General features: G+C 48.3%; 1 pseudogene across 1 annotated transcript; it reads right to left on the reverse strand.

Moving 5' to 3' along the window:
* Positions 1-927: 927 nt before the first annotated feature.
* LOC146755008 (lethal(2) giant larvae protein homolog 1 pseudogene) lies at positions 928-5,147 on the reverse strand (annotated as a pseudogene). Its single transcript, XR_014938477.1, has one exon. The product of XR_014938477.1 is annotated as a lethal(2) giant larvae protein homolog 1 pseudogene (transcript).
* Between the last annotated feature and the right edge of the window lie 64,631 nt (positions 5,148-69,778).

The raw sequence follows: 69,778 nt of genomic DNA on the forward strand, positions 1-69,778 counted from the left end.
AATTGAGATGGGGAGGTTTAGGTTGGATCTTAGGAAGATGTTTTTCATCCAGAGGGTGGTGATGCACTGGAACAGGTTGCCCAAGGAGGCTGTGGATACCCCATCCCTGCAGGCATTCAAGGCCAGGCTGGATGTGGCTCTGGGCAGCCTGGTCTGGTGGTTGGCGACCCTGCACATAGCAGGGGGTTGGAACTGGATGATCTTTGAGATCCTTTTCAACCCAGACCATTCTATGACTGTACAGTTCCATACTGGAACAAATATAAAATGCTAACTATGTAAAACATGGAGTCAAACCTGTGTGATTTGTCCACACCAGGAGGTGATTAGAAAACACTTTGTAAGCTACAAAGCTGCTTGCATGAAAGGAAAAGAAAATAAAACTATAAGAAAAAGGGAAAACATTTCTTCCTGAAAATAGGAAGAATAATGGACCTGACATGAAATTTGGGTGAAGCTGCCTGATTTTATGAAGCTATTCCCATTAATTTCTTGGTGCTGTGTTTCCCAAATGAGTGGTTTCTGGCTGTGCTGCAGCAGTCTGCATGTGAACATCAACTCTATTCACCATCTGGGAAGATTAGGACTTCCCTTCTCCCACCAGCACCACTGAATTACAGTTACTCAGTGGTTAAACAAAGGAATCCTTAAAGAAGGGTTTACAGCTGTCGTGTTATCTGAAGCGCTTGGGGCATTCTGATGCTATTAAGCTCTATGTATTAACAAGTTCAAAAAGAAAAGGTAGGCATCTGATTGTTGTGCCAGTTTCTAAGTTATTTGGAAAGCTGTACCACCCAACCACTCCTTCTATTTGATGGAGGTGACAAAGCTCAGTTTAATTTCTGACTGCTGTTTAAATTCTGAAGCTGGAGCTGGTTCCTGGAGCAGAAAAAGCTCGGAAGCTGTCCCTCCTACAAGCAGGCACCTCTGAGCAAAATATGACATCTCGATTTCTGATGGTAAGGTCAGGAGATCTGATTCCAGCGTCTAGCTTTCGGCTTCATGCTATGTTAGTGGGACCTTTGGCATCTAGCACTGACCAACAGCAAATGAGAGGTGGAGGGATCTGGGCTTGTTTAGCCTGGAGAAGAGAAGGCTGCGGGGAGACCTCATTGTGGCCTTTCAGTACTTGAAGGGAGTGTATAAACAGGAGGGGGAATGGCTGTTTATGAGGGTGGATAATGATAGGACAAGGGGGAATCGTTTAAAACTGAGACTGGGGAGGTATAGGTTGAATCTTAGGTAGATGTTTTTCGCTCAGAGGGTGGTGACACACTGGAACAGGTTGCCCAAGGAGGTTGTGGATGCCCCATTCAAGGCCTGCAGGCATTCAAGGCCAGGCTGGATGGGCTCTGTCCATGAGCATTGACTGCAGACACTTGGAACTGATCATCACCCTCTGCAGGCAGATTTACAGCCCCTGCACAGCTCTATATAACAGTCTTATAGAACTACCTCTAGTAGAAGCAATCTCCACACAGAGATCCTTTCCCAGCGCCCCTTTGTGACATCATAACACCCCTTTGTGACATCATAATGTGCCTTTCTGATGTCATAATGCCCCATTCTGATGTCATAATGCCCCTTTGTGACGTCATAATGCCATTTGAGACGTCATAAGGCTCCTTTGTGATGTCATAATGCCCCTTTGTGACGTGATAATGCCTCTTTGTGACATCATAATGCCCCTTTGTGATGTCTTAATGCTCTTTTGTGATGTCACAATGCCCCCTTTGTGACGTCATAATGCCCCTTTGTGAATCACAGAATCACAGAATCACAGAATGACCCAGGTTGGAAGGGACCTCAAGGATCATGTAGTTCCAACCCCCCTGCCTAGCAGGGCCACCAAACATACACATTTACTAGATCTGGTTTCCCAGGGCCCTGTCCAACCTGGTCTTGAACACCTCCAAGGACGGGGTTTTTTTTGTTTTTGTTTTTGTTTTTTTTTATTTTAAAAATTGAAATAAGAACAAAATTCACTGACGTTCCTCATGTTCCTTTCCACCTCCTCTGAGGATGCCAAGAAATCCTTCACTTCCTCCACCGTGATGTCCCCAGTGGTGTCCAGCGGGTTCTCCATGCTGCTGCTGGGAGAGTCGATGGAGCCGGGCGAGAAGGTGGCCTGGTGCTCCTCGGGGGACCGGTCACTGTCAGCAGGGGAATGGTTGGCCTCGGGGTTGTGAGGAACATGTGTGCCATTGGCTTGCTGCACCTTCGGCGTTGCTGTTGAGTTGCTGAGACATGAGGTGTCCTGCAACCGGGACACCTCCAGGCAGCACAGTGGCTCCGTCACATTCCTGGCGCTCAAGGAGAAGCGCTCAAATTCGGATGGCGAAATCAAGTAGAAACCCTGCCCGTGCTTGGTGAAGACGCAGGAGGCGATGCCGCTGATGTCCTCTTTGCGGATGCAGCTGTAGTGCACCTGCGGCTGCAGGGCAGGCACAGTGAAGATGTGGATGTCGCCCAGGTTGGTGAGGCAGGCCAGGCAGTTCTCCACGCGCTCCTCGGTGCCAGCACTGGCCAGGCTGACCAAGGCCACCTTCCGCACCCGGCAGCCCTCATGTGCAGTCAGCTTGAACTTGGTCTTGGCGCTGACTTTGGGCAGCGTGAAGACCTTGAACTGCTCCTCCGAGGAGATGAGCATGGAGTGGCTGCCCTGCATGTCGGGAGCCTTGGCCAGGTCCCGTGACACCTCGTAGGGCTCTGGCAGTGGGTTCCCCCTCCCGTCCAGCACTGCGATGGCCACCACGGGCGCACGGTGCATCAGCTGGATCTCCTTCCCCAGCACCGCCTCCACCACCCGCTCTGAGAACTTCTCCTGTGACGGCACCTCCAGGGCGTAGGCGAACACCGAGCCCGAGTTGGTCCCTGCCCACATTGTGGGGCCGTGGTGAGCTGCATCTCGGAGGAAGGTGTCGGCAAAGTAAAGGCAGCGCACCACCCCGGAGAGCAAATCATCAGCCGAGCGGGGCTCAATGCGCCGCTGCACCGGTGTCATCTCCACCTCAGGGGGACCCGCCTGCTCAGCCAGCTGCGCGTTGGCCTCCTGCACCTTGCTGGAGGGGCTGCCGGCATTCAGCCTCTTCTTACCCGACACCCTGCTCTTGCGGATGCGGCAGAAGGATTGCCGCAGGGACTTCTTGAGGGACTTGACACGGGACAGGGGCCCCTCCATGGCCAGCGAGTCATTGGGGTGCAGCGTACACCTGGCCAACACTGGGTTGCGCCGGTGATAATCAAAGAGCCCGAAGCCGTGGCTGGTGCCAAAAGCCACCAGGTTCCACTTGGAGTGCAGGGTGACGGCGGTGACAGCAGCGGGGGGCACACACTGCACCAGGACGCTGGGCTGGAAGCCGGGGGTGAAAGCGATGGGGCCGTTCCGGGGTGCCAGGCGGTTGTGGCCCTTCCAGGTGAAGCCCTCGTGGTCCTGCAGCAGATCCACCGTGGCCACGCTGACAGCATGCTCAGATTTGTCATCACTCAGCTCCATCACCAGCACCTGCCCAGCTGTGCCAGCCACCACCATCTTGGCTGTGTATTTGCACAGAGCGATCTTCTGGATGCCCAGACGTGGATCATCGCTGTAGGGATCAAAGCAGCCCACCTTGCGGAACGGCGGCCACTCCTCCTCGCCTGCCTGGTTGAGGCTATCGTTGTGCTCACAGTCGGTCTGGAAGATGTTGGCGGTGCCCAGCTTGTACAGCGGCTTCAGGGACACCCCTGAGGCATCCCAGAACCGCACCGTGCCGTCCTCGTGCCCAGTGAGAAGCAGACCTCTCTGCGTGGGCTCCTGGGCCAGGTTCTTCCCTCCATTGATGGGCCAGGCTGCAGAGGAGAGGCGTGGGCTCTGCTGCTCCCCAGCACTGACAATCCTCTCCCAGAGCTTGAGGGGCACATTGGAGATGTGATAGGAGCAGGTGATGGCGGAAGAGTGGAGCGGGGCCAGGTATGGGGCGGGGATGGTGGGCCAGCCCGGTGTCTGCAGGTCGATCACCACCAGCTCCTCCTCCACCAGCACCACCAGGGCACGGGGGATCTCAAAGCCTCCCTCTGGCACCTCGGGGTCCTGCACTGTGAAGAAGTCAATGACGCGGGAGGTGAAATCCAGTGTGGCCAGGCTCTGGCCCTGCAGCACACTGACGCAGTGCCGGTCACCATAACTGGCCCGCGGCATGCCACCACTGAAGATGATGAAGGGGTTGCCTGACTCACATGACCGCCACAGGATTTTGCTGATGGCTTTGCATGGGAATGGACCGTAGGGGATGGTGGCCATGACAGGCTGCTGGGTGCGCTGCCCGCTGCCGCCCACTGCCCACACCATGTAGCCGCCGTCACTGTGTGAGCTGACAATGTTCTTCCCACTGTGCTCCCAGGCCAGGCTCTCCAGCTGCTGGTTCCCAAGGAAGAGATGCTGCACAGTGCGTGTGCTCTGGTCCCACAGGGCCACCAGCCCCCGGCTGTACCCGATCAGAAGCCTCCCAGCATCCTGGGGGTGCTCCTGGATGGACTCCACTGGCCCCAATGCCTTCCCACAGCGGTAATCATTGGGCACGCTTTGTAGGATCTCATTCTGGAAGAGGGTTTTGTCCTCCAGCAGCACAAGGGCAGGTAGTGCAAGGAAATACACTGCTCCACCCTCAGTGCCCAGGCAGGCCACGGCACCCAGGGATGTGGGAAGGATCACTGTCACCCGTGTGATGCTGGGGGAGCAGCCAGGGCGTGCAGGCAGCCCGAAGCTGCGTGTCTCCTCCAGGTGGGAGCAGCCCTCCTTCTGGTAGATCTCCCAGAGGTGCAGCGAGTTGTCATCCAGCAGGGACAGCAGCCAGCCCTGCCCGGCCAAGAAGTGCAGCTGGGTGACAGTGGCCGTCTCCTTGTGCAAACCCGTCAGCTCCACACCAGGCGCGCCGTACAGCTTAACAGCTCCTGCCTTGGTGCCGATGGCCATCACACACAGCCAGGGGTCGTAGGCCAGGGCGCTGGGCTGGCTGGGGAAGCCGTGCTCCACTGTCTTGCTGAAGGCGAACAGGTCGTGGCTGATCCGCTCTCGGTTCGGCTCTGCGCCCTGCCGCCGGAACCGAAACTTCATCATGGTGGGGCCGGCGGGGCTCGGCTCGGTACCAGGAGGCGGTGGGCGGGGTGGGTTGTCCCGGGGCAGACGCTCCCGCTGCCGGTGGTGCCGCTCCCGGTGCTGGTTCCGTTCCGCTGCCGGTCCCGGTGCTGCCGCCCCCCCCCGCTCCGAGCGCCGCGCGCCGAGCCCCGGGCTGCAGTGAAGTCACAATGCCCCTTTGTGACGCCATAACACCCCTTTGTGACGTCATAATGCCCCTTTTTGACGTCATAATGACCTTTTTTGACGTCATAATTCCCCTTTGTGATGTCATAATGCTACTTTGTGACGTCATAATGCTACTTTGTGATGTCATAACGCCCTTTGTGACGCCATGATGCCCTTTGAGACGTCATAATGCTCATTTGTGATGTCATAATGCTCCTTTGTGATGTCATAATGCCCTTTCTGATGTCATAATGCCCCTTTGTGATGTCATAATGCTTCTTTGTGAAGTATCTGTGGTGCCATTCATAATGAAGTGTGATGAACTGGAAGGCTTTCAGTAGAATTGCAGCCCTAACATAAACAATGACTTGAACTCTGGAATTCTGAGTGAAATCATTAGCTAGCTTGTGGTCCGGGTCTTCAAACCAAAGGCTATGATGTGCTGCTCTTGTTGACACAGGCTGTGAAAGATGACTTGAGCTCTAAGAGTAATTTCCCTTCTGCTCTTGATATGAACGTCAAATCCACAATTAGAATATTAAGAAGATAATATAAAAGTTTGTACTGCTGGACTGAGGACTTCCATTAGCTGTTAGCCATAGTTTGGAACTTGCAAAGCAATCATATTGGAGCCTTGCTGGGCAACCTGCTCCAGTGTCTCACCACACCCACAGTAAAGCATTTCTTCCTAATATCCAATCATAATGTATCTTCTTCCCATGTAAAGCCATTTCCCCTCATTCTGTTGCTACCTGCCCTTATGAAAAGTCCCTCCCCAGCCTTCCCTGTAGGCCCTCTTCAGATACTGGAAGGCCACTCTAAGGTCTCCTTGGAGTCTTCTCCAGGCTGCAGAGCCCCATCTCTCTCAGCCTGTGCACATAGCAGAGGTGATTTCAGCCCTCTCTGATCACCTTCATGGCCCTCCTCTGGACTTGCCTGAACAACTCCAAGTCCTTCTTGTGTTGAGGGCTCCAGAACTGCGTGCAGTGCTCCAGACGGGGTTTCAATGAGAGGAGTGTGGAGGGGCAGCACCACCTCCCTCCACCTGCTGGTCATGCTTCTATGCTTTAAGCTTATGCTTTAAGGTCCTATATGCTTTAAGGTTTAGATAGTGCAGTCGCCTCACCTCTTCAGGTTTATCTGTGAAGGTCCCTTCCAAGTGAACCGTGCTGATCCAGACAGTTCGGACTGCTCATTAAAATGTTTTAGTAAGTTGGGCTGGTCCTACGAAGCAGTATGACTGCAGTAAGCAGTGTACATGGTGCGCTGTGAGTACTGCACACATTCCTCTTGGCAGCTTGTGGAACAGAAACTGTGCATTGTTTGGATTGTGTAAGTATTCCTGTTGGTCTCTTGTGATGCTTACCTTCTTAGAGCACCTTTCCTCGTTTGGCTCTACATATTTTGGTACCTTACTTGTTCTGTTTGGCTTAGCAGGGAAGGTCTTCTTCTGAAGCATCCTCAGTCTTGGTCTGGGCAGCATACTTAGAAATGACATGGACGTTACATGAGTGGGTGGTCAAAGGGGGGAAGAACTCACCTTTCTGATCTGTTTCCTTTTAGAACACAGTCCTGGAGAGGATTTGCTTTCCTTGTTTCCTGGAGACTTGGATTCTTAGATGGTTTTGACTGCAGCTATTTCTGATGTTAATTCCTTTTTCTGTACTTTAGTAGCCAAGTGCAAGTGGAGTGCTTTGGGAATTGTCTGAAGTTGCCAGGTTGCGTGTGATCACATATGTAACGTGGAGTTATGTGTGGTGCCAGTGATAATTAAGTGTGATGGAGGGAGATTTAAACGGGCACATTGCTCGGCAGAATCCTTTCTGATCGCCGAAGTCGCCTGACTCGGAGCCGTCCCGGACCGATCAGCAGCGGCTGACCGCGTGGTCAAGGGGGATCTCGGGCGGTTCCTTCAAGCAGGGAACCCCCGGGTAGAGGAGAAGCCCGGCAGCTCTCAGGGAGCAGCTGACGCAGCCGCTGACGCAGCGTGTGGGTGTTCCCTGCCTACGGAGGGAGATTTAAACGGGCACAAGGAGGGCAGCGACTAGTCGCTGCCCACCAGAAACGGCCAGGAAGAGGCGGGGCTCGTGCACCTCTTGACTTCCTGTTTCAGCTCTGGTAAGTATTCTGCTCCAACATGGGTGCTCCCCGGCGAAAGGCTGCTGCCAGAAACACTGAGGAGGCCAAGACAAGGGTCCCGATCTCACAGAAACGGGAGGCAGCAACCAAGAAGACTGCAGAGACCCAGACTGACATCCTGCACATGCCTTATAGGAAGGCTGCTGCCAAAATGTCTGAGGAAACTCAGACTGAGCCCCCAACCCAAGATGCTGGTGTGCAGGTCTCTGGCTGTACTGAGTGCCAGAGCCTGGCCCTTGCAGGGCTGGGTGAGGGAGGCAGTGATTGTGTTCACTGCGACCAGGTGAACTACTTGCTCAGCCTCGTAGTTGACCTGAAGGAGGAAGTGGAGAGGCTGAGGACTATAAAAGAGTGTGAGAGGGAGATTGACTGGTGGTGTCAGTCCCTCTCAGCCTCAAGTTCTCAGCACACAGTCGAGGCTCCTAATGGAGCATGTCAGCCCCTGCCACCTCACAAACAGGTGGTAAAGGGTAACCAGCCAGCTGGCAACACTGCAGCCGGTCCCCTGTCCTCTCTTCCCCCCAGCAGTAACTTGAGAAGGGAGGAGGAGTGGAAGCGGGTACCTGCTCGACGGAAGGGGCATCCTCCATCACGACCATCCCCGGCTCCCCAGGTGCCTCTGCGAAACCGGTTTGAGGCCCTGGAACTTGAGGGGGGGACTAGTGAGAGTATGGAAACAGGTGCACCCATGAGGTTGCCACAGGTGAAGCGGTCACCCCGAAGCCTCAAGACTGCTTCTACACGTAAGGACAGAAGGGTGATTGTTTTAGGTGACTCCCTTCTGCAAGGAACAGAAGGCCCTATATGCCGGCCTGACCCTACCCGCAGAGAAGTGTGCTGCCTTCCTGGGGCACGGGTCAGGGACATTTCAAAGAAAATTTCTAGATTGATTCATCCTTCAGACTACTACCCACTTTTAATAATTCAGGCTGGCAGTGAGGAAGTTGGCAAGCAAAGCCTGAGGTCCATCAAGAAAGACTTCAGAGGAATGGGGCGAATACTTGAAGGAGCTGGGGTGCAGGTGATCTTTTCTTCTATGCCCGTGGTGTCAGGAAAAGATACAGGGAGGATCCAAAAAACCCATCTCTTAAACAGATGGCTTAAGAGCTGGTGCAAACACAAGAATTTCGGCTATTTTGACCATGGGGCAATCTACACTGCACCTGGAATGATGGCTGCTGATGCAAGCAGCCTGTCCCTGAGGGGTAAGAGGGTATTAGCTGAAGAATTAGCGGGACTCATTGATAGGTCTTTAAACTAGGAACGAAGGGGGAAGGGGGCAAAATAAGGGCTACTGGGGTTGAACGGTACATTCGAGGGATTGTACCAAACTCTGTGGGCAAAGATTGCAGAGTGCAAAAGGAGGGAGTAGGGCAGGGGGATGCTGGGGATGCCGCTGTTCTAGTGGATCCTGGTTCGCTTATGAAGGTGGTGAGACGGACAGCCCGGCTGAAGTGCCTTTATACTAATGCACGGAGCCTGAGTAACAAGCAGGAGGAACTGGAAACTGTGATGCACTCTGAAAATTATGACATTGTTGCTATCACAGAAACATGGTGGGATGACTCCCACAATTGGGATACTACCATCGATGGCTATAGGCTCTTTAGGAGAGATAGGCGAGGTAGGAAGGGTGGGGGAGTCGCCCTTTATGTCAGAGATTGGATAAACTGTGAGGAGCTCCCCATGAGAAACAGTCAAGAACAGGTTGAGAGCCTGTGGGTTAGGATTAGAGATGGGACTAATAAAGGTCAGCTGGTATTAGGGGTATACTACAGGCCACCTGATCAAGGGGAGGCTGCTGATGAGGCTTTCTTGCTCCAGATGCGTCTGGCTCACGGCTCTTGTCCTGGTGGGGGACTTCAACCATCCTGACATCTGTTGGGAAAACCACACGGCGAGCTGCAAGAGCTCCAGAAGGCTCTTGGAATCCATTGATGATAGCTTTCTGGTTCAGGTATTGGACAGACCGACCAGAGGTCAAGCGTTGCTGGACCTGCTGCTCACCAACGCTGAGGAGATCATCAAAGGCGTCAAGGTTGGAGGCTGCCTGGGCTCCAGCGATCATGCCCTGGTTGAGTTTGTGATCTCAAGCGATGTGGGCCTGGCAAAGAGCAGGACCAGGATGCTCAACTTTAGAAGAGCAGACTTCAAGCTACTCAATGGAATGCTGGCCAAGATCCCCTGGCGCGCTGCCCTCAAAGATAAGGACGTTGAGGAGAGCTGGCTACTGTTCAAGGATGCCCTCCTGGCAGCACAAGAGGTCTCCATTCCCCTGATTAAGAAAGTGGGCAGGAGAGGTAGAAAACCGGCATGGCTCAGCAAGGACCTGCTAAGAGAACTGAGGGTGAAGAAAGGGGTGTACAAGCTCTGGAAACAAGGCTGTGTCACCCGGGAAGAATACAGGGATGCCGTCCGAACTTGCAGATGTGGGACCAGGAAAGCCAAGGCGCAGGCAGAACTGAACTTGGCGAGGGATGTGAAAAACAACAAGAAAACCTTCTACAGGTACATTGGCCAGAAGAGACAGGCCAAAATGGACGTGCCTACTCTGGTAAATTTAAAAGGAGAAATGGCTTCAACAGATGAAGAGAAAGCTGAGGTGCTGAATGAGTTCTTCACCTCGGTCTTCACTGGTGGCCAGGATTCTAGTCTTTTTCACGTCCCTAAGTCTTGCACCCCCATACCTCCATGTGGGGACCAAGGAGGTAAATCCCTCCCCACTGTAAGGGTAGAGCAAGTCCGAGAGTGCCTCCTTAGACTGAATGAGTATAAGTCTATGGGGCCAGATGGCGTGCATCCCAGGGTCCTGAAGGAGCTGGCTGAGGTGGTTGCTGAGCCGCTCTCCATCATATTTGAGAAGTCGTGGCTGTCAGGTGAGGTCCCGGATGATTGGAGGAAGGGTCACGTCACTCCCATTTACAAGAAGGGGAGCAGGGACGACCCGGGTAACTACAGGCCGGTGAGTCTCACCTCTGTGCCTGGGAAGATTATGGAACAGATCCTCCTGGACAACATGCTTGATCACATAAAGAACGAGCATGTGATCCGAGACAGCCAGCATGGCTTCACCAGGGGAAGGTCATGCTTAACTAATCTTGTGGCCTTCTATGATGGAGTGACGGCGTTGGTGGATGAAGGGAAGGCGACCGATGTCATTTACCTGGACCTGAGCAAGGCCTTTGACATGGTCCCCCATCACATCCTCATCTCCAAATTGGAGGGAGGTGGATTTGATGGGTGGACAACTAGATGGATAAGCAATTGGTTGAAAGGCCGCAGACAGAGGGTGGTGGTCAATGGCTCTATGTCCAGGTGGAGGCCGGTAACGAGCGGCGTCCCTCAAGGGTCTGTCTTGGGACCGGTGCTCTTTAACATCTTTATTAATGACATCGATGAGGGAATGGAGTGCACCCTCAGCAAGTTTGCTGATGACACCAAGCTGAGTGGTGCAGTCGATACGGTGGAGGGAACAGATGCCATTCAGAGGGACCTTGACAGGCTGGAAAGCTGGGCTCGGGTGAACCTAATGAGGTTCAACACGGCAAAGTGCAAGGTTTTGCACTTGGGCCGGAAGAACCCCAGGCACCTGTACAGGCTGGGAGGAGTTGTCCTTGAGAGCAGCTCGGCTGAAAAAGACCTAGGGGTCCTGATAGATGAGAAACTTAACATGAGCCAGCAGTGCGCTCTGGCAGCCCGGAAAGCAAACGGGATCCTGGGCTCCATCAGGAGAGGGGTGGTCAGCAGGGATAGGGAGGTGATTGTCCCTCTCTACTCTGCTCTTGTGAGGCCCCATCTGGAGTACTGTGTCCAGGTGTGGAGCCCTCAGTACAAAAAAGATATGGAGATTTTGGAAAGGGTCCAGAGGAGGGCCACAAAGATGATCAGGGGGCTGGAGCACCTCCCCTATGAGGACAGGCTGAGGGAGTTGGGTTTGTTCAGCCTGGAGAAGAGAAGGTTGCGAGGTGACCTCATTGCAGCCTTTCAATACCTGAAGGGAACTTACTCCCAGGAGGGGAGTATACTCTTCGAAAGGGCTGATAATAGCAGGACTAGGGGAAATGGTTTTAAGTTGAAGGAGGGAAGATTTAGGTTGGATGTTAGGGGAAAGTTCTTTACTAGAAGGGTGGTTAGGTCCTGGAACAGGCTGCCCAGTGAGGTTGTGGATGCCCCATCCTTGGAGGTGTCCAAGACCAGGTTGGACAGGGCCCTGGGCAACCTGATCTAGTAAATGTGTATGTTTGGTGGCCCTGCTAGGCAGGGGGGTTGGAACTACATGATCCTTGAGGTCCCTTCCAACCCGGGTAATTCTCTGATTCTGTGATTCTGTGATGAACTGGAAGGCTTTCAGTACAATTTCAGCCCAAATGTAAACAGTGACTTGAACTCTGGAATTCTGTGTAAAATCATTAGCTAGCTTGTGGTCCAGGTCTTGAAACCAAAGGCTATGAGGTGCTGCTCTTGTTGACACAGGCTGTGAAAGATGACTTGAGCTCTAAGAGTAATTTCCCTTCTGCTCTTGATAGGAACGTCATATCAACAATTAGAATATTAAGAACATAATATAAAAGTTGTTGCTGCTGGCCTGTGGACTTCCATTAGCTGTTAGCCATAGTTTGGAACTTGCAAACCAATCTTATTTAGACTTTAGTGATGAAATCTTCTGATGAAATCCTCCTTCTAATTCTGCAAAAGAATCTCAATGGAACATTTCTGTCTGAAAAGGCTCTGGCATATGTGCCAGACTGCAGCCATGTGCCAGATGCGTTTGGATCCATGGAATTTTCTGATGTAGCTTCAGTGTTTGAAGAATCTCCACTCGATCTAAATACTCAGAAAACAAAGCAGGTGTGTGAAGATGTACAGCTAGTTTCTTACAGAAAAAATACAGCTCTTAATCTAGAAATCTGCTTCTCATTGTATCTAGTGCTTACTCCATATTTAAGTATCTAGTGGACCTTGACCAAAGGAAGATAAAGATAGAGCAAAGAAGTATGTTAAGCATAAATTTTGTTGCCTTCTACCTGTAGGCCATGGTTGGTTTGACGTGATCCCTAACTCCAGTGTTTGGTTTGCACAGAAACAGCAAGCAAGGGAACAAGTAAAGGAGTCAGTGAGGATTTTAAAACACAATGGGAAGAGATAAGGCACAGTTAATAAGATTCTGGAGTTAGGCTGGAGGTAGGCAGAGGTTGAAAGGTATCGAAAGAAATTCAATCTTACTGTGTTGGACAAAAAAATCCACTGTGATATTATTCAAATTTTTAACTAAACCAAGTGATAATTCATATTTATGTTTAGATAAGCTGGTGAGGGTTAATCCTCAATGGAGAATTGAGATGAACAAATCAAAAAATGGCGTTTGACAGTCTATAAGAAACGAACTTATTCTAGGAGAGAATCAGAGTTTTCAACTGTTTTGTTCAATAGCCAAATAATGTATGATATTTTTATAAGCATTGTGTCTGACCTTCTCAGCTGTTAGAATTTCTTTGACAGTAACTTCTCCGGCTGTGATCAGAAAACCTTTTGTTCCATCTCTGGCACCATTCGAGGCATGATACTCAACTGGGTGATATGGAATTCACACTGTCAACTCCAGTGACAAGAAAAGTGGCATCTAAGAAGCGTGCAAACACAGAGAATGTTGATGCAGAGTCAGCGTTAAGAAATGAGCTGCCCTTTGCATTTCCAGCTCCAAAGGCCTTCTTTTCGAAGAGCCAGACAGAGAAGCAAGTAGAAGGCATATCCTTTCAGGCGCCTACTTCCAAAGGTATGTTGTATCTAACAAATGGAAACCTAGAACATGTGTAGCTTTGGAATTTTTTACTTTTAATATGAATGGAATACTTGTAGGTCCTAAAATTCTGAAAGGTTTCAGTGTGGGGTTTATTTGGTCACAGCACATACAGCTGCCAGCCTGTACATCTGACAGTGTACTGCAAGCGGTTTAACCATATATCAGGGCACGGTACACGTCTGTTAATGATAGAAGTTCTCACAGTTTCACAAGGAGCATGCCTTGAGATGCATTCAGATAATGAGATAAGCGCTGTGTTCCTAAAACTAGCATGTGTCTCCACTCTCCATCAAGATCTAGTAGATAATTTCTTTAACAATTATGATGAGGGTTTTGTTTTGTTTTTATTTTTTTCTGGGCTATTATTTTGAGTGAAAGAAAAGGGTATGCTTTTATTTAAGCGAGCTTTTGATTGCATCATGCTTCTAAATTAAATGTAACCTACTGGATTCCTCATGATAGCATACGAGTACTTGCGTGTATCTGTTCTCCCTAATAGAGGGAGAAGAGACTCAGTGAACCTGGACAGTGTTACCCAGGGTTGTGAGAACAGCTGAATGATTGTTGAGAACTGGTCAACTCGTGAGCCTGAGACCTGGCATCCTCCATCCTAGGGTGGAACTTTACTGGAGCACGTGGGTGCCACAGCAACAAAAGGACTGTGTACAATAGACTGAGAGTTTGCTGAGTTTCTTGGTTGACAGAAAGCACAACTAACTCAGCAGCAAGTGACGTATTTGGGATAGGAGATGACAGCTGGACTTTGAACCTTAAGGACTGCCAAGAAAGAAGCCATCTGCTCAACCCCTGAGCTGCAAACTGCCAAGGAACTCCATACGTTGCCAGGGATGACAGGAGGGTGCCGACCATGGATACACAGCTACGGACTGATGGTAAACTTGAAACAGCTTGAAGTGAGTAAGGGATATCCAGGGTGCACTGGTGCTCAATATTCAAGAAGCCCATCAATCTACACTGGGCCAAAGGATACCAGTTTTAATATCTCATGCAGTGTTTACTGTATTGGAGGCAAAAGGGGGACATTGGCTTTCACCCCAAAGATTCCCGAAATACCAGGCCATCCTGGTAGAGCAGGGTGATATAGAAATAATTGTAACTACTATTGCCAACCCAGTATCTTTCCTTAGCGGAACTCCCCTGGTGGAGAACCAGGATGACATCACTGCTTTGAAACAACTGATGCTGCACATTACATCCAGTCGGTCGGAGCTGAAGGACGAACCCTTAGAAGATGCAGAAGACGCCTGGTTTACCAGCAGCTGCAGTTTTGTGAGACAAGGAGGCTTTAAGGCAGGACATGCAGTAACTGCTACTGAGCAGGGAATGGAAGCACAACCATCAGCCGTGGGGACTACCCCTCAGAAGGCTGAAATAACTGCCTTGACGAGAGCCTTAATGATATGGACAGATGCTAACTATGTGTTTGGGGTGTCACACGCTCATAGTACCATCTGAAAAGAGCAAGGATTGCTCACACACAAGGAAAAGAGCATGATGTAAATGTACCAAGGGCTATTCTATGCTGTAGGGCACAGTTCTCTATCCAGGCCCAAGTCTGTGTGGGTGTCTCCTCTATCCACAAAGTTGCTCACACTGCAGGAGGCACAGGCTGAGAGGAGAGGCCAGAGCAGCTCTCCCACTGTGACACGGAGCAGCAGGATACAAGTAAAGGAAGGCCCCGCAGCTGTACTGGGAAGATTCCACACAGTCATCAATTTTTCATCTGAAAGGTAAAGAGGAATTCCCTTTTCTGCCCCTATCATCATTGGTCGGGTGAGTAGCAATGATGCCCGGTGTGCTTCCATTAATGGAGCAGAATAGGCGGAAGGCTGGGGTGCAGGCTGACCTCTGCTGAGGTGAGTGGGGGCTCAGGGTGTTGCTCAGTGGTAGATTTGTTCACACTGAGCTCTAACAGGAAACTTGCTCAACATCGAAGGCCTTGCAAAAGTCTGGCTGAGTGATGTCAGTTGCTTTTCCTTTCCCTACTGATGCTGTCACTCCACTGTAGAAGGCCACCAAAGCGACCAGGCTGCATGTCTCCGTTTCTGCTGTTTCTCCATTTCCTTCTTGTTGCTCCCTGTAACCAGCAGGTTCAGCCATGCTGCTTTCCTGCCTCCTCTGCTGTGTTTCGTGTGGTCGGGATGGAGCTCAGAGCTCCAGCTCTGAGAAAGGTTTTCTGAGAAAGTTACCATCTCTTTTCCATTCCTTTACCCCTAAAAACAGTTTTCCAGTGTCTCTCATGCAAGAATTCTTTGAACAGCCTGCAGCTGACTCTCCTGAAGCTCAGGGTCCTGACTTTGCTTTTTGCCAGGCCCGCATTCCTTGAGATGAGGAACTCTAGGAGGGCATGGTCACTACAGCCCTGACCACCTCCAGTCTTAACCCCTGCTGTGCACCATGTCCAGTAATGCTTCCCTTCTGCTTGGTGTGCTTAATGCTTGGCCCACAAAGTTATTGTCAGTGCACTCCAGCAGGCTCTCAGACAGCTTGCAGCAACTGGGATTGGTGCTGGGTGGTTGCTGGGAGGTGTCTCAGCAGAAAAGCTGGGCTGGGGTGGGCGTGCTGTGTCAGTCCTCATCGCAGCTGGCAGAGAGAGTTAGAGGAGGGTGATGGGTGCTGCCTGCTCTCAGTGCTGCTGCACTGAATTTGGGGCACAGCAGCACACTGGTGAGTGAGCTGGGAGGGAGACGGACTGCTGCTGTGCATGGCTAGGCCAGAGCTGGAGGATTGTCAAACACTTGAGTCATGCTGGTGCAGCCATTGCAGCTGCAGCAGGAGTAGAAGACAAAGAGGTTTTGTAGAGGACAGAGGGTGGTGACTCATGGTTTGATGTCCAGGTGGAGGCCGATAACAAGTGCTGTCATCCAGGAGTCTGTCTTGGGACCAGTGCTTTTTTACATGGTTATCAGAGACACCAATGATGCAATGGAGTGCACCCTCTGCTGTTTGCTGAGTGGTGCGGCTGACGCAGTGGAAGGAAGGGATGCCATTCAGAGGGAGCTCAACCGAGAGGTTGGCCTAGGTGAATCTAATGAGGTTGAACATAGCAAAGTGCAAGGTTTTGCACTTGGGCTGGAGGAATCCCAGGCATTTCTACAGACTGGGAGGAGCAGTCCTTAAGAGAAGCCCTGCAGAGAAGAACCTGGGGGTCCTGGTGGATGAAAAACAGAACGTGAGCCATCAGCGTGCTCTTGCAGCTCAGAGAGCAAATGGTCCCCTGGGCTCCATCAGAAGAGGGGATGGCCAGCAGGGACAGGGAGGTGATTGATCTTCATGATCCTTGAGGTCCCTTCCAACCCAGGCCAATCTATGATTCTGTGATTACACTCGCTGTCAGAAATAACGGCAGCTGTACAGAAGCTGGATATATTTTGGGACAGTTCTTGTAACCAGCTGATTTTAAGACCTTGCCCGAATTGGGGGTCTAAATTGCATGTTAGGAGAAAGCTGGGAAAGTGGTTATTGGTCATTCTTTTTCATTTGCTGATTCTTTCATTCGGGTTCCTTTTCCAAAGGAGATTCTGGTGATGGAAGCAATTGAAGAAAGAACCAAAGCAGCTCTTGCCAAGAGTGCTTGAAGTCCCTGTGGAGAGAAGCAAAGAACTTGGGCTTCCTCTGGGATGCTCCCCACCATGTCTCAGGAAGGAGACAACTGCTGTTCCACTTTCTGCTCTTTGTGTGGAAAAGTACGTCTGGGTTTTCTTCTACCTGTTTTTCTTTTTCTGGCTTTGAAGGAGAAGGGGTGGAGCAACGGGAGACCCACTGGTCATTTGTTACCTCAAGAACAGGATGGATTCTGCATTCACTGTGAGAAACCTGGGCTAGTAGCATGGGCATGTTTCAGGCTGGACTCTACTTTTGCTACTTGGTTTCCTTTTGGCTACAGGGAGACAGCTGTCTAAAGGTGTGTTTGCAGACCCACTCTCCAAAACCATGTTTCATTGTTGCAGGTGGTTCAGTGTGCTCTTGCAGGGTAGATGCTGTAGTTTGCTGTAGAATCTAAATGGTTTCTGTTCCTAGGGGAGGACTGGGAGGAGGTAGTGAGAAGAGAATTCAATGCCTTAGGTGTATCTTAGTGAGAAATGTTGGCATGAGGTGCTGGAAGTCTTGAGTTGTCAAAGGCCAGTGAGGCTCAGACTCCTTAACCTGCTGGAGCAGGGTGGAAGCAAGGAGTGGGCACTGCCGTCGCACAAGCTGCACTTGGTTCTGGTCTGCCAGGTCTGTGCTGGCCTGGATTTCTTCTGAGAAGTTTGTTGGAGCTGCTTGGAGTAGTGAAGGGTGGGGAAGAAGTGCTGCTCCAGAGCTATGAGACGTGCAGCTCCTTCTGAAGTGCTCCTGATAAGGACGGAGCGCATTTGCTGCAGCTTTCTCTGCAGATGTGCTCCTCACCTTGAAATCCTCCTGGTTTGTCCTCAGCTCCTGACCACGGCCTGTGCTCTGTTTTGCAGGCTGATAACATGCAGAAGCCACAGCTGGTGCGTGCTGTGTCATCTTTAAACGTACCAGCGTTTGCGGCAGCCCATGTTATTAAGAGCCACGTCGCCCAGGGGCCAGATGACCTCTCTGGAGGTAAGCAGTTCCAGGCGTTCCGTGTTGTGGTGCATAGAAGAGGGCAGTCCTTTCTGCTTTGTTTTCCTACCAGATTTGCTGAATCTGGGATTGATGTTTCAATCTCTTTCAGGTCGGAGATCTGGTGAGCATTGTTGATATGAGGACATATCAACAGGCTGAGCCCCTGGTGGAGAGGCAAGCGTGGCTTTGAGGTAGGCACACGTTTTTGACTAGAGAGCACAACTTCAGTAGAGTTGGGAATCTCAGCTTGGAGCTGCTCTGCCTGCACAGGATGGCTTCTGGATGCAAACAGTTGCCCTGTGTCGGTGTCAGAGGACCTTCCCTTTGGCTCTGGGCTCGGGCTAATGCTCACCTGTCTTTTTGTTCTAATTACAGGTTGGGCTTTTCCCTGGTGAGTGCATGGAACTCATCAGCGGAAAAGTTCCCGATTCCCTCCTCAATTCATTGCCAAAGCCAGGTGCGTAATTTACATTTGACAACGCGAGTTAGTCAAATAGGGTCAGAACGTTACTTTCAGGGGGTTTGTTTATGCCCAAGTTCAGCAAGCTTAGAAAGAGAACTACATTAATCTCCTTGGGCACCTCCAGGGATGGGAAAAATCCATTCTTGCGTGTCCTTGTTGGGAATGTTCTTCCCGTTGTTACATGCTCTGTCGAATGCGTTGCGCTCAGCTTCGTCCAACCGAGCCAGGCCTGAAATGAACTGGTTTCTTTGTTTTGTTGCGCAGAGCCAAAGAAATGGAGCAAGCTCATCAACGGCCTTTGTTCCCTGGTGAAGGCCAGCCCCGGGAGAGCAAAGCAGCCTGAACCTCTGACATTCTCCGGATCCATGTCCTTGCTTGACATCGTTGAGAGGTATTTAGCCTTCAGGACTTGAGGGCTGAGCTGTAGGAATGGAAGCATCCTCTGCTGTTTGAAACAGAGGGCGTTTCTAAGCTGTGTTTCAGCAGAAAGCAGGCAGTGCCCAGAACAGGCTACTTTTGGCCAGGGCTCGGTGCAGCTCTTCCCTCACCCTGCACCACGTCTGACAGCATGCTCTGTTTTCTCTGCAGAATGAGTTCTCCCAGTAAGAGGGCAGAGTCAGCAGCTGGCAGTTGGTGTTCCTGCTTCTGCCTGGGCAAACCATCCCCTGTGGCCAAGCGCCAACTGCAGAGCAGTGCCAGGGAACCCTCTGAAGCAGAAGTCTTGGTCCTGGCAGGTAAGGGTGCAAATCCAGCTTACAAAACACTGCTTGTCAGCAACACAGGTAGAATTCATGCTTTCAGTGGGCTTGTACCTCCTTCTGGCGTTCAAGACCGTGCCTGACATCTTCAGTTGATCCCTGTCTTTCCCAAATGAGTCTCTTGTCAACACAAGAGCTGGACCTGCACGTGGATCACTTTCAAGACAGTGACACTGTTGCTAGAAGCCTATTTGCTTCTGCCCACCACCACTACATAGCCAAATGTCAAGAATCTCCATGGTTCATCTTGCGAACGTTCGACACTAACTGCTGTACATCTGCTCCTTCCTAGGTGACCCGAGCCCTTGTATATCCCCAAGACGCAGGGCATGTTACGATGACGCATCTTCCATCAATGAAGAGTTGTTACTAAGCACAGAATGCTGCAGTTCAGATGAAAGCCTTCCGTATAACATCAGCTATCAAGAGAAGAAGGTCATCATCGTTGAAGCCTTCATTCATCCCATCCCTACTGAAGCTGCTGACCTGAGCCCACCAGACACCTCAGGCACCAGCCTGGACTCAATGTCTCTGCAGTGCAGCCCAGCCCAAGCACAGCCCGAGTGCCCCGACAGCAGCACCACCATGCAGGCTCAGGTCAGCATCACCAAGGAGAAGCTGAGCATCTCGCAGGGGGGCACAGAATCAGGACACGAGTCCCAGGCTCCGGGCAACAGCACGGTCTCTGAGCAGCTCTCATGATTACAAGAGAGGATGAGTCCCATCTTTCCTCCAGACCTCACACCCCCTCCTTTCTCCTATTGAATAAAGGCACGCTCGTGCTCAATCAACGCCTTGACTGAATTCCGAGTTTTCATTCGCAGAGATTGGGATGAGTGCAGGAAACTGCAAGGCAGCTCAGCTTACAACACTCTGGCTGTGGGGTTTGTGCGGCCGAGCTCTGGGTGTGTTCCCATTTTGCCTGACTTTGGGATGCCTGCAGCGAGAGCTCTGCTGCCGTTGTGTATGGCAGCAAATAGTCTCTAGCATCCTGGATGCTGCTCATGAAAACCCCAAGCTTCCTGGTTGTGGCTGTGATGCTTTTCAGGGCCTTTTGATGCTCTTGGATGCCGTGGCTGCTCCCTAACACCTCTGTCCTCCCGCCGTGTCCATTCCTGGCTCTCACCTGTGAGCTGTCCCTGCAGATCATCTCTAGCCCTGCCATCATCGCGCTGCGGCAGGAGGAGCTCGCCCTGACCAACATCAGGCAGTGCTGCCTGCCTCTCTCACTCTCTAGACCAAGTGTAACTACGCTGTCATGGAGACAAATGCTTTCTGTCACATCCTCCATCCCTGCAGACATTTACCGGTAGGTGGCTCTTGCAGAAGAAGATTCAAGCAGCAGAACCTTTTGCTCAGCTACAGCACACAAATGCTACAAAAGCAGGAATAACCCGCAAGCTCTGGGTCTGTTTGTCTTGCACAGGCATGCACTAACTGCGTTTGATGGTACCCCCCATTCTTGATTTCCTTCCCTGCTTCTTGTCTGATGGCACTGCTGAGCCAGGAACAAGTTGCCCAGTGTGGCAGAGCATGGTGCAGGGCTGTGCTGGGACCTCCTCCCCTTCATCTGCTGCAGATCAGTGCCACACACGTGCCATCGAGATGCTCTGGCACGGGATGTGCCTCCAACCCAAAGCTCCTTCCCACCTCCCAGGGAAAAACAAAGCAACCCAAGCATCTCCAGCAAAGCTGCCCAGCAGACAGCAGGGAATGCAAACAGCTTCTGGCTGCTCCCCTGCACTCCTGTCCTAAGTAATAGACCCCATGAGGACTGGCTGGGAAATCAGTGCATGACACATGTGAGTGTGCACAGGATTGTGCAAAGCAGTGGGGTTCAATGAGTTTGTGTGTGTGTGTATCTCGGCTGTTATGAAAGCATGGGAAGACTGCCTTACTGAGTCCCAGATAATTACTTATCCTCAAATGATTTTTCCTGGCCAAATTTAAAGCCTCTCACAGGTAATCGAGACCAACAGGCTGTTGTTGCACAATCAACAGGCACAATCTAGATGAATAGCTGAGGAAAATAAAGCATCATGCCAAGGGTACTAGATAAGTGAGCAGCTTGAGATCTGCACATTTATGTGATACTCATGGTCTTAGACAATATTTGCTTAGTGAGGTCACATAGAATGAAAGTAAAATAGAAGAAGTGCAATTGGTCTCAGTTCACACAGCTGGCTGGTTTGTCTCAGGCTAATCCTGAACTGCCTCAAGCGACTGCTTTGGGTCTCTACAGAACAGCAACTTCAGAGATCTCTTTCTATTACTAAGTGTTTGAAAGAGCAATTTGCTCTGTTAATTACCCATCATTTCTGTGCAGTCTGTTTTGTCAGACTTGTCTTTAGCTTCCAAGTTGTATGTGAAGAATTGTTTCCGTTGTAATGCACAATGTACTAAAAATTGAGAGATGAAAATGTGAAGAGTTTTTCCAGCTTTGATTTCATGTCTGGAATTTTGGAACCCACTACTTGCAGTTGTTAATCTGTCCAAACTGGTCTGGTTTGCAATGCCCTCATCCTTCTTGAATCGCTCTGCTGTTAAAGGCGGAGCAATTCCTACAAGTGCCATGGCCCCACTGTTGTTCTAATTCTTGTTTCTTTGTTTTCCACACACTGCTTTTCAAGCCTCCGTTTTCTTTACAGTCAAAGTGAGAACTGCACTGTGAGGTGTCTGAACCTTGTTGTGCCTATACATAAATAGAACAGCAGCAAAGCCAGACAGGTGACTGTGCTGACAGCTCTCGTAGCCAGTAACACGTAACTGTGCTAAATCCCTTGTGACGGCTTTGATTTCATTTTTGCCAGTGAAATCCTTGTAAAAGGAACTGCAGCAGTGTGATGAGCTAAGGTGAAGATGCTGGTTTTAGTAGTGCTCTAAGCTGAGTGGAAGAACAATTGAATGAGGGTTATATGCTTTCTCTGGGACGATAAGGCTTTTTTTCCTGAGGGAAAGAGCCAGCTTTTCATGGGCTATATGTGGGCTTTGGCAAGGGCAGACAATCCAGTCTGTCAGGAAGCCATTTGAGGTGCTTCAGGTTTGTAAGCTTGTCTTTTTGTTTTTCAGGCGGATATTTGGAGCATGGGTGTAGTGCTGTATGCTCTGCTCTGTGGGTTTTTCCTTTGGATGATGATAATATGATGGCACACTACAGGAGGATACCAGTGGGTATCAGTGGTGCTAGAATACACTGAGAAGGGAAATAGCTGAGCTTTACAAGAGGCCTTGCTTTTCGGATGGCAGAACATGCTGAGCTGTGGGTAGAAAGGCCTGTCTGCTGAATATTGTCCCTGTTTTTGCTGCTTTGTCTACCAGTATTTTGTGGATTTGGTTCTACACTTGGTTGGCCTATGTGGCACTGTAGCCTAATTCTGTACCATGGTAGCATACAGAATTTAAGGAGAAGTATTTTCTTGCCAATTTGCTGGATTTTTTGTATCTGGTTCTTTAACTGGCTGCTCCCTATACTATCTGTAGTAAAAATACAGACACATCATTTGATTTCCCTGAAATGAATGTTCCTAAATGCCAGCTCTTCTCATGTCTACGAAGAGCAAAGTTCTGCATTTGCTATTAGAATTTCCTCTTCCAGAATCAGGAGGTAATGTAGGACCCCACAGATTGCCTTCAGAATCCAACAGTCAGTTCTGTTTCCTTTCGGAGTGCATAACAACCTGAGCACATGAATTGAATGACGTGGCTTTTTAGTCTGGTACAAACTCTGCTGTACACTGAAACTTGGTCCATTTGTAAGCAGGACTTTGTCCATCTCTGCAGGACAGCAGAAAACCCTTTGTGCTAATCATGATGCCAAGAAGCAGAATGCGGCAGATGATCCAACTGCTTCAGGTGTTCATTTCCTTAAAACTGAGAATAGTTTTGGACTGAGAGTTTGTAAGCTGAACGGAGCTCTTAAAGCTGTCAGAGATTATTTCTGCACTGTTCAACTCTATCTGCACAACATACACAGGATCTCAGAACTGCATTGCTTGAATTGGTGGAACTTGTTGAAGTGAACTGGGATGAGCAAGTTTTAGAACTTAGTCAGAGTGCTGTAAAAAATGGATAATCTCATAAGTATTAAGGTACAGGATTGCTATTTCTGCACTGAATTTGTTTTTATTTTACATGGCTGTGATCTGAAAGTTGCTTGAAACGCAGGCATCTAGGCACTGTTGTGTAACTGAATTTCACACATTATAGGTCCTGAAATATCCTGGAATCAAAAACTCTGACTTGTTTTAAGTCTGCTGCTTGAGTATAATCAGGGTCATAGTGTCTGTGTGCAGTGTTTCTTTCCCTGTAATGCTCCACATCATTTCATTTTGGGAATATTGAAGGAAATGGACTATGTGCCATAACTGTTGTTAGAACAAACTATGCCTGGTGTGATCTTATGCATAGGTTCTGTAACTGCTCTTCACAGCTCAGGTGTTTGACCTTCCTTTTGGTGAAGTGATGAAATACTGCTGGTTTCTATTTGTGCTTCTAGGCACCTTGAAGCTCTTAGGAATAGAACAATTGTCTCCAGTTCTTTTCAGTGATATCAGTAACAGCTCGAGTGTTGCTGCCCACTAGGTAGACCCAAAGAAGCAGATTACAGTGAAACAACACACGAGCTGGACCTGCATGAGGATCACTTTCAAGACAGTGGCTCTGTTGCTTGAAGCCTATTTGCTTCTTCCTGCCGCCACTCTATTACCAAGTATCAACAACCTCTTTCATGATTCAACTTGCAAACGTTTGACACTAACCCTTGTGTTTCTATGCCTTCCTAGGTGATTCGAGCCCTTGTCAACCCCAAAGATCCAAACCAAGTAGTGATGTGCAGTGTGTTTCCATCAATGGAGAGTTCTTATTAAGCACAAATCGCTGCAATTTGGATGACAGCCTTCCACATGGTAACAGTGATGGACACAAGGGGCTCATCCACGTTCATGCTCTCATATCTCCTGGCTCTGCTGAAGATGCTGACCTGAGCCTGCCAGACACAGCAGTCACCTGCCTGGATTGTGACCCAGCGCCTTTGCAATGCTGCCCATCCCAAGCACAGCCCGAGTGCCCCAGCAGCAGCACCACCATGCAGGAGCAGGGCAGCATCAGTGAGGTGAAGCTGAGCATCTTAGATGGGGACTTGGAGTCAGGCTGCCAGTCCCAGGCACCAGGCAGCAGCACAAGCTCTGAGCCACTCTCATCTTGACAAGAGGAGTCCCATCTTCACCCTTGACCTCTCAAGCCCTCCTGTCTTTTATTGAATAAAGTCACTCTCATGCTCAGTCATCGCCTTGACTGCATTCCGAGTCTTCAATCATAGGGATTGGGATGAATGCAACAAACAGCAAGGCAGCTCAGCTTGCAACACTCTGGCTGTGGGGTTCGTGCAGGCAGAGCTCTGGGTTCCCATTTTGCCTGGCTTTGGGATGTCTGCAGCAAGATCTCTACCATTTTGTATGGGAGCAAATAATCTCTAGCATCCAGGTTGCTGCTCATGATAATCCCAGTCTTCCTGGCTGTTGCTTTGTGATACTTTTCAAAGCCTTCTGATACTCTTTGATGCCTTGGCTGCTCCCTAACACCTCTGTCCTCCTGCCATGTTGACTCACGTCTCCCACTTTTAAGCTGGCTTTGCAGATCATCTCCAGCCCTGTCATCATCATGCTGCAGCAGGAGGTGCTCACCTGGCCCAATGTCTGGCAGTACTGCTTGTTCTGCAGATGAGCAGCTGCCTCCTCATCTCTTCAGCTACAGTAGTTTTTCTCAGGGCAGTTAGATGCAGTCATGCTCCTCTGGATTTGGTGTGTTAAATCCATGCTGCATGGCAGCAGTCAGTGCAATACAAAGGTGTTCTGTGTGCCGCAGCACTTCTCCAGGGGCTGCCAAAGGTAGAAGCACAACACAGCACCATCCTTCTGACAGTAATGTCTGTGAGTGTTAGACATGTGAGCACTGCATCATCCCCAGCGTGTCAGTACTTTTCCACACCAACCTGACTCTCACACTCTGCACTGAATGTAACTCTGCTCTTGTGGAGACAAATGCTTTCTGTCACATCCTCCATCGCTGCAACCATTTGCCGGTAGGCAGCTCTTGCAGAAGAATCAAGCAGCAGAACCTTTTGCTCACCCTACAGCATGCAAATGCTATGAAAGCAGAAATAACCTGGCATGCTCTGGGTCTGCAAGGCTGCACAGATGGGAGAGGTAGACTGTGTTTTTGCAGTGGAGGTTTCCAGTATTTTCAGTACATAGTGTAGGCCCTAACTGAATGTATAACCCTCTTGTAAAACAGCTGTATAAGTAGTTTTTCCACCAAGAAAGTTGCTGAACAGAGTTAAGTTCAGACTGGGGGCGTTCTGACATGGGTAGAATTGAGACAAGCACAAGATAAATACACAGGGTGGGTAGAGCCCAGCACAGGACAGAATGAATGTACTGACTTTTGGAAACATTGCCCTTCTCTCTCTGCAGAAAAGTACAAGGCAAACCTAAAAACAAGAGGTTGGTAATTGACCTTATATGGAAATGAATCCTAGCAACAGTCTTGAGGAGACTGTGAGCCTGAGATGCTCAACCAATGAGAGCCATGAGAGCATCACCTGCATTGGGTTTAGGGCATAGAACAGAATTGATTTCACTGACTGGTTTGCAATTTCTCCCTTGCCAATAGGGGATGTGCGCGCAGTATTGCAATAATAAATAAGCACTGCTGCTATCGCTGCCATCTTTGCCTAACTAGAAATCTTTGACTTTGAGAGTTTCTCACACAAGGGGAGAAGGTAAGAAAGTAAAGAGGCACAGAAAACTAAGGGAAACTGCTCTTCATATCTATAAAAATTGATACAATTGATGCTGTCGTGCATTTTTTAATTTAATTTTAATTTTTTGCCAATGTCAGTTAGATTGTTTTAAAATATCCACACACCAAAATCTGACTACCAAGCAAATTTAATGAAAATGAAATGAAGGTGAGTTAGCGGAAAGCACAAGGCCATATTATATTAGGCTCTAGCAAATTTACAGGCAGTCACTGCACGAAGAGGTAGATCTGAGTTGCACATTATATGATTTCCACAAAGATTAAGGAAATCTGAAGCTGTCAATATATTTTTTTTATTTTTTTTTCATTTCATTTTTTAAACACCTGACCCAGACCCCAACCCTCACAGGAGCTGTAAAGATAACAGCATTAACCTGCAATGTAACTCTAATCCTAACCCTTACCCTGATTCTAAAATCGTCTCTAACTCCAAATGTAACAACAAAAATGATGCTAGAAGTTTGTAGCAAAAGGAACCTTAACCCTGATCATAATCCAGAAAACAATCATTAAGGTAACAATAATCTTTACCTTAAAAGTAATATTAATCAGAGCCCAGATGATGCCTGCATCCAATCAGAAGCATGCTTTGTATTATTTAAGAGTTGTATTTTTTCCAATGAACTCTCTCTATTATCACTTTTATAAAGTAACAGAGTCTGTTCTTTTTCTCCTGACACTGTGCCTTACTCCTGACATCCCCTGGAAATGACCCAGATAGGGCACCATCAAAGTAATGCTAATAGTAATGTCAATCCTAAGGGTATCTCTAGCCTCAGTGTTAATGGGACGCTAACAACAATCCCAACAGCCTTAAACATTCTGGTGGTGTGAAAGAGGTGCTGCCTTGCACATGCTGGGCAGTCCCATTGCCTGTTAAATGCAGGCGGCAGCGTAGAAACATGATGCCCGTGGTCAGAATGCCCTGTGGCAGATCCTGGCACCGGAGAACTGACCGGAGAACCATGAGAGAACTGACAACAAATCACTCGACATCAGAACCGACCCAGTGGTTATTTACAAGCCTTGGGTGACCCAGACAGGATCTCAGAGTGGTGAATGTAGGTACAGAAGTTGTTACTACTCTGTTTTCTTCTAAAAGCTGCTCAGCTGCTTTGCGTTTCAGACCATCCCTGGCTTCACTGTGTGCATCTGTCCAATTGATACCAGGTGTTTTTTCTCATCTCCAAAGTTTGGGGGGAAACAAGGGGGTGGGGAAACGGACATCAATTCAATTACTCATTTATTTATTGACAGAGATTCACGTTTGCTACGTTTGGAGAAGTTTTTATTTGTTTGCTGTGGTTTGGTTTTTTCTTTTTTCTATTTTTTATTCCCCCTTCCCTCCTCTTCCATCTTTGTGTTCTTCCCCTATAATCAAAAGAGAATGGATCCCCAGGGTCTGTCCCGCAGACGTTCTTTCCGTGGTCTCTGCTGCCACCTGCTGGCCAATACACGGAACTGCCACTGTTGGGCGTTTGGTGCCGCAGAAAGCACAACGCAGATCTGAGTTCTGACCGGTCTACGCAGCAAATCCGCCAATCTTTATTGCGATAAGCCCTCCACATGGCATTGCGCATGCACTCGAACACGCAACAGGCACAGATTTCTCCTAACTGCTTGAGGAGCAGGCAAGCAGAACAACTGAGCGCACCACTGCTTGTGATTGGGCCACCCCCATCATAGAGATGTGTGTTAGATCTTTTACCCACCCCTGGACTGGCCTTGTTGTTTTAACAATAACCTCTGAAATCTGAGTTACTGGTTCTACCACCTGTCGTGTAGAATAGGTAGCCAATAAATGCTCTTCAACTGTGATGTATCTTTATTCTGCTCCATGCCAAACCTGTGACCAAAACCTCATAGGGGTACACAAAGAACTCTGGCTCTGCCAGAGCCCCCATCCAGACCCTTCTTGAGTTACATTCACATCTAGTTTGGCTGAAAAGGTTGGACTATAAATACTCAGTGCTTGGGCCTGTTTAACAGATATTTTTTCCTGATTATGCTGTCCATTGATCTTTTTAAACTGAACTCCTGCTCTAATCTGGTCTTTAAACATTTGTTGTCTCAAAACCCTAATGGGTCCAGACTGGATTACCTTAGGGGCTGGATGCCTAAGTCATGGCAGCAGATGGTTCTCTGACCTTTCCACCACCATTCAGAGCCTGCATCTGGCCATAGGCACTCTTGTCTCCCCATCAATTGGGCAGCCTGTTGTATTACAGCACCTGAGGGCCACTGGGGGGTTCAGTATGGATAACATAGACCCATCCTGATGTAAAGGTGATGGCTGTAGGATGAGATCCCTCGTTCCTGATGAAAAATTTATTGACTGGGCTCTCAAAATCATCTTCATAGATTGCCTCTTTCATGCCTAATTCTCTAATATAATTTTGTTAGTCCTCCATAGAGTTCCATAGGCTTATATTTAATGGTATGTCATTCTTATTTGGCCATGTTATATGACACACAGCCATAAATCATTCACTGATCAAATGGCTATCCTCATTATGTTGGACTGAGCATACAGTCTTTGCCTGAGGGCAGGGTGAGTAGTAATGGATATCAGTTTTGAAATTTCCAGTCCGTTCACCACAGCGCTTTCTGTCTCCATGTCCCATAACCAGAGTAGCTATGCTGGCATGCTCTCTTGGTTTCTGTCTAAACCACTGTACTATATCCATCAGTTCAGCTGCTGTATTATGGGCAGCAGGGTTTGGGGGGTTGGACACTGGTCAGGGCACTCCCACCAGCCTATCCTGCATTTTTTTTTCATTTTTGGGTTACACTCAGTCAGATCTCAAATAGATCTAGTCCAAATGGAACCTCAAAATCTGACCTTTTAGTGCTTTCATTTACAGAGTCCATTTTATACAGATTCCCTTGTACAGGGTCCCCATGGTCTTCCAGAGAGATGTCCCTGATCTTCCATAGGAGAATGATTGAATTAGGTTTTTTCCCCATCAAAACTGCCACCTGTCTTTCCAGTTTTTCAACACTGTCATTCAATAGCTGATTTGCATCAGCCTGAACCTCTTCAGTTATGTTCAGACAGTTCAAGGCCATTAACAGTGGCCATGCCACCATGAACACAGCTAACTGTCATTCTCAAGTTGTACGTATGTCTTTGCTAAGACCATGGAAATACTCAGTCAGGTGGGCCAGGGACTCATGGACCCTCCCTCCGTCCCATACAGGGCCCCATTTTTCAGTGACAGAAGCAATGCTGCATTTTGAGGATCCTAGGAATCCCAGGACATGCCCTGACAAAAGGTCATTCAAAGGGGTAGTCTTTCCCCATCCAAACCACCCCATTGATATTCACAGAATCACAGAATTGTAGGGGTTGGAAGGGACCTCCAGAGACCATTGAGTCCAGTCCCCCTGCCAAAGCAGGTTCCCTACACCATGTTGCACAGCTCGGCATCCAGGCAGGTCTTGAATATCTCCAGAGAAGGAGATTCCACAATCACCCTGGGCAGCCTGTTCCAGTGCTCTGTCACTCTCACCATAAAGAAGTTATTGCACACATTAGTGCAGAACTTCCTATGCTGTACTTTCATCCCATTACCCCTAATCCTGTCCCCAGGCATTACTGAAAAGACACCAGCCTCACAACTATGACCCCCACACCTCAGGTATTTATTAACCTGGATCCTGTCCCCTCTCAGCCTTCTTTTCTCAAGGCTAAACAGACCGAGTTCCCTAAGTCTCTCCTCATAGGGGAGATGCTCCAGGCCCTTCACCATCTTTGTGGCCCTCCGCTGGACTCTTTCTAAGAGATCCCTGTCTTTTTTGTACTGGGGAGCCCAGAACTGGACACAATATTCCAGATGAGGCCTCACCAGGGCAGAGTAGAGGGGGAGGATCACCTCCTTCGACCTGCTGGACACGCTCTTTTTAATGCACCCCAGGATGCCATTGGCCTTTTTGGCTACAAGGGCACACTGCTGGATCATGGTCAATCTGTCGTCCACCAGGACGCCCATGTCCCTCTCAGCAGAGCTCCTCTCCAGCAGCTCTTCCCCCAGCCTGTACTGGTGCATGCAATTATTTCTACCCAGGTGCAGGACTCTACACTTGCTTTTCTTAAACCTCATCCGGTTTCTTACTGCCCAGCTCTCCAGCCTGTCCAGGTCTTGCTGAATGGCAGCACAGCCTTCAGGTGTGTCAGCCAATCCTCCCAACTTCGTGTCATCAGCAAACTTGCTGAGGGTGGTCATTGATGAAGATGTTGAACAAGACCGGAACCAGCACAGATCCCTGGGGGACGCCGCTAGTTACAGCCCTGCAGCCAGACACCGCACCGCCAACGACAACCCTCTGCACTCTGCCAGTCAGCCAATTCTCGACCCACTTCATTGTCCACTCACCTATCCCATACTTCCTCAACTTTGGTATAAGTATGTCATGGGAGACTATATCAGTTATAGAGGTTATAGAGTTCAATTCCTGTAGTCAATTTGGCGGCCCAGGTGGGACCAGCTCTATTTGCTGCAGGACCAGCTGAGAGGGAGACACTTTTGGCGCACCCTGAGATTTCTCTGAAGGACTCCCTTCCTCACCTGATCACTGCAGGGACAGACAAGGACCACCCATAGGTGGACCAGGTATGTGTATGGTAAGTGGAGCCCATATGTCTTGAGGAGACATCCTACACAGTTTACAGCCATACGTGCTGCTCCCAGGGAGGTGAACTCATGGCTTTGGTTGCCAGCTGGGGTAGGAAGACTCCTTGGGTGAGTTCCTATGAAAGGGAACTGTATGTCATATGAATGGAAACAAGAACAAATACTCTCTCCCAGGTGGTTGGCAATAGGAGGGACCTAGGTTGGTCTCTCCTACGGGTATGGGATATAGTGGATAGCCTGTCAAATGGTAGCCTGGGTTCTCCAAGGTGTAATCATGGGGCTTATAGGTTGTATGTTCAATATTATCATCTGCTTTAAGTGTTTGGTACCGTGTGTCAAGCCGACTCTGGGAAAAACATTAACGTTTGCAACTGGTCGACCAGAGTATGAGTGTTATTAAGATTCCATCTAGAAAACATTGTCAGCATTGTGTAGTATGAATAAACCATGGTTTTTGATCTAAATGCCAGAGTGAGTGTGGTGTGAGTGAGACACAGAACAGCTGCAGGGTGAGTGCTGAGTCCCGACCCGTGTTTCCTTCCTCCTGTGAGGGAAATGGCCAGACACGGACAAAGTGAAAGACTGTGTTGTCTGTCCACTCATAAGTACTTTCTGCTTGTATGTAAGAAGACGGGAGTTTGTACTCTGTAGATTAGTAAGATTGTCCTGAGGAGAGGTGTACATTCCACCCGACCAATGAATGTCAGCCCATTTATGTAATACTATGTACTGCTTGTGAGGAAGTGTGTGAGGGAGGTGGTTCAATCAGTGCTGGTTCTGTGGCACAGTGTTTATAAGTGAAGAATACAGACTGTATTAAGGAAGTTTATGTGAACTGAAGAACCGTACTGTTTGACAAACTGTTTTGATGGTATAAGAAAGTGTAATTGTTAATGATATATGGAAGTGTACTTGAGGGAATGTGGAAGTGTATCTGAGCATACAAATAGAGGAAGCATTTACAGAGGAAAAAGGGTTAAAGCGAGTTTACCTGCACTGACATGAGAGCAACACCCTGCACCGCTGCCCTGTGAGCTGAGCAGAGAAGAGCAGAGACACAGTCCCCATGTATCAGGTAGTGTTATTCTGCTTACCAAATGAATGAGTTCACTACAGAAGAGGCAAATCTTCCCCTCTGCTCCATTTGTGGCATACTCTGGAGTTCAAGGCATTGCAAAGCTATGGCACATCTACTTTCTTTTAATGATGACGCCTTAGTATGCTCTGGGCTCTCATTTCAGTTGCATCTATAGAAGTCTAGGGTCATGCCAGCTGACAGGAAGCTGGAAAATGTTGTCTCCTTGTAAGGAAGAGCAAGAAAGATGACATGGGCAATTATGGACCTATCAGTCCAGAGCCTGGTAAAATTATGGAGAAAATGATGGTGGGAGTTATGGAAAAACAGCTGAAGGACAATTCTGTCATTGGTCGCAGCCAACACAAGTTTGTGAGGCAAAGGTCCTGTTTAATTTAAGCTCATTTTGTGACACAGTTATCAGTTTAGTTGACCAAGGGAAGCCAGTTGATGTAATCCTTGAGGATTTCAGTGGAGATTTTGATACTGTTTCTCACAACAACCTTCTGGACAGAATGTTCTGCATATGGCTAGACAGAAACACAATGTGGTGGGTGAGCAGTTGGCCAGTAGGTCAGTCCCAAAGGATTATAGTCAGTGGGTTCCATCAGGCTGGTAGATGGTCACTGTCGGGGTCCCCAGGGTTCCATTTTGGGGCCACTTTCCTTTCATGTTTATGCAGATGACTTGAATGCAGGACTAGAAGATGTTCTGAGCAAGTTTGCTGATAAGACCAGATGAGGAGGTGCTGTTGCCTTGACTGAGGGTGGAGAGGACTTGCAGAAAGATGTGGACAAGTCAGAGAAGTGGGTACCAGTTGGTACTAAGCACCAAGTGCATAAAGTATAACAAGAACAAGTGCCTGATTGTGCACCTGGGTAGGGGCAACGCTGGACATACACACTGACTGGATATGGGACACTGGAGAGTGGTCTGACTGGAAAGGATTGGGGTGCTGGTCAGCATCACACTGAATGTGAGTCAGCAGTGTGCCCAGGCAGCCAGGAAAGACAACAGTCCCCTGGAGTGCATGAAGCAACTTATTACCAGCTGGGTGAGGGAAAGAATCGTCCCTCTGCTCTGCATTGCTACTGCCTCACTAGCAGCACTAGGTGCACTTCTGGGCACCGCAGAACATAAAGGACTTCAAACTCTGGGAGAATGTGCAAAGGAGGGCACTGGAACTGAGAGATCTGAAGTTCAGAGTTTCACAGGGATTGACTGCTTGTTCAGACTGGGCCCTTCTCACATCCCTTCTCACATCCTGCAATGAAACATAGGTCTCATATGGGACATGAACCTCACAGCGTCCTTGCACCACATGTAGTGCCTGGGATCTTCTGTCCCCATGTCTTTCATTTAACATCATACAGACCTCCAACCCATTGCTCCAGGAAATGCCAGGAGTCAACATGAGAGACAGGATCTCTCTACCACTGGTCTTGTAATCAGGGCTTGACCTGTCTGCTTCGTAAGGCAAAGGAGAGGTTTCTTAGCATGCCAGTGCCTTTGCCTGACTGTAGTCATGGCTTCCAGTTATCTTCTCTAACAAGTCCCTTGGGAAGCTTACTTGGTAATGGCCCTCACTGGGCCCATTAATACTTCAAGAAACTTCACTGTTACTTCTGACTTTGTCTTGTTGAGCACTTTGTGCAAACTTCTCTCTGCACTGGAGGCTGATGAACTCAGCATCAAATGCACCCTGGGACCATTATAACCTAAAGAATCTCCTGTGCCTTATGCCATCTTGTTATCTTCTTCAGGTTATCAGAACTTGTTCAGCAAAAAGGAGGGATATCTGGAGAGAGCTTAAAGAATCCATTATAAATTTATTGTCTATTTATTTATAGCTGGGTTTAAAGCAGCACTGTGCAACTGATACCAATCCAGGATGTCCCAATGAGTTCTGTACTGTTACTGTGTTGACAAAGGTCCTTCTCAACCTCCCCACCCAATTTCTGCTCACAATGGACCTATGGGACTTGCATCACTTTTCTTCACATCACTCTTCTCCTCTGCATTCATCCGCTCAGTGTTAAAACTGCTTTGCACCAACTCCCACTGGCTTTTCTCAGAGAACCAGCTACACATGGAAAAGGAAAGATTTCTCTTTTTTATCTGGCCAGCAAATGGAAAGAAAGGTGATGCAATTGAATGAACAGTAAAACACAGTGATCAACGGCATGCCATGTTCAAGCTGCATCTATTGAAGTTTGTCTTTCATATGGAATACTTTTAAAATAAATGATTTAGACTGAGATAGGATAGGATAGATTGAATCACAGTGAAGTAGTTTAAAACAGAGGCCATCAGACTCTGGGAGATGGAGCAAATTCCAGTAATCTTCCTGGGATAGATCAGCCAGGTAGTTGAGAGATATCAACTTAAAATTGATCAGGACTTCTGAGTATTTCACACATTGAGATGGGTTAACACATTCTCATTGATTTCTATCTTTGTCTCCAACTCTGTTTTTCACTTTTACTGACATTAATGAACATCTTTCAGACTTCGTGCCTTAATAAAAAAGAGACAGTGATTGAGAAAAAGAAAAAGTATAAGAAGAAAAAGAAAAAGAATAGATAGGAAGGGATAGATCAAATCACAGTGAAGGAGTTGACAACACATTCCATCAGACTTTGGGGAGATGGAACAAATTCCAGTAATCGCCCTGAAAGTCAGAAATCAGACAGATAATTGGGAGGTATCTGACTGAACAAAGAGCAAGGGATGGAGAAATCTGGAGGGCAGTGGGAGTAGTGTGTGCCCAAATGGCCTGCTGAAAACATGCCCTTAAACATGGCCATTTATTTAGGAGAGTTGAAAACACCTGGAGGATGAGACACATCAAATAGGCAGCAGGGAAGAGTAGTGCTGGGCACCGGGCTATAGTCACAGGGCATTGGCACTGGCACCGCTGTCTGTGTCTCTGAATCTGAAGACATTTGTGTCCAGCGAACCCAGTTCTGGAAAACACTGTAGTTTCAGTAAAAGAAAAAAAAGAAAGAAAGAAAAAAAAAGACATCAAATCACCTCAAAGATTCATATATACAACTTAAAATGGAACAAGACTCATGAGAATTTCTCATGTTGAAAGGGGTTAATGCATTTTCATTGATTTCTATCTTTGTCTTCAATTCTTTGTTTCAGTTTTATTGACATATATGTTCATCTTTTAAGCTTACAGCCTCAAAAATAAATAAATAAATAAATAAATAAATAAATAAATAAAATTATATCCTTTTGTCATTTGCATGTGGCCTGATGCCTCTTTCACCTTCACAATTCCCACCAGACCTTCCATGCTGAAGAGTATGAGATCCAGCAGAGCACCTCTCCTCTTTGGTTCCTCCATGGCTTGGTCAAGAAGCTGCCATCTGTGCTCTCCATGGATCTGCTGGATGGCACATGCCCTGCTGTGCTGTCCCTGCAGCACATACTGGAGTGAAAGAGGCTCCCAAAGGGGACAATGGCCAGACAACATGAGACTCCCATCTGTCTGCAGAGGGCACCTTCCACTTGCTCTCCCTGATCAGGAAGCCAGGTACAGACACTGTTGGTCTCCTCTGTTGGCCATTTCCATTAGGTCTGACCTGTCTGCTCTTCCATCCCCAGGCAGAGCTCAGTGCACTCTCACAGAGGGCAGTCGCTCTTCCTTGTCTCCTCGCCCATCCATCCTAAAGACTCTGTATCCCCCTTGTGCTACAGTGCAGTTGTGGAAGCCATTCAGCTGTGCCCCCATGGTCCAAACAGGAGCTCAGGCCTGCAGCTCTACCAAGATTTCTAGCTTCTTGTGTGTTGGTGTTTGCATTAGTGCAAAACCACAGAAGTAAACATCCTAATTGAAAAGCATCACTGGACATAGCCTGACTGGATAGCTCATCTATGGTATCAGTGTGCAGAAGGTGGCACACAGACATTAGACCGATCATGGTTCTTGGAGCTGACGTAGCAGCACGGACACACCATGGGCATGGCTTTGCTGAAGGCCCTGTGCTGCTCTTGCAGCTGCATGTGAATTCACCAGACAGCCGGTGCTATCCCCTCTCTGGCCCTCAGCTGATGCCCAGGAAGGAGGTGTCTATCTCAGGGATTTCCCACACGGTTTACAAGCACTGGCACACATCAGGAGCAGCCCAGGCACCTTGGGCATCACCCAGTGTCTGTGTGTGAGCAGCTGCGTCCCTGCTGAAAAGCTGAGGACTCAGAGCAGGAGCTCACATGCAGGCAACTCCTTGTGCACTTCTGAACTGAACCAGAAGAATCCCAGCTCCTGTGGGTGTGTAGGGAGCTGAATCCCATTTCAGCTCCAGGATTTCTGTCAAAGGATGAGACTCCTGCGCTGCCTCAGCTGGATCACTGTCCTGCACAGGGAAAGTCCAAACCTCGCCTTCCTTGTCTGGGTGCCCTTATTGTTTCATCAAACAATAACTGGGAGCACTCCCCATATGTCTCCAATCAGTCACTGACCACTGGACATGTGGTGGTTAATTGAGCGGATTTCAAAGCACAGTCATGATGCTGTTGTCTTTTAGTAGCTATTGGCCATGAGGACCCAGGGACATGTCAGGGGAAATGAGTGGAAAGGATAAAAATGACATCATCTGTTGCTAAGCTGGGCCAGGCTCCTGGGACACAGGGAGCTCATAAATGAGGGCAGAGCTGCAGAGAGATAGCTGTACCCAGGAGCAGCTCTTGTGCACAGCAGAGCCTGCAGGTGACAGAAGAAGAGAAGAGAAAGGGGAGAGAGCTTCCAGGATGTGTGTGGTGTGAGTGGGCTGTGAGCTTGCTGCAGGAGGTTTGCTCACAGACCATGACAGGGTAAGTCTCACTGCAGACCGTGAGCTGCTTTTCATTGAGGGTTAACAATCTGGGACATCCCATAGCAGATCTGGCTGCAGGCACTGCATGTTTCTTTACTTTGTTAAAAGCCTTCTGCTCCAGGTCTGGTCTTCCGTGCTGCAGTGTCAGAGCACAGCCCTGACAGCTGCGTGTCCCAGCATGGCTGCAGGCTGTGCAGCCGGGGCTGCAGGCGGGTGCCCAGGGCTGTCCTGCAGAGCAGGGTCCCTGCTGTGCCCCAGGGGCTGTGTGCCAGGTATGGGACTCTGCCGCCTGCCAGGCTCAGCACTCAGCCTGCCCGGGGAGCTGCCCAGGGCGCTGCGGGGAGACGTGTGGGGGGAAGGAGCCCCCAGCAGGGCTTGTGCTGCCACAGCTGCTGCCTGGGGCAGGGGGATCGCAGCTCTATTGAACAACTCTGTTTTCTAGGGCCCTTGGAAGAGGAGATCCAAGGCAGGGGGTTTCCATTTCCTGTTCTGAGGCAAAAATAATTGGAGGCAGAAAGTGGCAGTCACACTTCTGAGAATTTTTCATCAGTCAGTTGCTTGTTTTGTGAACAGTCACACGTGATGTGTTTCCAGTCTCCCCTTTTTTGAAGGATGGAACCAATTTTAATTATCATCATTTTCTGTAGGCATGAATAATTCACTTTAGCTGCAAACAGGCAGCTTTTTCTAACTGAAATTGAATGGCACAGAGGCTGCTTTTGGGGCACTAAGAGCAGTTGGAGTAAAGATATGAGACAGGAAACAGATGAATATATCCAGGGAGACGGGATAAGGTAAGAAAGTAAGAGGAATAGAGCTCCAAACACTGCTTCTGCTTAAGGAATGCTGAACAACATGAAATTAATTGCAAGTAATGGTGCTAAATATACACTGTTGTAGAAGAATGAAAACATTTCATATTATAGTAGGAGTAGTGTGTCTGAGAATGATCTGGACTTGTCATTATCTTCTGCTCTCTGAACAGGACTCCAAGCAAAACAGCAGATGCCCAACAGCAGCTCCATCAACGAGTTCCTCCTGCTGCCGTTGGCAGACACGCGGCAGCTGCAGCTCCTGCACTTCTGGCTCTTCCTGGGCATCTACCTGGCTGCCCTCCTGGGCAAGTTGTTGCAATAAGCACTATTCCAGCTTCCATAAAATGCACAACTTCCTCATAGGATTCCCAGTGATGGTTCTTTATGTTTTATGCATCTTTGATTGTTTGATTATGTGAGATATAGCAATGTGCAAAAAAAAAAAAAAAAATGTTATTGAACTTATAAATAAAAATTTATTTCACTTCTTTCCTACTTAATTTGCATTTTTTTCACTCCAAGAGCTCACGTAACCATATAACCAGATTCCCCGAATACGTTATATGATACCTAAAAAGCTTTCAAAATTGACGTTTACTTAGCTTTTCTTTCTTCCTACTTTGTCTGGAATTGGGAAGGTACAGCCGCAGACAGCAGCTCAACGTGCTCTTTTCATTTCTCATCTCTTTACACTGCCATAGTGCTCTCAGGCCCTCTCATTTGTGCACATCTTTCTCACAGGATTCCCAGTGATGGTTCTTTATGTTTTATGCATCTTTGATTGTTTGATTGTGTGTGATATAGTAACCCGCAAAAAAAATGTTATTGAACATATAAATAAAAATTTATTTCACTTCTTTCCCACCTACTTTCTGTTTTCTCACTCCAAGAGATTGTGTAAACATGGAACCAGATTCCCTGAATAGTTTAAAAGATTCCTAAAAGGCTTTCAAAATAGACTTTTGTTTATCTCTTCTCGCTTCCTACTTTGTCTGGGTCTGGTGGAGATACAGTCGCAGACAGCAGCACAATGTGCTCTTTTCATTACTGCTTGCTTTACACTGACACAGTGCCCTCAAGTCCTCTCATTTGTTCTGGACTGATGGTCTTGTGTGTCTTGCAACAGTCCCGTTGTCTCTTCAGCAGCAATCCAGTGCTGCAGTCATTAGCCAGCAATACGAATGGCTGTGTCAGAGCTGGTCTCCTTGCTGGCACTGCCATAACAAGAGGGCCCCTTTAGAGCAGGACCAGAGAACTGGAGGGAGGCCTCTTCCAAAGCTGGTGTAAGGAATATACCTCAGGAGCTGCTCCCTGAGAAAACCTCGAGATCTTCTGGTGCTCTTCAGTGTGTGACCAGATAAAATTGAATAGTCCCAAGGAGATCCGTAAGCGCCTTGGGGCAGTGCTGTGGTTTAAAGTTTATGGGTTGAGACAAAGAGAAAAAGAAAAGGATAATAATTATGACAAATGTATTTATACATATATAATATATTTAGTATATTTTCACACATATACAACATATGCAGTTGCAATCATATATGCACAGATACTAATACATATGCATATCTGTTTGCAAGGCCAGGACTAGTTGCAGGGGTTTTAACAGCCACAAGGTTCACTGTAGGAGCTGAAGTGGCTGTCGGGCTGTTGCAGGAGTTGAAGTGACCTCAGAGTTCATTGCCAGAGCTGGAATCACCACAGGAGATGTGACTATGTTGGAGCAGCCACTGGGCTCATTGGAGGGGTTGGAGTGACCACAGGGCTGAACCTCCTGGCACAGTGCACCTCCCTTGGGTGACATTTGTTGCATTTTCTTATTACCATACTTGGAACAGCTACAGGACCTGCAGCAGGAGTGACTGCAGAGCTCATTATGAGGGGTGGAGTGACAGCGGGATCTGTCCCAGAGCTTGGAGCAACTGCAGGACGTGTAGCAAAACCTTGGAGCTGCTGCAGGGTCTGTGCCAGGAGTTGCAGAGGCTGCAGCACTGTCAGCAGATCCAGCTCTCTGGATCTGGCACACTGCAGTCATTTGTGCCTCTTGGGGGTTACTAGTGCCACAGCAGACCTGCCCCCAATATTCGACCAGTTTCTCAGGATCCTGCAGTTGCTCGGAGATGAAGTTCCAAAGCCCTGGGGGTGCCCACCGCTCCAGGCAGCTGCCCAGACTGTCCCACACCCTCTGCCATGCAGAGCCTTCTCACCTTGGGGCAGATCTCTTACTGATATTCCTGAATAATTATTTAACCTCAATCATAGATTCATAGAATCACCAAGGCTGGAAAAGACCTAAAAGATCATCCAGTCCAACCGTTCACCTACTACCTATAGCTCCCACTAAACCATGTCCCTCAACACAATATCCAGTACACCCCCGGACTCACAGAGGCGACAATGTAAATTGTGTAATTCTTAATCATATGGACAATGTTACTTCCAAAACCCAAAGATGACCGCAGAGCTGAATGTGCACAAAACTTCACTTTGTCAGCTGCCAATTTTAACATGGTACAAACTGAGGTCAAACAGCATAGCAAAATAAATACCCTAATCCAGCATCCAAGCACCAAGTAAGGAGCTGTGCAGTGGAGCTTCATGAGAAGACTCAACAAGCTCCACACATAGGGAGCACATCCACACATATCAGCACCATGGCCTGCACTTCTCCAGCTCCCACAAAGCCCTGAGTTATCTCACTCTGGACAGTTGTGCTGTTATCTCAACCCTTGGAGCCTCACATCAGGCACCAAAATGATGGTGGTTGTTGATCCCAACATGTGGCTCAGCAGCACACAGTCCTTTGTGCACTGCCCAATTCCCAGTGGGATGGGGATGAGAACTGGGAAAAAGAGTACAACTTCTGGGTTGTAACAAAGCAGTTTACTAAGAGAGATAAAAGCAGACATGTAATAGTTATCACTATATATGCGTTGATATGGAATTGTATGTAACAACTGATGCACAAGCACTTGCTCAGCACCACTAGACTATTGCTCAGCTGGGCCCTGGGCAGTGAAGAGACTGAGATGAACTCCCACCCCTTTCAATACAATTTCTGCTTGCTGTCAAGTGGTACAAAATGTCCCTTTGGCCACTTTCAGTCAGCTGTCCTCACTCTGTTCCCTCCCAGCTCCATGTGCCCTCCACTGACCATGGCCTTGGCTCTGTACAACACTGCTTAGCAGCAGCTGTAAACATCAGAGTGTTATCAGTGGTTTTCTCCTAGAACCAAAACACTGCACCATAGCAGGCAGTCTGAAGGAAACAATTCCATCCCAGCTGTAACTCAGGTTCCTGCCTGTCCCCTCTTCTTGTTCTTCCTGATCAGGAAGCAAACAGAATCTGCTGCTCTCCTTTCTGAGCCCTTTCCATCAGTTCTCAGCTGGCTCCTCTGCCATCCCCAGGCAGAGCTCAGTGCCCTCTCATGCATGGCAGAAGCCTTTCTTCTTCTTCCTTGCCCATCCGTCATGCAGAATCTGTACCCCATTTGCTACAGTACAGAGCTGAGAATCAACCCACCATGTCTCTGTGAACCAAACAAGACCCTAGGCCTGCAAAGTCACAGAGATTTGGAGTTAGCTGAGTGAATTTTTGTGGTCCTCTCATTAGCGTAAAGACTCTTCAGAAAGCATCCCCTTCCAGAAGCATGTTTTGATTTTGCCTGGCTGGGCCTTGCATCTACACCGTGCTACTGGTGTTCAGAAGGTGGCACACATGTACCAGACCCATTGTGGGGCTCACAGTTGTCCAGTGAACATTGTCACTACCCAGGGCATTTCTTTCCTGAAGGTCCTCAGTGGCATTTGCCAGCTGGCTGGGGGTGTGTTGGAGACCCCAGGGAACTGCCATTCTGTTGTAATACAAGAAGAATTTTACAGAGCAGCAGCCATGGATCAAGATAAGCACTTTACAGAGCTGCAGCTGCGGAGCAGGATAAACAGCATGAGAACCAAGGACACCTTTAGGAAAAGAATGAAAGGCTCGTGGATTTGAAGCAGGGTTTTAGGGTTCTTATTGCAGAAGCTTTCTTCCAATTAGTACGTGTGATTTTTGTACACCATTGTTTGTTTGCTATAAAAGTACGGCTTTTCAGGCAATAGATGGACACAGCTATAATTAACTATATTGGTGTGTGGTTGTTTGTCCTAGAACACTGACCTTTTGCCTTCAGGTTTGCCAATGTCATGGGATTTAACTCTTGAACACCTGTGGGATCCCGAGAAACTAAGCCAGTATTTGAGTCAGGGATGGTGCAGCCTAGATAGATCTAAGGGGGTATGACTTATTTGGGGCTTGAATTGTGCTTAGCGTGCTCTATTTAACACTGTTCCGAAAAGAGAGAGTTTCCGAGCTGAGGTTCAAGCCAAAAAGGGAAATCCCCAAGTCGATTTTGATCAGTCACAGGAGGCACTAGTAACAATATCAGTTGCCTCTGTGGAAGGCAAGAAATGGAAATGGATGTCCTCACGTCTAGAACGGAAAAAAGAAGTGGAGGAGGAGGCAACAGAAGATCCAGGTGACAGGTCTGGATCAGTACCGAGAAAGGCAAAAGGAAAAGTGGCATGAAGAAGAGAGTGATGAGGAGGAAATCTCTATTACTGTTTGTCGACCCCTGAAGATGACTGAAATCAAAGGCGTAAGAAAGGAGTTCACACGGCACCAGAATGAATCTCTTGTTACCTGGTTGCTTCGCTGTTGGGACAGCTGGGACTGTAGCTTGTTGTGATGTGACAGGCCCTTCCCCATATTCTGGAAGAATCTTAGTGTAATACAGTGGGTGTAGACAAAAAGGCGTAGGTTATATAAGGATGTGTCTGTTTCAATAAATTGCCATTTTGCCACTTCATCTCCTTGGTGTCACTTGGTAATTGGCCTAGCTGCTGCTTCAGTTGAAGGCAAGAGATCGTAAAGAAATTAACGATCATAAAGCCTTCATGTGTATCATTAAAAATCTCAGCTATTAGACACAAGCGCTTTCCAGCTCGAGCAAGGAACAACAGTAAATTGCACTGCGTGTTTCCTTGTGGTGTTACCTACGTGACCACAGAGAAGACATGAGGAAGTGGCATGACCAGCCTACTCCTGTACTATGAGCACGGGTGAGGGAACTAAAAAACAGTCCAACCACCAGTACGGCTGCTCCAGTTATCACAGGTAACCAATAGAGGGGCCCTGCCCTCAGTCAAGGGAGTGGAAGGGATAATAGAGTTTATTGGACTGTGTGGATTTGATGGCCTGGCACATCAGAACCACAGAAATATAAGGCACTGGTGGATACCGGTGCACAGTGCACCCTAATGCCCTCCAGTCATGAAGGGACAGAATCAATCCATATTTCTGGATATCTCTCAAGAATTGACTGTGTTGGAGGCTGAAATAAGCCTCACTGGTAAAGACTGGCAAAAACATCCTATGTGAGTGGCCCAGGGTTTCCGTTCATACTTGGTATTGATTACCTCAGAAGAGGGCATTTCAAGGATCCTAAGGGGTATCACTGGGCCTTTGGAATCGCTGCTGTAGATATGGACAACATTAAGCAGCTGTCAGTTTTACCTGGCCTGTCAGAGAACCCGTCTGTTGTGAGGCTGCTACGAGTAAAAATAAAAGAGCAGCAGGTACCAATTGCTACAAAGACAGTGCACAGACGGCAGTATCGCACCAACAGGGATTCCTTGCTTCCCATTCATGATTTGATTCGCCAGTTGGAGAATCAGGGAGTGATCAGTAAAACTCACTCACCTTTTAACAGTCCCATATGGCCAGTGCGTAAAGCCAGTGGAGAATGGAGGCTGACAGTAGACTACCGTGGCCTGAATGAGGTCACACCCCCACTGAGTGCTGCTGTGCTGGAGAGCAAATAATTCAAATTCTTCTATGAGCCAGTTTTGCTATTAAGTGAAGCAAAGTAAAAGGGCCTGCCCAGGAAATTCAATTCTTAGGTATAAAGTGGCAGGATGGATGTCATCATATCCCAACAGTGATCGACAAAATCACTGCCATGTCTCCACCAACTAGCAAGAAAGAGACAATCTTTCCTGGGTGTAGTGGGCTTTTGGAGGATGCACATTCCAAACTACAGCCTCATTGTAAGCCCCCTTTATCAGGTGATGCAGAAGAAGAATGATTTTGCATAGGGCCCAGAGCAGCAGCAGGCTTTTGAACAGATTAAACAGGAGATAGCCTGTGCCGTGGACCTGGGGCCAGTACAGACTGGACAGGATGTAAAGAACATCCTCTATACTGCTGCTGGAGAGAAAGGTCCCACTTGGAGTTTGTGGCAAAGAGCCTCAGGAGGGATTCAAGGCTGACCCCTGGGATTTTGGAGCTGAGCGTACAAGGGGTCTGAAGAGTGCTACACTCCAACTGAGAAGGAGATCTTAGCCACGTATAAGGGGGCTCGGGCTGCTTCCGAAGTAGCTGGTACTGAAATGCAGCTCTTTCTGGCACCTCGACTGTCAATGATGAACCGGATGTTGAAAGGGGAGGTTCCCTCCACCCATCATGCTACCGATGCCACCTGGAGCAAGTGGATTGCACTGATTAGACAACAAGCACGGATGGGGAACCTCAATCGTCCAGGAATTTTAGAAGTGATCATGAACTGGCCTGAAGATAAAAAGTTTGGAACATCACCAGGAGAAGAGGTGTGTCATGGTTTTGTAATTTTGTAATTTTGCTATCAGTATTCCACATCATAACATCATGTAAAGTATGGATACTTCTATTGAATGTGCAGTCCACAGAAGAAGACTACATATCCCAGAGAACAACAGGGGTAATGATAAGTCACGGGACCAGGACTCTATATAATCTCGTTTCCAGGCTGGAGTGCCCTCCTTCTTCTCTCGAACTTCTCGGGGAGTGGGAAGCGTTCCAGCTGTGTCGCCTAAAGTTCACAGTAGGCCTCTCGGTTTTCGGGGACTCTCTCTCTCTGTTTCGTTCGATTTTTTAGCCTCAATTATATTATATTGTGTTATCTTGTATTTCGATATCATATTTAGTAAAATAAGTTTTTCCTCCTTAGATTGTCGCTGTTTTATCCCACTCCCCTTTTCCCCCTCCTTTCCGGGCCCCGGGGGGGGGGGGGGGGGCATGGGGTGGCTTCCCCAAAAAACCAGATGGGACTCGAACCCACAATCCCTGGCTTAGGACAAAAAAATCTGTCACGGGTTACTTAGATTTACCTATGCCTGTGACAAGGTGTCATGTGCTAAAGCGGCCCCACCATACATCGAACTACCAGAAAATGAAAAGAAATATGCTCTTTTCACTGATGGATCATTTCATATTGTAGGGAAGCATCGGAGATGGAAGGCTGCTGTTTGGAGCCCCACACGACAGGTCGCAGAGGCCACTGAAGGTAAAGGAGAATCAAGTCAGTTTGCAGAGGTAAAAGCTGTCCAGCTGACCTTAGATGTGGTTGAACGGGAGAGGTGGCCAATTATTTCAAGCTTGATGGTTCCATGAGACCTCAGGCCATCAAGGAATGGACATAACATATAATTGGGCTAGAGACTGAGGGGTGGACTTAACTATGGATGCTATTGCACTGGTTATTCATGACTGTGAATCATGTGCCATAATTAAACAAGCCAAAAATATGAAGCCTCTCTGGGGGGAAGGCCAAGGCAAAAGTATAAATATGGGGAGGAGTGACAGGTGAATGATGTCACCTTGCCAGGATCTCATAATGATAAGCGTTTTGTGCTTACCATGGTGGAAGCAACCACTGGGTGGCTTGAAACATACGCAGTACCCCATGCTACTGCCAGAAACACAATATTGGGTTGTTTGAAACAAGTCCTACAGAGACATGACACCTCAGAAAGAACTGAGTCTCATAATGGGACACATTTCAAAAATTCCCTTAATAAATACTTGGGCCAAAGTTCATGGCATTGAGTGGATTTATCATATCCCCTACCATGCACCAGCTTCTGGTAAAATTAAAAGATACAATGGGGTGTTGAAAACTATGTTGAAAGCAATGGGTGGTGGAACACTGAAGCACTGGGAAAAGCATTTGCATGTGGTGCAAGGATGCTGTTAAAGTTCATATCCCACATGTGCCCTGTGTCTCATCACAGGATGTGGGGTGTGAGAAGGGCCCAGTCTGAACAAGCAGTCAATCCCAGTGAAACTCTGAACTTCATATCTCTCGGTTCCAATGCCCTCCAGTGCACACTCTCCCATAGTTTTATGTCCTTTATGTTCTGCGGTGCCCAGAAGTGCACCCAGTGCTCCAGGTGAGGCAGTAGCAATGCAGAGCAAAGAGGGACAACCCTTTCTCTCACCCAGCTGGCAATAAATTGCTTTATGCGCTCCAGGGGACCGTTGGCCTTCCTGGCTGCCTGGGCACACTGCTGACTCAATTCCAATTTTATGTTGAGAAGGACCCCCAATCCTTTTCAGTCAGACGTCTCTCATCTGTCCAATATACAGACAGTGTTTATGTCCAGGGTTGCCCATACCCAGGTGCACAATCAGGCACTTGTTATGCGTTATGCACTTGGTGCTTAGTACCAACTGATACCCACTTCTCTGAATTGTCCACTTCTCTCTGCAAGTCCTCTCCACCCTCAGTGGAGGCAACAGCACCTCCTCATCTGGTCTCATCAGCAAACTTGCTCAGAACATCTTCTAGTCCTGCATGCAAGTCATCTGCATAAACATTAAAGGAAAGTGGCCCTAAAGTGGAGCCCTGGGGAACTCTGGAAGTGACCATCTACCAGCCCGATGGAACCCACTGACTATAATCCTTAGGGACAGAACTACTGGCCAAATGCTCACCCACCACTGCTGGTGAACCTGAAAGGCAGAAGGTCAGCGTGCTGGGACAAACAGACAAACACCAATATAGTTACATATAGCTGCGTCAATTTATTGCCCAAAAAGCCATGATTTTAAAGGAGACAGACAAGGGTGTCCAAAAATCACACACGCTAATTGGAGGAAAGCTACTGCAATAACAACCCTATAACCCCCCTTCAAAGCCACGAGCCATTCATTCTTTTCCTAGAGATGTCCTTTGTTCTCATGCTGTTTATCCTGCTCCGCAGCTGCTGCTCCGTGAACTCCTTATCTCAATCCATGGCTGCTGCTCTGTAAAATTCTTCTTGTATTACAACACACCACGTTCTGTTTCTGTCTAGCTGTATGCAGGAATTTCTGTCCAGAAGGGTGCTGGAGAAATAGTATCAAAAGCTCTACTGAAATCCTCAAGGATTACAACAACTCCCTTCCCTTGTTCAGCTCAGTGGATAAAGGTGTCATAAAAAGACCTGAAATTAAATAGGACCTTCCCCTCTGTATCTTGTGTTGTCTGTGACCTGTCCTTCGGTTGTTTTTCCATAACTCCCACCATCATTTTCTCCATAATTTTACCAGGCACTGGAGTGAGACTGACAGGTCCATAGCTGCCCGTGTCATCTTTCTTGCTCTTCCTTACAATGTGACAACATTTGCCAGCTTCCTGTCAACTGGTATGACCCTAGATTTATTAGATGCCATTGAAATGTGAGCCCAGAGCATGCTAAAGTGTCATCAGTGCAAGAACGTAGATGTGCCATAGCTTTGCAATGCCTTGAAATCCAGACTATGCCACAGATGGAGCAGAGAGGAAAATCTGCCTCTTCTGTTCTGAGCTCATCCTTTTGATAAGCTGAATATCACTACGTACTCCATGGGGACAGGTGCAAAAGACACAATGGGTGCCCTAAGCACAGGGCTGCAGTGGTATTTAGGATGGCCAAGAATACCTCCCTTCTGGCCCTCAGCTGATGCTCCAGAAGGAGGTGTCTATCTCATAGATTTTCCGTCACAGTTTACAAGCACTAGCACAAAACTAGGATCACCCAAGGCACCTTGGGCATCACTGAGAGACTGTGTATAAGCAGTGCAGTCCCTGTGGAATAAAAACCAAGGATTCAGATGAGGGACTCACACACAGACACCTCACTGTGCACATCTGAACTCAGCTAGGTGAACTTGCAGCCCCCGTGGTTCTTTGAAAAACTGATCCCAATTCAGCCCCAGGGTTTCCATCTGAGGATGAGATGCCTAACGCTAGAATAAGGATGGGATGAACTGATGATAAGAGGACAAATGGAAATGGATTTAAATTAAAAAGGGGAGACATAGGTTAGATGTGAGGAACCTATATTTTTACACAGCAACACTGGAAAAAGTTGCCCTTAGAGGCTGTGCATGATGATGGATGGGATCCTGGTTTTACTCTGGGTTTACCCTCACGTCAATCCAGGTTTCTATTCATACTTTTCACTAGGTGAACTCTCACTTTACTCAAGGTTTTACTCACAATTTACCATCAGGGTGTGTGATCGGGAGATGGGCTGGTGGAGTGACTTGCTGGCATCACCGAGGGAAGGCTGCCAGGCAGATACCCCCAGAAAAGTGGTTGACTCCCTGCCCTGTCACAGTCAGACAGACCTGACTGATGAGGAGGGTTGGAAGAGAGTCCCAACTCAACATCACAGGAGCCCCCCCATGCCTGCCTAGCCCTTGACCCCTGATCCATCTAAGCAACAGGTTTGACACTCTGAAATCTGAAGAAGATAAGAATAGGGAGGCAATGGAGGATCTGCCTAGGAGGGAACCTAATGCAAGGCAGTCACTACCAAGCCTTGTGACTTTCTCTGCCATGAAAGAAAGAAGGGTGGTCGTGGTGGGTGACTCCCTTCTCAGAGGAATAGAGGGCCCCATTTGCAGACTGGACCCGAGTTGTCAGGAAGTCTGCTGCCTTCTTGGCTTCAGGTCAGGGACATAATGAGGAAACTCCCAATGCTGGTTAGGTCCACTGATTATTTTCCACTACTCATAGTTTAGGTGGGCAGTGATGAAATTTCTTAGATAAGACTACAAACTATAAGAAGAGATTTCAGGAATTTAGGCCATTTAGTTCACAAAGTGGGAGGTCAAGTGATTTTTTGTTCTATACCTTCAGTGGCAGTGAGGGACACAGAGCAGGCTTGGAAAGCAAAGCAATGAACAGTTGTCTCAGAGGTTGGTACTGAGCCAGAAACTTTGAGTTCTTTGATCACAGGACAGTTTACTTGGCCCATGGCCTGTTATCCATGAATGGAACCCAACTGTCTCAAAGGGGGAAGTGAATCCTAGCACAGATGGTAGCGGGGCTTATCGAAAGAGCTTTAAACTAGCTACGATGGGGGAGGGGACAAAACAGGGCTTACCAGAGATAAGCCTAGGGAAATGCTGTTTGAGCTGGGAGAGAGGCAGATGCCTCAGCTGAAGTGCGTCTACACCAACGCACGCAGCTTGGTCAACAAGCAGGAGGAGCTGGAAGCAACTGTGCATCTGACAAACCATGACCTAGTTGCTATTACCGACCCATGGTGGAACCACTGCCATGACTGGAGTCCTGTGATGGATGGTTACAAGCTCTTCAGAAGGGATAGAGGAGGAAGGAAGGGTGGTGGTGTGGCCCTTTATATTAAAGAGAGTTTTGATGTTGAAGAACTTGGGCTTCAGAATGAAGTGCATGTTTGTAAGGATCAGGGGAAAGGCCTGTAAGTGTGACATCTTGCTAAAGGTTTCTTATAGACCGCCTAATTGATGGGTGAGGCATTCTATGAGCAGCTTACTGAAGTCGCAAGATTGCCAGCACTCATTTTCTTGGGAGACTACAACTTCTCTGATATATGCTGGGAATATAATAAAGAGCAGAGGAATCAGTCCAAGAGGTTTATAGATTGCATGCAAGACAGCTTCCTTACACAGCTGGTATGAAGTCCTACCAGGGGTGGTTCCTTGCTAGACCTGCTCTTCACTAACAGTGAAGGACTGGAAGGAGTTGAGAAGGTTTGGGACTGTCTTGGGCAGAGTGGCCATGAAATGGTAGAATTCTCTATTCTTGGAGATGTCAGAAGGGTGACTAGCAAAACTACTATCCTGAACTTCTAGAGGGCGGACTTTGACCTGTTCAGGACACTTGTAGCACAGGTCCCTTGGGAGTCGCTCCTTATGGGTAAAGGGGTCCAGAAAGCCGGGACACGCCTCAAGATGGAAATCTTAAAGGCACAAGATCAGGCTGTCCCTGAATGCCATAAGGTGAGCCATAGGGGGAGAAGACCAGTGCAGATGAACTGGGAAAAACTATTGAGACTCAGGAAGAAAAAGAGAATCTACGCCCTCTGGAAGAAGGGACAGGATACTTGGGGAGATTACAAGGAAGTTGTTAAGGTATGAAGGGAGGAAGTTAGGAAGGCACATTACTTCCCTGTCCCTTAATCCATGCCCAGAGCTTCTCAGCCATGTCACTGCCAACTGTAAGCTCCATGCAGAGTTCAAGTGGGACACAGAGGGCACAGACTTCTGCTGGGTGGATGCAAGTGTTGGTGGAACCAGATGGGACAAAGCCCTCCCACCATGCCCTCCTGGGAAAATGGCCACCCCAAGAATGGCAGTCTGCCTCCTCCATGACCCCATCTGAAATGCTCCTGCACTGATTGATTAAAGGGCTTTAAACCAGGTCCAAATGGGGAAGGGTGGGGAATTGGATGTGACAGAGAAGGGCTGAGGGATGTTGTTGGTGTTGGAGATTGCAGGGAAAGCCTCTGAGTTGTTCCATAGGATTGTGTGAGGATTCCTCAGAGAAAGTCTTGTTGCCAATACCCCGTCCTAAATCTTACTGTGTACCCTCTGGGGGTAACTCCAACCTGCTGCTGCCCTAAAGTGCCTGTAGACCAGTGCAGGTAGCATGAGAAATAAACGGGACAACTCAAGAGAAAACCACAGAGCATTTCCTTTCATGCAGGCTGCTGCTTCTGAGCAAGGCCCTGAACACCAGTACCACGGTGTAGATGCAAGGCCCAGCCAGGCTAAATGAAAACATGCTTCTGGAAGGGGATGCTTTCTGAAGAATCCTTACACTAATGAGAAGACCACAAACATTCACTCAGCAAACTCCAAATCTCTGTGCCTTTGCGGGCCTAGGGTCTTGTTTGTCTCACAGAGACATGGTGGGATGGTTTCCATCTCTGAACTGTAGCAAAGTATGTACTGACTCTTCATTACGATTAGGCAATGAAGATGAAGAAAGGCTGCTGCCATCTGTGAGAGTGCACTGAGCTCTGCCTGGGGATGGCAGAGGAGCCAGCTGAGAACTGATGGAAAAGGCACAAAGAGGAGAGCGGCAGATTCTGTTCCTTGCTTCCTGATCAGGAAGAACAAGAGGAGGAGTACAGGCAGGACTCTGAGTTACAGCTCGGATGGAATTGTTTTGTTCAGACTGTCCGCTCCAGTGCAGTGTTTTGGTTCTTGGAGAAAACCATTGATAACACTTTGATGTTTACAGCTGCTGCTAAGCAGTGTTGTACAGAGCCAAGGCCATGGTCAGTGGAGGGCACATGGAGCTGGGAGGGAACAGAGTGAGGACAGCTGACTGAAAGTGGCCAAAGGGACATTTTGTACCACTTGACAGCAAGCAGAAATTGTATTGAAAGGGGTGGGAGTCCATCTCAGTCTCTTCACTGCCCAGGGCCCAGATGAGCATCAGTCTCGTTGTGCCAAGCAAGTGCCTGTGCATCAGTTATTACGTATTATTCCATATCAACGGATATATAGTGATAACTATTACTCCTCTCCTTTTGTCTCTCTTAGTAAATTGCTTTGTTATAACCCACAAGTTGTACTTTTTTTCCCAGTTCTCTTCCCCATCCCACTGGGAATGGGGCAGTGCACAAAGCACTGTGTGCTGCTGAGCCACATGTTGAGTTCAACAACCACCGTCATTTTGGTGCCCGATGTGAGGCTCAAAGGGTTGAGATAACAGCACGGATATCCAGAGTGGACAGGGCTTTGTGGGAGTTGGAGAACTGCTGGCCATGATGCTGATAGTTTCCCTATGTCTGGAGCTTGCTGAGTCTTCTCATGAAGCTGCATTGCACAGCTCCTTGCTTGCTGTTTGTTTTCCCTGCTGCATTATTTGTCAACTCTGGATGCTGGATAAGGGATATTTATTTTGCTATGCTGTTTGACCTTGGTTTGTATCACGATAAAATTAGCAGCCAACAAAGTGAAGTTTTGTGCACATTCATCTCTGAGGTCATAATTGATTTATGGAAGTAATACTGTTTATAAGGTTAGTAATTACACTCTTGACTTGGACTCCTCAGGGAGTCTGGCTATGGAGGAAAGAAGGGTGGACACTTTCCAGTATTCTCTCAGACTTGCTCTCACATCTTTTTGTCCTGGAGATCAAGAGCTAGTTCCAATAGCTCCTGAGGATTTTGACTATCCATGGGATGCTTACACCAGCACACTCCCATTGCTACGTGTCATTAATGTGTTCCAGGCTATGTTTGAATTTAAAAAATTATTCAGGAATATCAGTAAGAGATCTGGCCCAAGGTTAGAAGGCTGTGCATGGCAGGTGGTGTGGGACATTCTGGGCAGCTGCCTGGAGCGGTGGGCACCTCCAGGGCTTTGGAACTTCATCTCCGAGCAACTGCAGGATCCTGAGAAACTGGTAGAATAGTGGGGGCAGGTCTGCTGTGGCTCTGGTAACCCCCAAGAAACACACATGACTGCAGTGTGCTAGATCCAGAGAGCTGGAAATGCTGACAGTGCTGCTGCCTCTGCAACCCCTGGCACAGACCATGCAGCAGCTCCAAGGTTTTGCTACCGGCCTTGTGGTTGCTCCATGATCTGTTACAGATCCCGCTGTCACTCATCCCCTCATAATGAGCTCTGCAGTCACTCCTGCTACAGGTCCTGTAGCTGTTCCAAGTATTGCTATAAGAAAATGAAACAAATGCCTCTCAGGTGTGGTGCGCTGTGCCAGGAGGTACAGCCCTGTGGTCACTCTAACCCTACCAATGAGCCCAGTGTCTGCTAAAACTTCAGTCCCAGGTCCTGTGGTGATTCCAGCTCTGGCAATGACCTCTGCAGTTACTCAAACTCCTGCAACTGCCCGACAGTCTCTTCAGTTCCTACAGTGAAGCCTGTGGCTGTTAAAACCCCTGCAACTAGTCCTGGACTTGCAAACAGATAAGCATAGAGATTAGTTCACAAATGTTTGCAACTGCATATGTTGTATATGTGTGAAAATATACTATATATATATATATACATAAATTTGTCATAATTATTATCCTTTTCTTTTTCTCTTTATATCAACCCATAAACCTTAAACCACAGCACTGCCCCGAGATGCTTACTGATCTCCTTGGGACAATTCAATCTGATCCGGTCACACACTGAAAAGCACCAGAAGATCTCAAGGTTTTCTCAGCGAGCAGCTCCTGAGGTATATTCCTTACACCAGCTTTGGAAGAGGCCTCCAGTTATCTGGTCCTGCTCTGAAGGTGCCCTCTTGTTATGGCAGTGCCAGCAAGGAGACCAGCTCTGACACAGCCGTTCATATTGCCAGCTACTGACTGCAGCCCTGGACTGCTGCTGTAGAGGCAACAGGACTGTTGTGAGACACACAAAACCTCCAGAACTGCACAAATGAGAGGACTTGAGAGCACTGTGTCAGTGTAAAGTAATCAGAAATGAGAAGAGCACGTTGAGCTGCTGTCTGCAGCTGTACCTCCCCAAATCCAGACAAAGTAAGAAGAAGCAAACAAACAAAAAAAGCTAAGTAAAACTCTATTTTGAAATATTTTAGGCATCTTATAACATATTCGGGAAATCTGGTTACATGTTTACATGAGATCTTGGAGTGAGAAAGTGGAAATCAGGTAAGAAAGAAGTGAAATATAATTTTATAAATAAGTTCAATAACATTTTTTTTCACACGTTGCTATATCTCACATAATCAATCAGACAAAGATGCATAAAACATAAAGAACCCTCACTGGGAATCCTATCAGGAAGTTGTGCATTTTATAGAAGCTGGAATAGTGCGTATTGCAAAACCTTCCTGAGAGTCTGCTTGATCTCCCTGTTCCTCATGCTGTAGATAATAGGGTTCAGTGTTGGAGGAACCAATGCATACAGAAGTGCCACTGTCAGATCCAGGAGTTGGGAGGAGATGGAGGGGGGCTTCAGGTATGCAAAAAAGGCAGTGCTGACAAATAGGAAGACCACAGCCAGGTGAGGGAGGCACGTGGAGAAGGCTTTGTGCCGTCCCTGCTCAGAGGGCATCCTCAGCACAGCCATGAAGATCTGCACATAGGACAGCACTATGAAAACAAAACCCCCAAAGGCTAAACTGGCACTAAAAAAGAGAAGCACAACTTCCCTGAGGTAGGATGATGAACAGGAGAGTTTGAGGATCTGTGGGATTTCACAGAAAAACTGGTTCACAACATTGCCTTGGCAGAGAGGCAGTGAAAACGTACTGGCAGTGTGCAGCAGGGAATAGAAAACCCCAGTGCCCCAGGCAGCTGCTGCCATGGTGGCACAAGCTCTGCTGTCCATCAAGGTCCCGTAGTGCAGGGGCTTGCAGATGGCAACATGATGGTGAGAAGGGACAACTCTGCTGAGATGAAGTAGAGAAAGAAAAAGAGCTGTGCAGCACAACCTGTGTAGGAGATGGCCCTGGTGTCCCAGAGGGCATTGGCCATGGCTTTGGGGATTGTGGTGGAGATGCAGCCCAGGTCGAGGAGGGCCAGGTTGAGGAGGAAGAAGTACATGGGGGTATGCAGGCGGCGGTCACAGGCTACGGCTGTGCTGATGAGGCCGTTGCCCAGGAGGGCAGCCAGGTAGATGCCCAGGAAGAGCCAGAAGTGCAGGAGCTGCAGCTGCCGCGTGTCTGCCAACGGCAGCAGGAGGAACTCGCTGATGGAGCTGCTGTTGGGCATCTGCTGTTGTTGGGCTTGGAGTCCTGCTCAGAGTGCAGAAGATAATGACAAGCCCAGACCATTCTCAGAGACACTCCTCCTGCTATAATATGAAATGTTTTAATCCTCCTACAACAGTGTACATTTAGCACCATTACTTGCATTTAATTTCATGTTGTTCAGCATTTCTTAAGCAGAAGCAGTATATGGAGCTCTAACTTTCCTCTTATTTTCTTATTCCTCCTCCCTGGATATTTTCATGTGCTTCATGTCTCATATCTTTAACCCAACTGCTCTTCGAGACCCAAAAACAGCCTCTGTGCCATTCAGTGTAAATTCTAAAAAGCTGCCTGCTTGCAGGTTAATTATTCATGTCTACTGAAAATTGGGATATTTTCAATTGGTTCCATCCTTCAGGAAATTGGAGACTGAGAGCACATCATGTGTGACTGTTCTCAAAACAAGCAATTGATTGAAGAAAAATTCTCAGAGCTGTGATAGACCCTTTTACATTTCTGCCTCCAATCCTTTCTGCGTTCCCCCAGAACAGGAAATTGAAACCCGCTGCATTGGCTGTGCTCTTGCAAATTACCCTCAGAAACATACTGTTGTGCAGTGGAGCTGTGATCCCCTGCCCCAGGCTGCAGCTGTGGCAGCACAAGCCCTGCCAGGGGCTCCTTCCCCCCACACGTCTCCCCGCAGCGCCCAGTCCCATATCCGGCACACAGCCCCTGGGGCACAGCAGGGACCCTGCTCTGCAGGACAGCCCTGGGCACCTGCCTGCAGCCCTGGTTGCACAGCCTGCAGCCGTGCTGGGACAGACAGCCCTCAGTGCTGTGCTTTCATACTGCAGCACAGAAGCCCTCAGCTGGAACCGAAGTCTTTTTCCACAGTAAAGGAACATGCAGTGCCTGTGGCCATGTCTTCTATGGGATGACCCACATTTATATAATCCTCTATTAAAAGCAGCTGCATTACCTACTGCAAGAGACTTACCATGTCATGATCTGTGAGCATTGTTCTTGCTGTGTGCTCAGAGCTTTCTCACACAGTACACATCCTCTAAGTTCTCTCCAATTTTTCTCCTCTCCTCTGTCACCTGCAGGCTGTGCTGTGCACAAGAGCTGCTCCTGGGCACAGCTGCCTCTTTAAAGAGCTGCACACTTTTATGAGCTCCCTGTGTCCCAGGAGCCTGGTCCAGCTCAGCATAAATATGTCAGTTTTTATGTTTCCCACTCACCTCCCCTGAGATGTCCCTGGGTCCTCATGGCCATCAGCTCCTGAAAGACAACAGTGTGCTTTGAAATCTGCTCAATTATCCACCAGACAATTCCTGACATGAGGTGAATTGTACCAGGGAGTGTTTGATGAAACAAAAATTGCACCCAGACAACAAGAAGGAGGGTTGGACTTCCCCTGTGCAGGGCAGTGATCCAGCAGAGGCTGTACAGGCACCTCATCCCCAGATGGAAACCTTGGGGCTGAAATGGGATTCAGTGCCCCACAGACCCACAGGAGCTGGGATTCCTCTGTTTCAGCTAAGATGTGTACAAGGAGTTGTACAGAGCGGCTTTAATATCTTCTTTATAACTGTAAATTAATAAACTATAAATGTCTGCTGGATTCTGGCTCTTTAAGCTCTCTCTAGATAACTCTCCATTTTACTGAACAAGTTTGAAAACCTGAAGAAGATTACAGAAAGGCACAAGACACGAGACGCTCTTTAGGTTATAATGGGCCCCAGGGCGCATTTGATGTTTAGTCCATCAACCTCCAGTGCAGAGAGAAGTTTGCACATAGTGCTTAGCAAGACAAAGTCATAAGTAACAGTGAAGTTTCCTGGAGTATTAATGGGCCCACTGAGGGACATTACAGGGAAGATTCCCAAGGGACTTGTTAGAGAAGATAATTGGAAGACAAGATTACAGGCAATGAAAGGCACTGGCATGGTGGCTCTAATGCTAAGAAACCCCTCCTTTGCCTTACGAAATAGACAGGCCATGCCCTGTTCCCCATACCCTTGTCATGGAGATCTGGTCTCATGTTGGCTCAGGACCCTTCCTGGGGCAGTGGGATGGAGGTCTGTATGATGTTAAATGAAAGACATGGGGACAGAAGATCCCAGGCTCTGCATGGCGTGCAAGGATACTGTCAAGTTCATGTCCCATGTGTGCCCTGTGTTTCATTGCAGGTTGCGGGTTGTGAGAAGGGCCCAGTCTGAGCAAGCAGTCAATCCCAATGAAACTCTGAACTTCAGATCTCTCAGTTCCAGTGCCCTTCTGTGCACACTCTCTCATAGTTTGATGTTTTTGATGTTCTGCATTGCCCAGAAGTGCACCCAGTGCTCCAGGTGAGGCTGCAGCAGTGCAGAGAATACAGTGACAATCCTTTCCCTCACCCATCTGGCAATAAATTGCTTGATGCACTCCAGAGGACCGTTGGCTTCCCTGGCTGCCTGGGCACACTGCTGACTCACATTCAATTTGATGCAGACCAGCACCCCAATCCTTTTCAGTCTGACCACTCTCCAGTGTCCCATATCCAGGCAGTGTGTCCAGGGTTGCCCCTACCCAGATGCACAATCAGGCACTTGTTCTTGTTATGCTTTATGCACTTGGTGCTTAGTACCAACTGGTACCCACTTCTCTGCCTTGTCCACATCTCTCTGCAAGTCCTCTCCACCCTCAGTGGAGGAAACATCACATCCTCATCTGGTCAAATCAGCAAACTTGCTCAGAACATCTTCTAGTCCTGCATTCAAGTCATACATAAAATATGAAAGAGAAGTGGCCCTAAAGTGGAGCTCTGGGGAACCCTGATAGTGAATATCTAAAAGCCTTAATGAACCCACTGACTATAGTCCTTTGGGCCTGACCTATTGGCCAACTGTTCACCTACCACGTTATGTTTCTGTCTAGCCATATGCAGTACATTCTGTCCAGAAGGGTGCTGTGAGAAATAGCCTGAAAAGATCTACCAAAATCCTCAAGGATTACATCAACTGGATTCTCTTGTTCAGCTAAATGGATAACCATGTCATAAAAGGATCTATAGTTAAACAGGACCATCTCCGTTGGAACTTGTGTTGGCTGCAACCAATGACAGGCAATCAGCAGGGCTGAAGCGGCTGCTTCCAAAGGCAGGGCTCCCGTGTGCGCTGTGGGATCTCAAAATGGACTCCAAGGGGCCCAACTGGTCTGGCCCAGCCAGCAGGCTGCAGCACGGCCTGGTGAGGCTCAGTCCTGAAAGGCCTGTCCCCGCATCCCTGAGGGTTCGTACAGCAGAGCTTCTGCCCAGTGGGACCACATCCATACAGCAAGGCAGGCTTCGGCTGGTTAGTGAGCGAGGCTGGGAAAGCTCACTGTTGTAGTTTTGTAATGTGGTTGGTGTTGCTATTCCACATCAGAACATCATGTGGGATAACGGGAATTAAGAAGACAAGTTTTTCTTTCTTTTCTTTTTCTGTGGACTGCCTTAAATGGGCATGGGGGGAAGGAAGTAGCACTGGAGGGAAGGTCAGGAAGGTGTCAAGGTTTAACCTGGTTCCCTGCAGGAGACAGCGTGGTTGGAACTTCCCACTTCCCGCAGCCCATCGGTGAGATTTGGACTTGTTTTTCTCCTTGTTGAAAATCTCTCTTTGCTGTTTAGTGTCACAGGGTTCATTAAAATGCCGCTTGTTCTCAGATCGTTGTTTTTTTTTTTAATTTTTTCCCTCCCTAGGGGGAAATTCCCATTCGCAATCTCCCTCACCTTCCCCTCTCATGGGGCGCATGTGGCCAGGCTGTGCCTCCATGCAGTACCGCGCTGTTAGAGCAGGGAGGTACTTTGTTCTTTCTCTCCCTGTGTATATTCCCGCTGTCACGGAGTGAGCTCTGGAGAGAATTCCATGATAAAACACGTCAATCACATCACAGCTTCAACTATGGCACTTATGACTATTGGATTGCAAGCAACACGTATTGCGTAGCCACCACCTGCATCCTGATGAGTCCTTGGATGAACTAGAGAATAGTTGGTGTAAAGCATAAGGTCACAGAGCCAGTTTCCAGCCACATGAGCACAGTGCCATGAACACCATCAAACCACAACCAATTCCAGAAGTCAGAGATACGCAGCTTGCTGCCCCACCAGTCACGACTGATGTACCCTTTCTTTTCTAAGAGCCTCTGCACAGCATCCTTCACTCTCTGCATGGCGGTTGTGGTGTTTTTTTCCCTGTCGGAGGTTCTATTCCTTTTGAGCATGTTAAGAACCTCAGTCATTACCGTGATCCCGGTGGCCTTGGTTAGTGGCCAATGGAGGGTGGAGCATCACCCTCTGAAGTTCCTCCTCTTCCTCATCCTCCTCATCCGCCAGCACTCGAAATGCCCCTGGCATGTTGCAAGACACAGCCACTGAGTAAGTGTAAATGAGGGATCGCCAAGGGTCATGGCATGTCAGGTTGTCAGTGGTGTTTACCGACACATTGAAGGTCATAACTGAGATATTAGGTCTCGTGCTGTAGTTCCCTGGCTTCAAGAAATATCCAGGGAGGGGAACCCCATACCAGCAGAGTGAGAAAGGGTCCCCTTCAGATGCGAAGGCCAGGCATATCACGCCATTCTCCTGGTGGGAAGTCAGAGTGGCCAACTCTTTCCAGAAATGAGATGCCACATGGTTGAGCAGAAGTGAAAGTTCCAAGGACATTGTAGAGGTCTTACCCTAGAGTTCATGGAAGATTCTATTTCATGATTTATGAAATCTAGTCGTGAACTGAACCATCTTTATCTGGAGTATATGACTCCCTGATTGTCCAATCTGACCTGATTCTGCAAACACAATGACAATGCAAAGCACCAGCAAGTCACTGCTATCTTTGCTAATTCTATAACTGACAATAAATGAAAAGCAGATGTATCCTTCTATTCAGGCTTAAATATGGGGAAGTCTTGAACAGAGCACAGATCTCCTTGATGTAATGCTGGACAGTTTCATCAAAACTGGTGCCACAGTGGATTTAGGATCCATTAAGGCTGAGGTTACAGCAACAACCGTGGACCTTCTTGAACCATTCTCCTCCAACTTCTTTGTCTCCTCTCCTCCCACCCCAAGTGCATTTAGCAGAGATGAGCCTGCTGTCTATCAAGAGCTTTCAGCCATGGAGCCCCAGGAAAATCTCCTGGGGAAGCAGTGAGGAAGAGAAACTCCAATCCTCTAGTGTGCTGATCTGGGCGGGCTCCTGGGACACAGGGAGCTCATACAAGTGGGCAGTGCTGCAGAGAGACAGCTGTGCCCAGGAGCAGCTTTTGTGCACAGCACAGCCTACATATCCCAGAAGGAGAGAAGAGAAAAAGGAGAGAGCTTCCAGGATGTGTGAGGTGTGAGGAGGCTCTGAGTTTCCTGCAGGAGCATTGCTCACAGAGCATGACACGGTAAGTCTCACTTCAGACCATGCAGCTGCTATTGATAGAGAGTTATCTCTATGTGGGACATCCCATAGAAGACATGGCAGCAGGCACTGCATGTTTCTTTACACTGGAAAAAGCCTTCTGCTCCAGATGAGAGTTTCTGTGCTGCAGCGCCAGAGCACAGCCCTGAGGGCTGCGTGTCCAGCAAGGCTGCAGGCTTTGCAGACAGAGCTGCAGGTGTGTGCCCACAGCTGTCCTGCAGAGCAGGGTCCCTGCTGTGCCCCAGGGGCTGTGTGCTGGGTATGGGACTCTGCCGCCTGCCAGGCTCAGCACTCAGCCTGCCCGGGGAGCTGCCCAGGGCGCTGCGGGGAGACGTGTGTGGGGAAGGAGCCCCCCGGCAGGGCTTGTGCTACCACAGCTGCTGCCTGGGGCAGAAGGATCACACCTCCACTGCACAACTGAAGGTTTCTGAGGGTACTTTGCAAGAGGAGAGCCAAGGTAGCAATTTTATATTTCTTGATTGGATGGAAGGGGAAAGGATTGGAAGCAGAAATCAAAGAGTCTGTCAAATATAAACACAACTCTGAGACTCCCAATTCTTCTTCAGTCAATTGCTTTTTATGTGAACTGTCACATGTGAAGTGTTTTCAGCCTCTCCATTCACAAAAAGGAACCTTTCCAGGGGTGGAACTATTTGAGATTATCAATTTTGTTGACAAGAATAATGAACTTATATTGCAAATAGGCATGTTTTCCTGAACATAAAGTGAAGGGCACAAAGGCTGGGACTGAGGATTTTAACAGCAGAGAGGGTAAAGATATGAGACACAAAACAGATGAAAAAGTCCAGGGAGATGGGAGAAAATTAGAAGATGAAAGGAAGGTTAAAACTCCATGTGCTTCTTCTGCTTATAGAATGGTGAACTTAATGAAGTTAAATTCAATTAGTGTTGCCAAATGAATATTATCATAGGAGAATGAAAACATTTCAAAGCATATTAGGAGGAGTGTCTCTGAGAATGGTCAGGACTTGTCATTATCTTCTGCACTCTGAGAAGGACTCGAAGGCAAGGAATAAAAGCAGATGTCCAACAGCTTCTGCACTCTGAGAAGGACTCGAAGGCAAGGAACAAAAGCAGATGTCCAACAGCAGCTCCATCAGCGAGTTCCTCCTGCTGCCGTTGGCAGACACGCGGCAGCTGCAGCTCCTGCACTTCTGGCTCTTCCTGGGCATCTACCTGGCTGCCCTCCTGGGCAACAGCCTCATCAGCACAGCCGTAGCCTGCGACCGCCGCCTGCACACCCCCATGTACTTCTTCCTCCTCAACCTGGCCCTCCTCGACCTGGGCTGCATCTCCACCACTCTCCCCAAAGCCATGGCCAACACCCTCTGGGAAAACAGGGCCATCTCCTACACAGGATGCGCTGCACAGCTCTTTTTCCTTCTCTTCTTCATCTCAGCAGAGTATTCCCTTCTCACCATCATGTCCTATGACCGCTATGTTGCCATCTGCAAGCCCCTGCACTACGGGACCTTGATGGACAGCAGAGCTTGTGCCACCATGGCAGCAGCTGCCTGGGGCACTGGGGTTCTCCATTCCCTGCTGCACACTGCCAGTACGTTTTCACTGCCTCTCTGCCAAGGCAATGTTGTCAACCAGTTTTTCTGTGAAATCCCCCAGATCCTCAAGCTTACCTGCTCTGGCTCCTCAGGGAAGTGGTGTTGTTTATAATTTTTAGTGCCAGTTTATTCTTTGGATGCTTTGTTTTCATAGTTGTGTCATATGTGCAGATCTTCATGGCTGTGCTGAGAATGCCCTCTGAGCAAGGACGGCACAAAGCCTTCTCCATGTGCCTCCCTCACCTGGCTGTGGTCTCCCTCTTTCTCAGCACTGCCTTTTTTGCCTACCTGAAACCTCGCTCTGTTTCTTCCCCACCCCTGGATTTGGCAGTGGCACTTCTGCTCTTTGTTTCCTCCAACACTCCATCCTATTATCCACAGCATGAGGAACAGGGAGATCAAGCACGCTCTCAGCAAACTGGTGCAATATGCACTATTCCAGCTTCCATAAAGTGCCCATCTTCCTCACACAACTCTCAGTGATGGTTCTTTATGTTCCATTATTTTTGTATTTTTGATTTTTTGTAATACTGTAATCTGCAAATAAGTTGCAGTTTATTTCACTTCATCTTTCCTACCTAATTTCCATTTTCTTACTCCAGGAGCTCAAAGATACATGGAACCATATTCCATGAATAGGTTAAGAGATTAATAATAAGCTTTAAAAATCGACTTTTCCTTCGCTGTTCTCTCTTCCTACCTTGTCTGGGTATGGGGGGTTACAGCAATGGACAGCAGCAGAACGTGCCCTTTTCAATTCTGCTCTCTTTATACAACCACAGTGCTCTCAAGTCCTCTCATTTCTGCAGGCCTTGTGTGTCTCACAACAGTTCTGTTGTCTCTACAGCAGCACTTCAGGACAGAAGTCAGTAGCCAGCAATATGAACGGCTGTGTCAGGGCTGGTCTCCTTGCTGGCACTGTCATAGAGTTATCTAGATCAGTCTGTGTCCACGACAGGTGGAGCAGTAGGCCCGTTGGCCCGCATGGCCCCAAACAAATGGGAAGGGAAAAAGGAATGGGGGAGATGGGAGCTGGGCTCAAGGAAACAAACAGAGCAGCAGCAACGACCTAAGGAGGAAAACTTGTCTTACTAACTACTATATATGGAATACCAATAGGAAAAATGACAAAACCAAGATATTCCACCCTCAATTCCACATCACTATATCATGCTTAGAAAACACATCTGAATGCAAATAAACAGTAATTAAAATGCATTACGCACACAGTTCTTTATACTACCCCGGTGGCGCAGTGGTAGGAATGCCGCCTTGCAACACTGTGGCCCGGGTTCGAATCGCCCCTGTGGCGCAAGTGGTAGAAGTGCCACTGTGCTACACAGAAACTCAAATCTCAGGGGTTGGACTCGATGATCTCTAAGGTCCCTTCCTACCCGCACGAGACTATGAGACTATGAGACATATATATACACGGAATTACTGACTGCACTCCCCCAACATCAAATTCCCTTGTGGTACACATTGAACATCCCCATCTCTCTGCATCGCCCACCAAGCGCACCCAGGTCCCTGGGCAAAGACAGTTCCATGGACAGGTTTGCCCTTTACAGAGGCTGGAAGGACCCAAACAGCTTTTCCCAACATGTTCTTTACATGAACAACAGTGACCTTATCTCCCTCTGCAGTATACAGGGGCTGGATTGGCTAGGACCATCACAACTGACTGATCCTCTAGTACTGACCAACCAAGTGGCTTCTGCCAAATGCTTTACCCAGTGCTTCAGTGTTCCACCACCCATTGCTTACAACATAGATTTCAACAACCCATTGTATTGATCTTCTTTATCAGAAGCTGGTGCATGGTAGGGGATATGATAAATCCAAACAATGCCATGATCTTTCGCCCAAGTATTTATAAGGGAATTTTTGAAAGTCATCCCGTTATCAGACTCTTCTTTCTGGGGTGCCATGCTACCACAGGACTTGTTTCTCAAGACCCAATATGGTGTTAAATTCAACAGATTTAGTGGTCAGTGACTAATTCCAGACATGTGCTGAGTCCTCCCAGAGAGTGTTTGCTCAAGGAGGGCACTCATACAAGGATGGGATATAATAGAATCATAGAATCACCAAGGTAGGAAAAGACCTAAAAGATCATCCAGTCCAGCTGGTCACCTATCACCAATAGCTCCCACAAATCCATGGCCCTCAACACAACATCTGTTATGGTTTTGCAATTTGATTGGTGTTGGTATTCCACATCAGAACACCATGCTTCATAATGGGAGTAAAGGGGACAAGTTTTTTTTTTCTGTGAACTGCCTTAATGAGCATGTGGGGAGGGGCACCGGAAGGGAAGTGAGGAAGGGGACGGCGTTGCTGGACCGGCTCCCTGCGAGGAGACAACGTGGTCAGACCTTCCTGCCTTCCACAGCTCCATCGGTGAGATTTGGGACTTGGTATTCTCTTTGTTGAAACTCTCTTGTTGTTGTTTAGTGTTATTAGGTTATTAAACTGCCATTCGTTCTCAGATCACCTTTTTCCTCCCTCATTTTTTTTTTGTTAGACCTAATCGCAATCTCCCTTCCCTTCCCCGTCTCCCTAAACGCACGTGGCCAGGCCGCGCCGCCGGGCCGCGCCGCCGGGCCACGCCGCCGTGCCGCTAGAGAAAAAAAAGGGGGGGGCTTTTGTTCTTGCTGCCCCGGGTCTGTGCCCACTGTCCTGGAGTGAGCTCTAGAGAGAACTCCGTGACATTTTTGGTGGAGAATGCGGGCAGAGCTCAGGGCAATGTTTTGGGCAGTAATTAGGTGGTTTTTTTCAGCAGCCCTGTATGTAGGACTGATAGTCCCTAGGTTCCTGTGGTCCTGGCTTAAGGACTTCCTGATGTTGGGGGTAGGGGTAGATTTATTAAGCCGATGGCTGGCAGGGATAGAGATATCTGCCTGGCTCCTTTCCAGACTAACGAACATCACAGGCACCGTGCTTGAACTGGCTCACGAATGCTCTGAATTCCTTAAGTATGACTGGGGTGTCAATTGGAATACTGTGTTGTTAGTCTCTCTAATTGTAGTAGTTTACTATAAATTGCAGAGAGACTTGCAAAGAATAGTGCAGAGAGACTCAGGAAAAGGGCCAGAAGCATCGGGACCCCCAGTATCAGGTAATCTCACCCCTGAACACCAGAGGGACCTTGGGAAATTAATAGAACCCCTGAGTGAGTGTGGGAGATCAGGGGGATCTCAGATTGAATGGCTTATGAAAAAGATAGAGAGTCTCGAGAATGAGATCCAAACCCTAAGGGGAAGGCAACAAGTTAATCCCAGCCGACCACAGGAAGCACCAGCATCAGTGTCAGTCGCCGCAGTGGAAGGCCAGAGATGGGAACGTGTGTCCTCACGTCTGGAACGGATGGAGGAAGTAGAGGAAGATCCGGGCGAGGGACCCTCCCCAAAACCACCAAGGAAGGCAACTCAGAAGACTAACAGACATGGAGAAGATAGTGACGATGAAGGCCAGAGATGGGAACGTGTGCCCTCACGTCTGGAACGGATGGAGGAAGTAGAGGAAGATCCTGGTGAGGGACCCTCCCCAAAACCACCGAGAAAGGCAACCCAGAAGACTAACAGACGCGGAGAAGATAGTGATGATGAGGGAAAAGTCACTGCTTCCTCTACTCGTAAACCTCTGAAAATTACTGAAATCCAAAGTGCGAGAAAGGAGTTTGCCCGACTCCCAGGTGAACGCCTTGTCACTTGGCTGCTCCGGTGTTGGGACAATGGGGCCTCCTGCATGTCCCTAAGCTGCGATGAGGCTCGTCAATTAGGAAACATTGCTCGAGACTCATCTATTGATAGAGGGATCAGCAGATGTCTCGATGGAGTCGCCAATCTCTGGGAGAGGATTCTATCAGCTGTAAAGGCAACCTGTCTTCTCAAAAATGATTTGGAGCCTGTACTGGAAAAATGGAGTACAGCTGAGGAAGGTATCCAGTACCTGAGAGAAATGGCTGTGGCAGAAATGCTGTTCGATCCCACGTTTGTCCCTTGGCACCCAGAGGATTACCATGACCCAGAAAAGGTGAGCGGTACTCCGGAAATATGCAAGAAACTCATACGGTCAGCACCAGGGAAGTATTCCAGTGTACTATTAACGAACTCTAACAGGTATGATGAGCTGGATAGGAGACCTGAAATTTTTGAGCTCATCCTTTCACTGCAAAATATCGAATACTCACTACTGCCACACCGTACCACCATTGCAGCCATCTGTAAAATGGTGGATAGAATGGACCAAATGGAGAGAAGACAGGACAACATGCAGAAGAGCTGGTCTGCGGCAAGGAACCACAGTGAACCTGTGGCAGTCTCAGCTGTCAGACGCAAACGCACACCTGTCCGAGTGAAGGACCGCAGTGAGCCTATGTCACGTGGTGCCATGTGGAACTACCTGCGTGACCATGGAGAGGATATGAAGAAGTGGCATGACAAACCCAATTTTGTACTGCGAGCACGGGTAAGAAAATTACAAAAGAGGTCAGCCACTACTGAGGTTGCCTCTACCGCTGCAGACAACCAATAGAGGGGCTCTGCCCTCAGCCAGGGAGGGGAAAGGGATAATAGAGTGTATTGGACTGTGTGGATTCGGTGGCCTGGCACATCAGAACCACAAAAATATAAAGCACTGGTGGATACCGGTGCACAGTGCACTCTGATACCCTCAGGTTTCCAAGGGACAGAACAGATACATATACATGGGGTGACTGGGGGTTCGCAGGAACTGTCTGTATTGGAGGCCGAGATAAGCCTCACTGGTAGAGACTGGCAGAAACATCGTATAGTGACTGGCCAGGGGGCTCCTTGCATACCTGGAGGGGTGTTCAGTACACTTGGAATCGTTTGCCCCAGGGGTGGAAACACAGCCCGACCATCTGCCATGGGCTGATCCAAGCCACGTTGGAACAGGGCGGTGCTCCAGAGCACCTGCAGTATATAGATGATATCATTGTGTGGGGTGATACAGCGACGGAGGTTTTTAAAAAAGGAGAACGGATAATCCAAATCCTCCTGTCTGCTGGTTTCGCTATTAAGCGAGACAAAGTGAAGGGCCCTGCCAAGAAATCCAGTTTCTAGGGGTGAAATGGCAAGATGGGCATCGCCATAGAGTGGATCTATCACATCCCCTATCACGCACAGCCGCTGGTAAGATCGAGCGCCACAATGGTTTGCTGAAAACCACGCTGAAAGCGATGGGTGGTGGGACATTTAAGAACTGGGAGAAACATCTAGCAGAAGCCACCTGGCTGGTAAACACCCGAGGATCAGCAAACCGAGATGGCCCTACACAGTCCAACTCCCTGCGTACCGTGGAGGGAGACAAGGTTCCTGTGGTGCATGTAAAGAATATGCTGGGAAAAGCGGTTTGGGTCCTCCCAGCCTCTGGAAAGGGGAGGCCCCTCCGTGGAACTGTCTTTGCACAGGGACCTGGGTGCACCTGGTGGGTGATGCAGAAGGATGGGGATGTTCAGTGTGTGCCACAGGGAAATTTGATGCTGGGGGAGTGCAGCCTGTGATTCCATGTGTATATATATATATATCTATATATATCTGTATGTACATATGTAATGCATGTTAACTACTGTTCTGTTTATATGTTGATAAAAGTTAGGCATGATGTGATGATGTGTAATAAGGGGTGGAAAGTTATGGTTTTGCAATTTGGTTGGTGTTGGTATTCCACATCAGAACACCATGCTTCATAATGGGAGTAAAGGGGACAAGTTTTTTTTTCTGTGAACTGCCTTAATGAGCATGTGGGGAGGGGCACCGGAAGGGAAGTGAGGAAGGGGACGGCGTTGCTGGACCGGCTCCCTGCGAGGAGACAACGTGGTCAGACCTTCCTGCCTTCCACAGCTCCATCGGTGAGATTTGGGACTTGGTATTCTCTTTGTTGAAACTCTCTTGTTGTTGTTTAGTGTTATTAGGTTATTAAACTGCCATTCGTTCTCAGATCACCTTTTTCCTCCCTCAATTTTTTTTGTTAGACCTAATCGCAATCTCCCTTCCCTTCCCCGTCTCCCTAAACGCACGTGGCCGGGCCGCGCTGGGCCGCGCCGCCGGGCCGCGCTGCCGTGCCGCTAGAGAAGAAAAAGGGGGGGGCTTTTGTTCCTGCTGCCCCGGGTCTGTGCCCACTGTCCCGGAGTGAGCTCTAGAGAGAACTCCGTGACAACATCCAATCATTCCTTGAACGCCTCCAGGGTCACTGAATCCGCCACCTCCAACCTAGGAAGTCCATTCCAGGTCCCAAAGTTCAGGACGTGGCATTTGGTCTTGGTGAACCTCATCCCATTGGCTTCAGCCCAGCTCTCCAGCCTGTCCAGATCCCTCAGTAGGGCCTTGCTAACTTCAGGCACATCCACACTCCGAGCCAATTTGGTGTAATTTGCAAACCTACATAGGATGCACTCAATGCCCTCATCCAGGTCATCAATAAAGATACTGAAGAGGACAGGCCCCAGCACAGACCCCTTGGGAACACCAGGTAGGCACACAGGTGGGCGTCCAGGTGGGTCTTGAATATCTCCAGAGAAGGAGACTCCCCAACCTCTTGGGCAGCCTGTTCCAGGTCTCCATCACCCTCACTGTAAAGATGTTCTTGCACACATTTGTGCAGAACTTCCTATGCTCCAGTTTCTGTTCCATTTCCCCTTGTCTTGTCTCCACACACTGCTGAAAAGAGCCTGGTCTCTCCACTTTGAACCCACACCTCACATATGAGCACTGACATGAGAGCAACCCTCTCCACCTTTCCCCTGCGAGCAGAGCATAGCAAAAGAGACACAGTCCCCATGTATCACGCAGTGTTATTCTGCTTACCAACAGAAGAGGCCAGTCTATGCTCCATCTGTGGCATACTCCAGAGTTCAAGGCACTGCAAAGCTATGGCACATCTATGTTCTTGCAATGATGACACCTTAGTATGCTCTGGGCTTGCATTTCAATGGCATCTAATTAAGTCTAGGGTCATACCAGTTGACAGGAATCTGGCAAATGTTGTCTCATTGTAAGGAAGAGCAAGAAAGATGACAGGGGCAATTATGGACCTGTCAGTCTCACTCCAGCACCTGATAAAATTAAGGAGAAATTGATGGTGGGAGTTATGGAAAAACAGCTGAAGGACAATTCTGTTATTGGTTGCAGCCAACGCAAGTTCCCGAGGGGAAGGTCCTGTTTAACTTCAGGTCCCTTTATGACACAGTTGTCCATTTAGTTGTACCAGGGAAGCCAGATGATGTTATTCTTGAGGATTACAGTAGAGCCTTTGATACTGTTTCTCACAACAACGTCCTGCATACGGCTAGACAGAAACAAAATGTGGTGGGTGAGCTGTTGGCCAATATGTCAGGCTCAAAGGATTATAGTCAATGGGTTCCATCAGCCTGGTAGACGGTCACTATCAGGGTTCCCCAGGGCTCCATTGTAGGGCCACTTCTCTTTCATGTTTTTGCGGATGACTTGCATGCAGGACTAGAATTTGTTCTCAGCAAGTTTGCTGATGAGACCAGATGAGGAGGTGCTGTTGCCTCCACTGAGGGTGGACAAAACTTGCAAAGAGATGTTGACAAGTCAGAGAAGTGGGTACCAGTTGGTACTAAGCACCAAGTGCATAAAGCATAACAAGAACAAGTGCCTGATTGTACACCTGGGTATGGGCAACACCGGACATAAACACTGACTGGATATGGGACACTGGAGAGTGGTATGAATGAGAAGGATTGGGGGTCCTGCTCAACATCAATTTGGAAGTGAGTCAGCAGTGTGCCCAGTCAGCCAGGAAAGCCAACGGTCCCCTGGAGTGCATAAAGCAATTTCTTGCAAGCTGAGTAAGGGAAAGGATTGTCCCTCTCTGCTCTGCACTGCTGCAGCTTCACCTGGAGCACTGGGTGCACTTCTGGGCAAAGCGGAACATAGAAAACATCAAACTATGGGAGGGTTTGCACAGGAGGGCACTGGAACTGAGAGATCTGAAGTTCAGAGTTTCATTGGAACTGATGGCTTCTTCAGACTGTGCCCTTCTCACATCCGACATCCTGCGATGAGACACAGGGCACATGTGGGATATGAACTTCACAGTATCCGTGCACCGCATGTAGAGCCTGGGATCTTCTGTCCCCATGTCTTTCATTTAACTTCATACAGACCTCCATCCCACTGCCCCAGGAAGGGCCCTGAGCCAACATGAGAGACAGGATCTCCCTGCCAAGGGTCTGGGAAGCAGGGCTTGTCCTGTTTGCTTCTTAAGATAAAGAAGGATTTTCTTAGCATCAGAGTCACCATGCCAGTGCCTTTGCCTCACTGGCAAATGGCTTCCAATTATCTGCCCTAACTAGCGACTAAGGAAGCTTGCTTGCTAATGGCCCTCAGTGGGCCCATTAATACTCCAAGAAACTTCACTGTTGCTTCTGACTTTGTCTTGCTGAGTTCTTTGTGCAAACTTCTCTCTGCACTGGAAGTTGATTGATGCAGCACCAAATGCTCCCTGGGGCCCATTAAAACTTAAAAAGCCTCCTGTGCCTTGTGCCTTCCTGTTCTCCAGGTTTTCAGAACTTGTTCAGCAAAATGGAGACAGCTTAAAGAGCAAGAATCCTAAATGAAGTTATTGTCTATTTGTTTATAGTTTGTTTTATACAGGAAGTAAAAGAAGCACTTTGCAACTGATGTCAATCCAGGATGTCCCCAATGAGTTCTATTCCATTTCTGTGTGGACTAAGTTCCTCCTCAACCAATCTACCCCACTTCTACTCACATTGGCCTCATGGGACTTGCATCACTTTTTCTCACATC

Source organism: Coturnix japonica, chromosome 37 (genome assembly GCF_054131305.1).
Source record: "Coturnix japonica strain WE chromosome 37, WE-NBRP24, whole genome shotgun sequence".
NCBI lineage: Eukaryota > Metazoa > Chordata > Aves > Galliformes > Phasianidae > Coturnix > Coturnix japonica.